Source organism: Akebia trifoliata, chromosome 1, assembly GCF_017979445.1.
Source record: "Akebia trifoliata isolate Shusen 1 chromosome 1, ASM1797944v1, whole genome shotgun sequence".
Classification (NCBI taxonomy): domain Eukaryota; kingdom Viridiplantae; phylum Streptophyta; class Magnoliopsida; order Ranunculales; family Lardizabalaceae; genus Akebia; species Akebia trifoliata.
The window spans coordinates 15,655,487-15,724,898 of NC_141375.1; the positions used below are offsets into that span (position 1 = coordinate 15,655,487).

The 69,412-nt window shown below is 37.3% G+C and overlaps 1 protein-coding gene and 1 non-coding gene across 2 annotated transcripts; one reads left to right on the plus strand and one right to left on the minus strand.

Annotated features, from left to right (window-relative positions):
- Positions 1–453: 453 nt before the first annotated feature.
- On the minus strand, positions 454–38,924 carry LOC147410773 (uncharacterized). The gene is given in 13 exon segments (XM_086424937.1): positions 454–621; positions 13,761–14,944; positions 14,947–15,343; positions 15,345–15,719; positions 16,193–16,485; positions 16,488–16,625; positions 16,628–17,520; positions 35,497–35,597; positions 35,682–35,864; positions 35,994–36,052; positions 36,116–36,189; positions 36,514–37,322; positions 37,710–38,924. Coding segments are annotated over 13 exon segments (5,889 nt in total).
- A 964-nt stretch (positions 38,925–39,888) lies between these two features.
- LOC147410774 (small nucleolar RNA R71) lies at positions 39,889–39,995 on the plus strand. The gene has a single exon (XR_015182824.1). It is a non-coding gene; the product is annotated as a small nucleolar RNA R71 (small nucleolar RNA).
- The last annotated feature ends 29,417 nt before the right edge of the window (positions 39,996–69,412 follow it).

A 69,412-nucleotide genomic window follows, 5' to 3' on the forward strand; every position in this document is an offset into this window, starting at 1 on the left:
AAATCAATCAAAACTTTGGCCTTCAGATTTGACAGCATTAAACTCAAAATAGACACACAAATAAGTAATTGCAAAACAAGGAATTGAATTTGAATAAAACAACTACGAAATTGTAACTGAGTTACATCTCAACCCTAGAAACGAAATTTAGTTCATAATGAAGTACGAAACAAACATCTTGAAATTAAACATAGAAGAAAGGAAGAATAAATTAGTAAAATTCGAGATTGCCGTAGCAATCACTTGATCTCTTATCCCCCTTCTTTTATAGCCTCCAATATCTCAATAAACCCTAAAAACTCAACTACTTATAGCCTCCATACGTTATGAATACAATTAGGGTTCAATCCCCTTTAAGTCAGATCTAAACGATATAATTACAACACGAGACGAAGTGCAGAAAACGGGATCGCGCCGCGTGTCGCGGCAGGAATGTACCCACCGCTGCGGCGGCTAGCTTCTGTCTTGGGGCTTTTGTTGATTTAAATACGAGCACTGCGACGGACATGTATCCACTGCTGCAGCAGCCTCTACCTTTTGTACTCCATTCTTCGAAACTTCATCTTTTCCTCCGATTTCACCCCGACTTGCTTCCTTTTCGTATTTTTGACCATTTATTACCTAAAACAATAAAAAAGAACGATAACTAAATAAAATCACTCTCAAATTAGCAAAATGTTAAGTAAAATTACATAGTATAAGTAGTTACAAACCGACTTATCAAATTCCCCCAAACTTAACATTTGCTAGTCCTCGAGCAAAAACAGAAATAAACCTAACCTAAAGCAAACTGAATCAAAACTAACTTCAGATTCTTCAACTTTCAAGAACAAGATTCATTTAACAAGCACAATTCACAATAGTGTCTCAAAAATCACTGATAACATAAAGCGTCAAGAATTTATTATACATTACAAAAGCTAGAAAAATCACCCAAACTTTCATCCCATTCAAATCATCAATCCTCTGAAAAATCCACGTAAGCAATCTTTAAAACAATCAATTCTACCACCCGGATAATTTTATAAAAACAATGCAAACAAATTTGACCTCGAAATAGTAATGAAAGATCAAATCTCATAAGCTTGGCTTTCTTGTCACTCTCCACTAATGTAAACTCATCATGCCACCTCGGATCAAAAGGTCTTAATTAAGCTTGTAATGTTAGGTTTAGGTATTGGCTCAAAAAGAATGGATAGGATAATTCAAAGAATGAGAATACTCACAACCGAACAAAATGTAACATTCTAAAGAGCTTAAGAATACTAACATCACAACTTCACTTTTCATACTTTCCCTTCTTTCTTTTGTGCTATAACACTTGCGCACACTTTCACCACTACTACCATCAAATTCTTTTTTTTTTAATAATACAAAACAAAATAAATAAATGAAGAACACTTTTCTTCAAACTTGTATCCCTCTGTAGACACCCCATTTTTGCACCCGCCTGATTAATCAAGTCGTCAACCCGATTGCAAAGGTTCCCAATGATGGATGTTTATTCCAATGCTTTATTTTGTTACCAGATATGTTTCAGAAATCCGGATGAGGTATCTCGAACTGACAAAACTTAGAAACCACGCTACACTAGGAAAATACGACCCCAGGAACATAGAAATCATCATCTTGCAGACCCAAAAAGAAGCTTCACGATAAAAATCACTAAAAATGACTAACTTACCAAAATACCCCTAACATAAAAACAACCCTAGAGCCTGCATTAAGCTTAGGAAAACTCACTCAAACACATAAAACAACAAATCGAAACCAAGTAAACCACTTCGCCAATTTTCACAAAATTTGACAAAATTACGAAAATACCCCTCATAAAGTTCACGACCATTTCATACAAAAAACTTCATAAATGACAAAAACCAACATTCCCATTGAATTCCTTGTGAAAAATTGATTCCAAAACATCTTGGAACATGGAAAAATGACTTAAAACGTAAAAAATCCTCTCCGATGGCAAAATGGTAATTTCACAATTTTAATAATTAAAATTTTCAAAATTAATAAATAAATCATTAAATAATGTAAAGTGAAACATTAATTAAATTAATTATAAAATTTAAATCAAAAAATTGATGAATCAGGCTTTCAAGAAAAATTGTTGAGGGTTCGCAAGATATTTCTTTAAGGACCCCTCCATTTGGGGGTCCAAAGAATTAAAGATATAATAGAGGGGGGTTCTCCAAAAATTTAAAGTCAATCAAGCAAGACTAAAGTCAAGATATTAAAGTCAATCAAATAAGACTAAAGTCAAAATTAAAGTCAATTAAGTAAGATTAAAGTCAAGTATTAAAGTCAATCTCATAAGACTAAAGTCAAAACCCTAAATCAAAACCCTAATCTAAACTAATCAAATCAATCTCATAAGACTAAAGTCAAAACCCTAAGTCAAAACCCTAAAGACTAAGTCCATCTCATGAGATCAAAGTCTAAACCCTAATTAAAACTCTAAAAGAAACCCTAATCAAATCCTAATGCTTCTAAAAACTTTATAAATAGGAGCCTCCACAACCTCTCCAAAACCTTAATTTTGGAGCCCCAACTCCTTCCCTAACACCCCTACTCCGATTTTAGCCTAAAAAACACCCAAAAACCTCTCAAAAATATCCCAAAAATCTACAATAAATTCGAAGCACCTAGATCCAAGAAGGAGATACCTTACCTCGGATATCAAGAATCAGATCCGGAGATAAAACGAACTAAGGAATACGGTACAAGGAGCCGTTTTCACCAGATCTGAGGGAATAACACTTTTGCAGATCGAAGGTAAGATTTTTCATTATTTTTTAATCTAGGTTTGTCATTAGCGATCTAGATTTATTTGGGATAAGTAGAGACCGGCAATGGTCGGGCGGGGTTGGGGCCTAACACCTTCCAACCCCGTAACATGATCCCCGGATTCAGATTTTCTGTAGAAGATTAGTTCATTATCCATTTTAGAGTCAGTTTGGTTCCTAGACCATAATAACTAGGTGGCGACTCCAAAACCTCAAGGGTCAAAAGCGGATACGCGTACCCCGCGGATCGAGGGCGCTTTCAGTGCCGACTCCACTGGGGACTATTGAGGATCAAACTTGAAAAATCCCAAGTATGGGAGCATTGCCAAGATGACCTAGTTTTTTTTTATTATTTAGTTCGATTTATTTTATTTATTTTTTCTATTTATTTATTTTTGTGACTTGATTGTAGATGATTTTGGATATTGCATTTTTTTTTCAATTAAGGATCACTTTTTGATGACCCCTAAATAATGAAAGATTCAAATTGACATATGAAAATGATGGAATGATGAAGGTTGGGACAGTAATGTTAAAACGTCTTTATATAATATTTTAGTTAGAATTAAGTCTGGGAATGTCTTAATAAAATGTAGATCTCATCGAGTAGATTAATTTAGAACCTGAGTTTACTCAATTTCATTATCAGAAGCCTTAGATATCATCGATGTAAGTTCAATCTGTAAATCTGGAATTGTTGCTGAATGAAGGTTGGGACAGCAATGTTAAAACATTTTTACAGAATATTCTAGTGAGAATTAAGTCTGGGAACCTATTAATAAAATGTAGATCTCATCTAGTAGATTAATTTAGAACTTGATTTCACTCAATTTCGTTATCAGAAGCCTTAGATATCATCGATGGAAGTTCAATCTGTAAATCTGGAATTGTTTCTGAATGAAGGTTGGGACAACAATGTTAAAACGTTTTTACAGAATATTCTAGAGAGAACTAAGTCTAGGCACCTATTAATAAAATGTAGATCTCATCGAGTAGATTAATTTAGAACTTGAGTTCACTCGATTTTGTTATCGGGAGCCTTAGATATCATCGATGCAAGTTCGGATTGTATTTTCCTAATTCACAGAAAATCCGAATTTATCTAATGTTGGCACAATTAATGTTCCTGAGAGTGAGCTCATCTCAACCATTGTCATTCTATCATCAATGTAACATCTATTTGAATCTCGATTTATTTTGGATCACTCAAAAGTGATCATTGATTGGACCTTAAAAATTATAAAAATTATGCCTATTGCAATGTTTGTTTGATCAATTATTATATGCCATGCTCATTAATTGATTTACCATGATCTTGACAGATATATTTGTGATGTGTTTGCTTTCATCTTAATTTCGCTGTGATGGGTTTTGTATTATTTTCTTGATCAATATTCATTTGATATCCATATGTGATGACATAATTTGGCCCATGGGCCCATGTGTTTGAAAAAGGCCCCGGGCACACCCCACCCTATTTTGCACATACCACATGCACGTTTACTGTTTTGCACACTTACACGTCCTATATAGCCAACGTGGCACTAGTGCTTGACCCGATCTCTTCGGAGATGCGATGTCATTCATGAAAACCACAACTCCAGTCACGTACCTTAGGGTATATCAAACTGGGGCATCAATACCGTCTGATCAGATGATTCTGAGAGATGTATTGATGCACCCAGGCTGGAGCGACCTGAGCCTTTGACCTATTGTGAGCCACACACTCACACGTCCCGATTGCCAACGTAGTACTAGTACGTGGTCGGTCTCCTCGTGGGATGCCAAACCATTTATGAAAGCTACAACTTTTGACTCGTACCCGTAGGTATAAAAGATAATCTAAGTATATCAATTGTACTTCTTAGTCAAAACTGGTGCCTAAGCAAGATCTTGCCCCGCTGTACCCTACTGTACGAGGGGGATAGACTACGTCTATTTTAAACGAAAGGTATTTAAGTGGGCCCTTGCTTAGCATTGTGCGCCACCTCTCAACTGAAGATCAAACTGGCTGTTTTTAACTTCAGAGAAGTGAATTGAGGTTTTAGATTATCACCTATACGGTATATCAAACCAAGTCACCACGTATCGAAAGGTATATAGGTGTGCTTGGGCAAGGGTGGCCAGATAAAAATGCATTGCACGTAGTAAGCTTAGAGTCTAGAAACCTTCCTAGTAGGTCACGACTCGAACTTATTGTGGGTGTTCCCGGGTTGTTTATTGATTGGAACATGTTGATTGATGAATGTATGCGAGTGTTGTGAATGATGAGATCAAAGTATATGGTTGTCCTCAAGGATCAAAAATTTTATTTTTGAAAATTAAAATGGGTGCACCGACCCAATAAAGAATCCATGCTTTTACAATAATGACCCAGTCCATCCCGATCCAACAATCATGATGGACCGGGCCATTTAAGCCAAAATGGAAATCAAATTTTCAAAGAAGAAAAATGATTTACGAAGGGAAAGTATTTTCTAGAAAAAGTGTTTTCTAAAATAAGTGTTTTCTAGAAAAAGTGTGATTCTCTAAAAAATAATGTTTTCTAAGAAAAAGTGTTTTCCAAAAAATATTTTCCATAAGAACAAGATTTTCCAAGAGAAAATGTTTTCTAAATAACAAACTATTTTTCAGAGAAAAAATATTTTCTAGAAGAAAATGTTTTCTGAAAGAAAAGAAAATGAAGGAAAAATGATTTACAAAAGATCTATTTGTGCATGGAAATTTTTGAAATATGTTTTTTTCCAAAAATCTATTTTTTGCATACCTTGTAAAATTATCAAAATATGTTTTTCTAAAAAGAAAATGATTGCAAAAAATAATCAGAATTGTGAAAATTGTTATTCAATAAAAACATTATTTTCAAGAGTGCAATAAAATTATTTTCCTTTTGAATAATCATTGAATGGATGAATTGTTTAATGGATTGGTGCACAAAATTTAATAAAATCTCAAGGTTCATTTAAAATGTTATCAAGGGTGTGACACTGAAATTGGTTAAATTCACCTTCAAAGAGGTTTTACGGGTTACCATTGTATCTAAGCTCAATCATCCATCGTCCAGCTAGGGTTGTAAATCTGGTCAGTTAGAGTAAACATCAATATCAAGTCAACAGTCAGAAATGACCTCAAAATTTCTCAACATCATCCAGTTGTTCTTTGAAGATCATAGTGTTTCAATCCTACCGGTTGTAAACAATATCTTAGTCCTCAGTCCTAATCAAACTCGTATGGGTTCTTGTCTTGAGTTTTCATGAGTCATTTGGGTTAGCTCGAGTCTTTTTTTCCAGCAAGGTCATGTCTTCCTTAGATTGAGTCTACTCTTTCCTGTTAAGTCAAGTTAGTTCGTCGAGTCTATAGAGGTGTCTGTTGCCCCATTTGAAATTGATTGGATAAAGGAAATTTTTGAATACCTCGAGCGCATTAACGAATTAACTAATAGATTTTTTTTTCTGAAAAAGAAGATAAGAGTCGGGCTCAATCTTTAATCGAGAAAGGAAAGGTCTTTGACCTCAAAACAAAAAATAATTCCTAAAGAGATTTAAATAGAAACCATCTTATCCCTAGAGGAACACAAGGGGATAATGAATTGACTCAGAAATTTCAAAAGACTTGTTTGTGTGATCATATGAGGGTATGCTAGGTACAAGCTTGGGTGTTGTTCAACATGGAATGGATACTCGTCTATATCAATGGAATCAAAGAAGATGTTATAAAAATGTATCAGTGCTATCCTCACTACATCTTGAGTTGCAGATCACATATTATCAGTCGATATGGGGATACCTTTTGAACTGATCTCTGATAATGGGTCGTATTTCAAAGCATAAGTCATTATTCTGTGTACAACGTTCAAGATCCGGCATTGCAGATCATCCCCCTACCGTCATCAGATTAATGGAGTAGTTGAAGCAGTTCGTAAGAGTTTCAAGATAATCATCAAGGAAATGTGTCATTCACACCAGGATTAGTTAGAGAAGTTACCATTCACACTAGGGGCATATCATACTTCAATACAATCTTCCACTAGAGCTATTCCCTACTTTCTAGTGTATGATATGGAAGCAATCTTACCAGTTGAAATGTAAATCCCGTATCTCAAGGCCTTCAAGGAAAGTCAATTGCTAGAAACAGACTAGACTCGTCATTGGGTACGAGGAGTTAAACTTTATTGAAGAAAAACAACTTTGGGTGCAAACTTATCAAAGAAGAATCGCTCGCACGTTTGACAAGAAGGTTAAAGTTTGCTACTTACAAGTCAAGGATTTAACCATCAGACTTCAAAGAAAACTAAGTACTCCTCCTCGACCGTAGTAGGAAGTCTGAACTTAATTGGAGAAATTCATCTATCAGCAAGAAAACATTACTTTGGAAAACCATCAGATTTCAAAGAAAATCGAGCACTTATCTTTGACCCTAGAGGGAAGTTCAAACCTAATTGGGGAGGTCCGTTCATCGTCAAGGAAATATTACCAGGAAAAGTTGTCAGGCTTCAAGATCATGATAGAATCGAGTTACCAGAACCAACTAACCTTGACCAAATCAAACGGTACTACATTTAAGGAGGCCATTTTTGACCGAATCAATTTTCCTACTACCTAGTTCACTATCTCCTTCCTCAACCCCTTTGCAGCCTGTTCAAAAAGAGAAAAATTATGCCTTTTACTTCTTAGCCTGATTACCTAACCCAAGGGAGGGAAAAATTCGAACTACGTTTTGGTCTGATCCCAAAATTCTGGGGTACGTAGGCAACCTGAGAAGTTACTTTAGGCCCGACCACATCAAAATAAAATAAAAAAATCTATTTCCCCACACAATAAAAAATTTTAAAAGAAAAAAAAATCCAAAATGGGGAAGAAAAATTAAGGAAAAAGAAATAATTTAAAAGGAAATGCCACACAAGGGGCATTTGGGTTTTTGAGCCTCAAAATCCCTTTCTTTTTACACCCAGTCCTAAGCTTACCTATAAAAGTCCTTCTAAGTACCGTACGAAAAGTCAAGGAAGACAGCAAAGCATGATCAGACAGCAACTCCAGAAGTTCAGAAGAGAAGAAAAAGATAAAAAAATGATGAAGCCTGCTAAGTTGAAAACCCGAAAAGGGCAACTTAGGCAAAAATTAAGGCAAGCTCGCAAAGTTGAAAATCTGAAAGGACAACTTTGGCAACAATCAGAGCCAAGAAAAAAGAAAAAGCTCGCTAAATCGAAAACCTGAAAAGGAGATCTAGGCAAAAGTTAGAGCAAGCTCGATAGATTGAAAACCTGAAAAGGCGATCTAGGCAAAAGTTAGAGCAATATAAAAAAAAATCCCAAGCTGAGAGCTGTTCGAGCTGAATAATCAAGTTCAATACTCAGCTTAAACCAGGCATAGATTCAGAAGCCACAAGTATCTTGTCTACGATCGATCTGAAAATTCTTACTTCCCCAAGTGAACCAATGGAGAGAAGGGTGAATTCTATGATGAGTCTCAAAAAGAAATATTTTGTTCTCTTGAACCTGACTTAAAATCTTCAATAAAATTAATCAAAATTAAAAGTTGGATCTTTATTGCGCTTGTGGTAATCAAATATTTCAAACCTTCATACAAGGGGCATTTTTCTTTTTCCTCTAAATATGTAATTCCCCCCCTTATACTAGGGGCATTTTTTAATGATATGTTCAATGCCATGTTTATTGTCAAACTAGGGACATTTTGTTTTTGAGCAATGTTAATCCTAAAAGATAATGAGAACTCCAAACTTAAGGTTACCCTCTTGATAGTAGTTTTTCGGAAAACTCTTGAGGTTCAAACTCAGGTTTTAAATTTATAAAACTTTTGGATAAAACCTTGGGGTACAAACACATGCATTTTAGATCTCACATAGGAGATAGGGCATATATTCTGTCCTAGATCTATTCATTCCCGGATTCAACCCCTCTTTTCCAGATTTCATTTTCAATCATTCTTTCCCAAATTTATTCCTTCATTTTCAGTTTTACTCAGCCAGATGCCGCCGAGGGTTTTCTCGGAACTATGCTCAGATGCCGCCAAGGATTTTCTTGGATTTATGCTCAGATGCCGCCGAGGGTTTTCTCGGAACTATGCTCAGATGCCGCCAAGGGTTTTCTTGGAATTATGCTCAGATGCCGCCGAGGGTTTTCTCGGAACTATGCTCAGATGTCGCCAAGGGTTTCTTGCAATTATGCTCAGATGCTGCCGAGGGTTTTGTCGGAACTATGCTCAGATGCCGCCAAGGGTTTTCTTGGAATTCTGCCCAGTTGCCGCCGAGGGTTTTCTCGGAACTATGCTCAGTTACCGCCGAGGGTTTTCTCGAAATTATGCTCAGATGCCACCAAGGGTTTTCTTGGATTTATGCTCAATTTAAATTTACTTCATTTTTGACTCATTTCCAATTCAAACTCTTTGAAATCTATCTCAGATTTTGAGCCCACACACTTGCACAGTTGTTACATCAGTCAAGGAGAATTTTCTAAAATTCAAGGATCTGACACTGCCAGTGAGAGCTCGCGCTCAAGGACCTGACATTTTTCTAGCTCGGGGAGAGTTTTACGCTTAAGGATCCCAACGCCCCGACGAATTGTTAAATCAGGCTGCAAAATGAACTGTCACTAGCTCTGGCATTCGGATATCGAACTGTCTACCAAAATAGATTTGCTATCTAGTTTGTTTCAATCCTCTACAAAAGAGGTGCATCTGTAGACACCCCATTTTTGCATCCGCCTGATTAATCAAGTCGTCAACCCGATCGCAAAGGTTCCCAATGATGGATGTCTATTCCAATGCTTTATTTTGTTACCAGATATGTTTCAGAAATCCGGATGAGGTATCTCGAACTGACAAAACTTAGAAACCACGCTACGCTAGGAAAATATGACCCCAGAAACATAGAAATCATCATCTTGCAAACCAAAAAGAAGCTTCACGATAAAAATCACTAAAAATGATTAAATTACCAAAATACCCCTAACATCAAAACAGCCCTAGAGCCTGCATTACGCTTAAGAAAATCCACTCAAACACATAAACAACAAATCGAAACCAAGTAAACACTTCGCCAATTTTCACAAAATTTGACAAAATTACTAAAATACCCCTCATAAAGTTCACGACCATTTCATACAAAAAAACTTCATAAATCACAAAAACCAATATTCCCATTGAATTCCTTATGAAAAACTGATTCCAAAACATCCTGGAACATTGAAAAACGACTTAAAACGTAAAAAATCCTCTCTGAGGGCAAAATGGTAATTTCACAATTTTAGTAATTAAATATTTCGAAATTAATAAATAAATCATTAAATAATGTAAAGTGAAACATTAATAAAATTAATTATAAAATTTAAACCAAAAAATTGATCAATCAGGCTTTCAAGAAAAATTGTTGATGGTTCGCAAGATATTTCTTTAAGGACCCCTCCATTTGGGGGTCCAAAGAATCAAAGATATAATACAGGGGGGTTCTCCAAAAATTTAAAGTCAACCAAGCAAGACTAAAGTCAAGATACTAAAGTCAATCAAATAAGACCAAAGTCAAAATTAAAGTCAATTAAGTAAGATTACAGTCAAGTATTAAAGTCAATCTCATAAGACTAAAGTCAAAACCCTAAATCAAAACCCTAATCTAAACTAATCGAGTCAATCTCATAAGACTAAGGTCAAAACCCTAAATCAAAACCCTAATCTAATCAAGTCAATCTCATAAGACCAAGGTCAAAACCCTAAATCAAAACCCTAATCTAAACTAATCAAATCAATCTCATAAGACTAAAGTTAAAACCCTAAAGACTAAGTCAAAACCCTAAAAGAAACCCTAATCAAACCCTAATGCTTCTAAAACTTTATAAATAGGAGCCTCCACACCCTATTTCGTATCAAAGAAAAAACCCAGAAAAAGTAGGTGAAGAAGCCTCCACAACCTCTCCAAAACCTTAATTTTGGAGCCTCAACTCCTTCCCTAACACCCCTCTCCGATTTTAGCCTAAAAATACTTAAAAACCTCCCAAAAACATCCCAAAAATCCACAACAATTCGAAGCACCCAGATCTAGAACGGATATACTTTACCTCAAAGATCAGAAATCAGATTCGGAGATAGAACGAAGTAAGGAATACGATACAAGAGCCGTTTCACAAGATCTGAAGGAATAAAACTTTTGCAGATCGAAGGTAAGTTTTTTTTAAGTTTTTTATCTAGGTTTGTCATTAGCAATGTAGATTTATTTGGGATAAGTAGAGCCGGCAATGGCCGGGCGGGGTTGGTGCTAACACCTTCCAACCCGTAAAATGATCCCCGGATTCAGATTTTCTGTAGTAGGTAGTTTTTATCCATTTTAGAGTCAGTTTGGTTCCTAGACCACAATAACTAGGTGGTGACTCCCAAACCTCAAGGGTCAAAAGCGGATCCGTGCACCCCGCGGATCGAGGGCGCTTTCAGTGACGACTGATGAGACTATCGTTGTTCTTCTCACCGGAGTTAATAATAATCTTAGTTGTACCTTACTTGTGGGGCAAGTAGGGGATCGAACCCAAGAGAAAGGAGGAATAGAGCTAAGCTAAGAAGATAAAATTCAAATTAACTAAAAGGAATTAAAACTGTTTTTCTTTGTATTTTTGAACTTATAAGAAGATGTAAAATTGCTAGAAAATAAACTAAAGTAAATGAAATTAAAAGCAAGTAAACTTATAATTAAAACACCATTGGAGGTGGATCTACCTAAAACATGTTAATGAGCAATTTCTAGTCTCTAGCCTTTTTATAACTCAATCATAAGGGCTTGGTGTTAGCTCCTTAGATCGGAAAGTTTTGCAATTAAAATGAAATAAAAAGAAACAAAAACAAAGTAGAATTTCTTGAAACTTCTTACTACAAATTATCTAATTTAAGCATACTTTATCTTGATCTAATCTAAGCATAAAGTATCTATATTAAGAATAAAATGTGCAAGAAACTTAAAGAGAATTCATAAGCATTTTAAATAAAAGAAAGGCATAAAATTAGAAATAACACAAGAACTTGCTCTAGGCTTTTCCACTCTCCAATGGAGGGGAACTTAGCCTAATGTCATTGCAAGAGAGGGAAGACAAGAGATGAAAGAACTTTTCTTCATTTCATGGAGAAAATTACAACTTCTTCTTCTTCTACTTCTTACAAGACTAGTTAACCAAAAGAAAATAACTAGAAAATGAAAATACAAAAAATAAGAGAATAGGCAAAGAGCCTTAGATTAAAGGAGTCTTGGATAGAGAACCAAGATGGGACCCTTTCTCTAGAAATGAAGGCTCTATTTATAGAGAAAAATGTGTGTAGAAGAGTCTAAAAGTAGCCTCCACTTTTCTTTGCACAAAAAGACAAAAGAGGAGAATATGAGTTAAGGATTAGGGCATTCCAAAGTGTTAGGGCATTCCAAAGTGGGCCCAAATGCTTTTGCCTTGAGATTTTGATTCCAAATTGTTGATTTTCTGCACAAGAAACACACGTAATTAGATTTATCTAGTAAATGAATTTATTTATATAATTAAGCCTAATTAACATGCAACGTGGTGGTTTGAGGCTTATCATGATTATTATCTTAATATAGAGAAATAGGTACAAAAATCAAGATAAATATCCGGAAAATGTGCGTATAATTGAGTGTTTGGAGACACTCATCACACCCCCAAACTTACCTTTTTCTAGTCCCTAGAAAAAACTGCCACTTTCGCAGGCACCTCGACTGCATTTAGCGAATGCAGCAAGCCCTTGAACCGCTAGGTTACCCCTAGTGGACGAGTTTGACTCGTGAGGGTTTGCAGAAAATATACCCACAAAATTTGAAAACAACTTTGAAGTAAAAATAGTCAAAATCAAAACTTATATTGAAAAGCACAAGTCTTTTTTTTTTTTTTGTCAATCAATTAGAAGTACTGCTTGGTATAGAGTCCCAACCCTTATTTCTCTACGACAAAACTTAGACTTAAATTGACCTTTGAGCGATAGTGATTCTAACTTAGAAATTTAAGAGATTCGATTTCTCAAAATGAGTTTCAACCTTCTAACTACTCAAGAATAACTGGAGTAACTTAGGGTTTAATTCTAAACTTAGCATCCTGTCTGGGGTAGTGAGAAGTGTGGATATTCACTTTAATACCTCTAAGGGGCTTTATCTGTGATATTCCAGTATACTCACATTTTTACACTTGATGGCTTTCACCCTACTAAAACTTTACATAAACTTTTGGATCTTTAACTTTTTTTTTTTTTTTTTATTACTTCTTCACTATTTTTCTAAGAAAAGTAGGCAGCCCTTTTCAAGGTACCCAGTCTAATTCAATGGTTGCTGTACAAGGTGTATACAATCCAGTTCTGTTTTTCTTCTAATCAACCAACCAATTGAACAAGGAAGTCAAAGTTCATCAAACCTAGTTTTTCCTTAAACTCTAGGTAGAAAGAAGGTAACAAGCTCTTTTAATACAATCTAGACTCTTGGTAACCTTATTAGAAGTGACTATAAACCAAAAGATAACTTTGCTCTAATTTTTGCCTAAGAGAAACATAAATGGGGACTCCAGATCATAGCTTCCAATGAAAGACTGATTAAATATTTTCACTAAGTGCTTAAAAGATACAAGCTAAGACTTTGAGAAAAATACAACAAAGTTGCCAACCAAATATTTTTCAATTTTTTTTTTTTTTTTTTTTTGTATAAAAGAAGAAAATAATAAGTGGAAATCCAACCCATACACCCCCAAACTTAAACATTATATTGTCCTCAATATTTCAACAAATACATGCAAAGGTAAAATTGAAATTGACAAAATGAAATGAAGTGGGTTAGATAGCACCTGAGAAAGACCTTATAGTCCTGTTGATATTTAACACAATGTCCCTTGAAGTGCATGGATTGCCTCCCAGAAGCGCTAAGTTTAACGTCTTTAGCTAGACGAAAACATAGTTAATTTTGATAGACGGGATCATCGAGAAAAAGAACTTCCTCCTGCGGAACATACTCGAGAAACGGTTTGAGACGTTGGCCATTCACTTTGAAAGTGGATCCGTCCTTAGGATTAAGGACTTCAACAGCACCATGGGGGTAAACTGTTTGGATAATATATGGGCCAGTCCATCGAGACTTAAGTTTTCCAGGAAAAAGGTGGAGTCTATTATCATACAACAAAACTTTTTGATTAGGAATGAAATTCCTCCTAAGAATGTGCCTATCGTGAAAGAATTTGGTACGCTCTTTGTACCTTTTGGCACAATCATACGAGTCATTTCTAATCTCTTCTAACTCGTCTAGTTGTAACTTTCGCTTCTCACCGGCTTTATCAAAATCAAAGTTGAGGCGTTTGATCGCCCAATATGCACGATGTTCTAGTTCTACAGGGAGATGGCAGGCCTTGCCAAAAACTAACCGGTAGGGAGACATCCCTATGGGTGTCTTGAATGCAGTCCTATAGGCCCAGAGTGAATCACTCAATCTCAAAGACCAATCTTTCCTTGAAGGATTGACTGTTTTTTCTAAGATAGTCTTTATTTCCCTGTTAGAAATCTCCACTTGTCCACTTGTTTGTGGGTGGTAAGGTGTGGCAACCTTATGCGTTATGAGGTATTTCTTCATCAACGCAGCAAAGATCTTGTTGCAAAAATGCGAGCCACCATCACTTATGATAGCTCGCGGAGTACCAAATCTTGAAAAAATCGTCTCCTTGATGAATTTTATCACAACCTTGTGATCGTTAGTTCTACATGCCACAGCTTCGACCCATTTTGACACATAGTCAACGGCAACTAGGATGTATTGATAACCCTGGGAGATAGGAAAAGGTCCCATGAAGTCTATACCCCACACGTCAAAAATTTCGATGATCAGTATAGGATTTTGAGGCATTTCATTTCTCTTAGAGATTTTTCCTAATCTCTGACATCTATCACAAGATTTGCTAAACTCGTGGGCATCACGAAAAATACTAGGCCAGAAAAAACCGCATTGTAGGATTTTCATGGCGGTTTTCTTACCACTGAAGTGCCCTCCGCAGGCATGATTATGGCAAAACTCTAGGATACTGACTTGCTCACAGGTTGGAATACAACGTCTAATGATTTGATCAGGACAATACTTAAATAAGTATGGCTCATCCCAGAAATACCATTTTGTTTTTGACAGAAGACGAGTTTCTCTTGACTAGTCATTTCGACTGGGAATTGACCTGTAACTAGGTAGTTGACAATGTCCGCATACCATGGAACATTGGCTTGAGAGATTTGCATAAGTTGCTCATCGGGAAAGGATTCAGAGATGGGTAAGGATTCCTCGGATGGCTTGTTAACTATCCTAGACAAGTGATCAGCTACGACATTTTCTGCCCCTTTTTTATCTCGGATCTCGAGATCAAACTCTTGTAGAAGTAGAATCCAACGGATTAACCTTGCTTTAGCATCTTTCTTTGATAGAAGGTACTTCAATGCTGCGTGGTCTGTGTAGATCACGACTTTAGATCCTATGAGGTAGGGGCGGAATTTTTCAATGGCATAGACCACTGCTAGCATTTCCTTCTCTGTTGTAGAGTAGTTAAAGCTGAGCATCGTTTAGGGTTTTACTAGCATATTGGATAACATGAGGTTGTTTTTCAATTCGCTGACCCAAAACAGCGCCTATTGCATAATCTGAAGCGTCGCACATAACTTCGAATGGAATGCTCCAGTTTGGAGGTTGAATAATGGGTGCCGAGGTTAACTCGGACTTGAGCTTGTTGAACGCAGAGAGACATGACTCTGAAAAGTCGAAAGGAACATCCTTTCCCAATAGCTCACATAAAGGCTTCGAGATTTTTCCGAAATCTTTAATGAATCTACGATAAAAACCCGCATGGCCTAGGAATGACCTAATTTCTTTGACCGTTCTAGGAGGTGGTAATTTTTCAATTAGACCTACCTTTGCCTTATCTACCTCAATCCCTTAGCAGAAACAATGTGCCCTAGCACAATCCCCGATGTTACCATGAAATGGCATTTTTCCCAATTGAGGACTAGATTGACCTCTTTGCAACGTAAAAGGACCAAAGTCAAGTGATGAAGACATTCCTCAAAACTTGATCCAAAAATTGAAAAATCGTCCATGAATACTTCGAGATATTTTCTAGCATGTCGGAAAAAATATACTCATCATGCACCGTTGAAAAGTAGCGGGTGCATTGCACAATCCAAAAGGCATGCGACGATACGCGAAAGTTTCGAAAGGGCAGGTGAAAGTTGTTTTCTCTTGATCGATTGGAGCAACGGGTATCTGGTTGTACCCGGAATAACCATCTAAGAAGCAATAGTAAGAATGTCCTGCCAGACGCTCTAACATTTGATCAATGAAAGGTAAGGGGAAATGATCCTTAGGAGTCATCGAGTTGAGTTTCCTATAATCATACACACTCTCCATCCATTTTGGACTCGAGTGGGGATTAATTAATTGTCTTGGTTCACTACCACAGTGATACCATATTTCTTAGGAACTACTTGTATAGGACTCACCCAACGACTGTCAGAGATAGGATAGATAATACCCGCATCTAGCAATTTCATCACTTCCATCCGAACCACGTCTTTCATGATAGGATTTAGTCGTCTCTGAGGTTCTAAGGAAGGTTTAGCAAAATCCTCTAAACGAATGTGGTGCATCACCACAGATGGACTAATTCCCTTGATGTCAGCTATGCTCCAACCATAGCTTCTTGATGTTCCCTTAATACTCCTAACAACTTTCCCTCTTGGACTTCATTGAGGTGAGAGGAAATGATCACAGGCAAGGTTTGATTCTTGCCAAGAAATGCATATCTCAAGGTCTCTGGAAGAGACTTGAGTTCAATTTTGGAGGCTCGACATGAGAAGGAACAAGATTGGATGTGCGCACAGGAAGACTTTCAGCTTTTGCGTGCCACCGCACAGAATCTAAGAGTGGAACGGATTCAAGCAAAGCATTGACTTCGCTTATAGACTCTTCTACGTCCAAGTCAAGGCCAAAGTGAGCCAAACATTTCGTTAGGGGATCAGAGTACCCTAATTCTTGATACGTTTGATTGACTAGCGTATCTATCATGTTCACTTCCTCCATACCATCATCTACATCAATTCCTTGGAAATTGTGGAAGACGTTCAGTTTCACTTTCATATCCCCAAATGCTAAAGTCATAATTCCGTTTCTACAACGAATGACTGCGTCAGACGTGGCTAAGAATGGACGTCCTAAGATGATAGGAATATGACTGTTCGAATTGATGACTGGCTCTGTGTCTAAGACAACAAAGTCAACAGGAAAATAGAAATCTTTGACTTTAACTATCACGTCCTCAACTATACCCTTTGGAATTTTTATGGACCTATCGGCTAGACTCAACGTGATATCTGTGGGTTTCAAAACCCCCAAACCTAATTGTTTATAAACCGAATATGGTAAAAGGTTCACACTGGCCCCTAAGTCTAAGAGACATTTTTCGACCACTTGATTTCCAATATGAATAGAAATTGTCGGACATCCAGGATCCTTAAATTTTGGTGCAATCGTTTGTTGGATGAGTGACGAAGCTTGGGCTGCCATAATAGCTTCCCGAGGAAATGGTGTTTTCCTTTTAGCTGTGGTCAAATCCTTTAAGAATTTCGCATAAGAAGGTATCTGCTTAATGGCATCTAGGAATGGGATATTGATATGCACATTTTGGAAGACTTCTAAGACACCCTCAAACTGCTTACCTTTTTTAGAATCTCTAAGGCGATGGGGAAATGGAGCTTTTGGAATTGGCAAAATGATAGGAGGATTTTCCAAATCTTTCTTCTTCTCTGTTGGAGACTCTATGGCTTCTTTTTGAACTTTGTCCTTTTTAAGACTTTTCTCCCGTGTCAATAGGTTGGACCTTGTTGTCCACCTTCTTTCCCGAACGCAAGGTGTGGATAGCCTGGACTGAGTCTTGTGGAGCTCCAGAATGGCTTCCTACTTCGTATTGACCTTTCGATCCGTTTGGAATCAAAGGTTGACCTCTAGGGTTAGGGATAGTCTGACTAGGAAATTGACCTTTCTCTCTCCCACTCAAGGAGAGAGCTAACTGCCCCAACTGAACTTCCATCTTAGCTATGGATTGCGCAGTGACCTGGTTAATCTGAGTTTGATTTTGATGGGTTTGCTGTTGAGTTTGGATGAACTGCTGTTGCTGTCATCAACTCGGCAATCATAGATTCTAAGGACGACTGTTGTTGGGCAGGCTGCTGGTAATTGGTCATGGGATCTGGTATGATGGCTCTGCAATCTGTAGATTGTTGGGGTTGATAAGGGACTTGAGGAACAATAGCTTGGTTTGTGGAAGAACCAGATTGCCTAGGAAAACTCCTATTGTAACCTGACGGACCACTAGATTGAATAGGTTCATTCTGTCTGTATGAGAAATTAGGATGGAACCTATTATCTGGGTGATACGTTTGGCTAAAAGAGTTTGGAGTTGGCTTCCTAAAAGCACTATAGCCATTAATCGCATTTGCTTGTTCAGCTTTGATTTGAGGCAAGGTGGGACAACACTCGACCAAATGGTCGTTGCCGTCGCATATGACACACAAAGAACTCGGTTCGACAGTCACTTGCGAAATTGTACGAGGGTCTAGGTGAGGTTTGGATGCTGAGATGGTAAAGGCATCTAACTTCTTCGTGAGATTATTCATCCCACTCACTAGACTACACATGACATTTTTGAGATCAGGGTCTGCCTTCATCTCATACATGCCTGTCTTCCTAACCGGATCGTCTCTATCAAATTCTTCTTGGTTAGTGCTCCAATTTTGAGCACTCTCAGCTAACTCTACGAGGAAATCATACGCTTGGTTGGGAGTCTGGTTCATGAACTGACCCTTATGCATTGACTCAACTAAGGTACGTTGATTCATTGTTAATCCTCTATAAAAACTTTGCACCAACTGTGCTTTGTCAATGCCATGGTGTGGGCATTTGACCAATAAATCATTGAATCTTTCCCAAGTTTGGGAAAATTCATCATCAGGACGGGCTCTAAAATTTCTAATAGAGTCCTTCATTTTCTCAGTTTTGGCCACGGGGTAGTATTGGCCATAAATTTCTTGGATAGAACATCCCAGGTAGATATGGAATTGGGTGTTAGGGAGTTCAACCACGCAGCTGCGTGGTCTTCCAAGGATAACGGGAACAGAATAAGCTTGATACTCTCCTCATCTAGATTCTGATTTCTAAAAGTTTGACATATAGTCAAGAATCGATTAAGATGGGTGTAAGGTTGTTCACGCTCTAAACCGTGGAACTTAGGGAGCATATTGATGGTGGCAGCCCTAATTTCAAACTGAGGTGCATTGTTCAATGGTAAAACAATGCATGTGGGAGGAGATGCGGAAGCTGGAGCGAAGAGCTCATTGAGAGTTCGCTCTCGATCACCCATCATAACTACTGATGGTGTCTTGCGTATCCTACTGATGGTACGTTCGATCTCAGGATCAAATGGTTCTAACACGTTATTTTGTGAACGTCTACCAAGCATACAAATCACACAGTCGATCAAACAATCACGAAAAGAAAAGACTGGACCTAGATAGGTTGCCTAAAGCTAGACAGCTCCTAACTGGGTAGAAATAGCGCAACTAGCCTTCCAACTCGGTTCTATGAATCAAGTTTGAATCATTCGGATCTCCAGATCGGAGGAGGCGCATAATGCATAAGCAAGAGCACGCTTAAATACCTTCCTTTCTTGAATAGACTGAGTCTATCCCCTCAAAGGGCAAGATCTTACTAGATACAAAAATGACCAAGAAGCGCAATTGGCACAACTTGAAGCGAAATTTCTCCTATTGAGCTCGTGGGCCCTATAGTCAAGTCTAATTGATTTTAATTAATTTGATTGGATGACTAGTGAATTGATTATCCTAATTAGAGCAAGGAATTGGTAATGACTTCCAATCCTTATCTTATCATGCCATCCCTAGGAGAGGGGTGCTCTTTACTACCTAATTAACTATTCCAAGTGTGTGCAAATTGGAAAAATAACATACAAAGGCAAGGAGTAACCCACTAGCAAAGAGAGGCGTGGGTGTTTCGGGATTACCTCCCGTGCTAGACGGGGTGAAGACGTTTGAGTCGACTTAGGCCACCAACTCCAATTTTGGTGTGCGAACCTAAGGAGCCGTGACGGTATTGTCCACCCGTCGTCCTTCCTTAGTCTATTACAATCCAAGCCTTCTTGGATAATTAATAAAAATTACAAGAAATCCTATACAAGAGTTTCTAAAACAGAAAAAAAAACCTAACTAAAGATTAAAGGAAATTGAAAGAAAAGAAGAAAAAAAAGAAAAAAAAAATGTTCACCTACAAGAAGCAAAACAGAAATGTTAGCAGAAATGATAGTAAATGGACTCAAAAACAGAATCTGACTTACCGCTATCTTGCTGACTTGTCACATTTTATAGAAAATTTCGTTCTACCCCAAATCGATATACACTAATAGATAATCGGAGATCGGAGAGTAGAAAGTTACAGTCAGTTTAAGTTCTGCTGTCAAGGGTGAAAAAGAAAACGAGAATGACTTTTTTTTTTTTTAATGTTTTTTTTCTTCTTTCTTCTCTCTTAAAATCTCAAGAACACTTGAACTTATAGAAAGAAACCAAAAGAAAAAAATAAAAAATAAAATAAAAAAAAAAAAAAATAAATTTTAAATCAAAACTTACCACTACTACCTTTACCTTTCCCCGGCAGCGGCGCCAAAATTCTGATGAGACTATCGTTGTTCTTCTCACCGGAGTTAATAATAATCTTAGTTTTACCTTACTTGTGGGGCAAGTAGGGGATCGAACCCAGAGAAGAAAGGAGGAATAGAGCTAAGCTAAGAAGATAAAATTCAAATTAACTAAAAGGAATTAAAACTGTTTTTCTTTGTATTTTTGAACTTATAAGAAGATGTAAAATTGCTAGAAAATAAACTAAAGTAAATGAAATTAAAAGCAAGTAAACTTATGAATTAAAACACCATTGGAGGTGGATCTACCTAAAACATGTTAATGAGCAATTTCTAGTCTCTAGCCTTTTTATAACTCAATCATAAGGGCTTGGTGTTAGCTCCTTAGATCGGAAAGTTTTGCAATTAAAATGAAATAAAGGAACAAAAACAAAGTAGAATTTCTTGAGAAATTTACTACAAATTATCTAATTTAAGCATACTTTATCTTGATCTAATCTAAGCATAAAGTATCTATATTAAGAATAAAATGTGCAAGAAACTTAAAGAGAATTCATAAGCATTTTAAATAAAAGAAAGGCATAAAATTAGAAATAACACAAGAACTTGCTCTAGGCTTTTCCACTCTCCAATGGAGGGGAACTTAGCCTAATGTCATTGCAAGAGAGGGAAGACAAGAGATGAAAGAACTTTTCTTCATTTCATGGAGAAAATTACAACTTCTTCTTCTTCTACTTCTTACAAGACTAGTTAACCAAAAGAAAATAACTAGAAAATGAAAATACAAAAAATAAGAGAATAGGCAAAGAGCCTTAGATTAAAGGAGTCTTGGATAAGAGAACCAAGATGGGACCCTTTCTCTAGAAATGAAGGCTCTATTTATAGAGAAAAATGTGTGTAGAAGAGTCTAAAAGTAGCCTCCACTTTTCTTTGCACAAAAAGACAAAAGAGGAGAATATGAGTTAAGGATTAGGGCATTCCAAGGATTAGGGCATTCCAAGTGTTAGGGCATTCCAAAGTGGGCCCAAATGCTTTTGCCTTAAGATTTTGATTCCAAATTGTTGATTTTCTGCACAAGAAACACACGTAATTAGATTTATCTAGTAAATGAAATTATTTATATATAATTAAGCCTAATTAACATGCAACGTGGTGGTTTGAGGCTTATCATGATTATTATCCTAATATAGATAAATAGGTACAAAAATCAAGATAAATATCCGGAAAATGTGCTTATAATTGAGTGTTTGGAGACACTCATCAACGACTCTACTGGGGAGTATTGAGGATCAAACTTGAAAAACCCCAAGTATGGGAGCATTGCCAAGATGACCTAGATTTTTTTATTATTTGGTTGGATTTAGTTTATTTATTTTTTTATTATGATTTTTTGTTTGATGTAGATGATTTGGGTATTGCATTTTTTTTTCCAATTAAGGATCACTTTTGATGACCCCTAAATAATATAAAAAAGATTCCACAATTGACCTATGAAAATGATGGAAGATGAAGATTGGACAGAAATATTAAAACGTTTTTAGAGAATATTCTAGTGAGAATTAAGTCTGGGAGCCTTTAATAAAAAACATAGATCTCGTCGAGTAGATGATTTAGAATCTGAGTTCAATCAATTTCATTATCGGAAGCCTTAGATATCATCGATGCAAGTTCATCTGTAAATCTGGAATTATTTCTGAATGAAAGTTGGGACAGCAATGTTAAAAACTTTTTTAGAGAATTTTAGTGAGAATTAAGTCTGGGAGCCTATTAATAAAATATAAATCTCGTCGAGTAGATTAATTTAAAATCTGATTTCACTCAATTTCGTTATCGGAAGCCTTAGATATCATCGATGCAGTTCAATCTGTAAATCTGGATATTTTCTGAATGAAAGTTGGGACAGCAACGTTAAAACGTTTTTACAGAACATTCTGGTGAGACCTTAAGTCTGGACACCTATAATAAAATGTAGATCTCATCGAGTAGATTAATTTAGAACTTGAGTTCACTCGATTTCGTTATCGGGTGCCTTAGATATCATCGATACAAGTTCAGATTGTATTTTCCTAATTTACAGAAAATCTGAATTTATCTAATGTTGGCACCATTAATGTTCTTGAGAGTGAGCTCATCTCAACCATTGTCATTCTATCATCAATTTAACATCTATTGGAATCTCGATTTATTTTGGATCCCACCAAAAGTGATCATTTATTAGACCTTAAAAATTATAAAAATTATGCCTATTGCAATGTTTGTTTGATCAATTATTATATGCCATGCTCATTAATTGATTTGCCATGATCTTGACAGATATATTTGTGATGGGTTTGATTTCATCTTAATTTCGATGTGATGGGTTTTGGATTATTTTCTTGATCAATATTCATTTGATATCCATATGTGATGACATAATCTGGCCTATGGGCCCACGTGTTTGAAAAAGGCCCCGGACACACCCCACCCTATTTTGCACACACCACAAGCACGTTTACTGTTTTACCCACTTACACGTCCCATATAGCCAACGTGGCACTAGTGCGTGGCCCGGTCTCTTCGGAGATGCGACGTCATTCATGAACACCACAACTCCAGTCACGTACCTTAGGGTATATCAAACTGGGGGCATCAATACCGTCTGATCAGGTGATTCTAAAAGGTATATTGATGCACCCAGGCTTGAGCGACCTGAGCCTTTAACCTATTGTGAGCCACACAGTCACATGTCCCGATTGCCAACGTAGTACTAGTACGTGGTCGGTCCCCTCGTGGGATGCCAAACCATTTATGAAAGCTACAACCCTTGACTCGTACCCGTAGGTATAAAAGATAATCTAAGTGTATCAATTGCACTTCTTGGTCAAAACCGGTGCCTAAACAAATCTTGCCCCGCTGTACCCTACTGTACGAGGGGGATAGACTACGTCTATTCTAGACGGGAGGTATTTAAGTGGGCCCTTGCTCAGCATTGTGCGCCACCTCTCAACTGGAGATCAAACTGGTTGTTTTTAGTTTCAGAGAAGTGAATTGAGGTTTTAGATTATCACCTATAAGGTATATCAAACCAAGTCACCACGTATCGAAAGGTATATAGGTGTGCTTGGGCAAGGGTGGCTAGATAAAAATGCATTGCACGTAGTAAGCTTAGAGTCTAGAAACCTTCCCAGTAGGTCACAACTCGAACTTATCGTGGGTTTTCCCGGGTTGTTTATTGAATGGAGTCCGTTGATTTATGAATGTATGTGAGTGATGTGAATGGTGAGATCAGAGTGTATGATTGTCCTCAAGGATAAAAAATATTATGTTTGAAAATCAAAATGGGTGCACCGACCCAATAAAGAATCCATTCTTTTATAATAATGACCCAGTCCTTCCCGATCCAACAGTCCTGATGGACCGGGCCATTTAAACCGAAATAGAAATCAAATTTTCAAAGAAGAAAAATAGTTTACAAAGGCAAAATATTTCCCAAAAAAAATGTTTTCCAAAAGAAGTGTGTTCCAGAAAAAGTGTTATTCTCTAGAAAAAATATTTTCTAAGAAAAAACGTTTTCCAAAAAATATTTTTCATAAGAAAAAGATTTTTCAAGAGAAAATGATTTCCAAATAAAAAACTATTTTTCAGAAGAAAATATTTTCCAAAAGAAAAGAAAATGATTTACAAAAGATCTTTGTTTGCATGAAATTTTTTTGAAATATGTTTTTTACCAAAAATCTATTTTTTGCATGGACCTTATAAAATTATCAAAATATGTTTTTCTAAAAAGAAAATGATTGCAAAAAATAATCAGTATTGTGAAAATTGTTATTTAATAAAAACATTATTTTCAAGAGTACAATAAAATTATTTTTCTTCTGAATAATCATTGAATGGATGAATTGTTTAACGGATTGGTGTACAAAATTCTATAAAATCTCAGGGTTCATTTAAAATATTATCAAGGGGGTGACACTAAAATTGGTTAAATTCACTTTCAAAGAGATTTTAAGGGTTATCATTGTATCTAAGCTCAATCGTCTAGCTAGGGTTGTAAATCCGGTCAGTTAGAGTAAACGTCAATATCAAGTCAACAGTTAGAAATGACCTCAAAATTTCTCAACATCGTTCAGTTATTCTTTGAAGATTATAGTGCTTCAATCCTACCGGTTGTAAGTAATATCTCAGTCCTCAGTCCTAATCAAACTCGTGTGGGTACTTGTCTTGATTTTTCATGAGTCATTTGGGGTTAGCTCGAGTCTTTTTTTCCAGCAAGGTCATGTCTTCCTTAGATTGAGTCTACTCTTTCCTATTGAGTCAGGTTAGTTCATCGAGTCTATAGGTGTCTGTTGCCCCATCTGAAATTGATCGGATAAAGAAAATTTTTGAATACCTCGAGCACATTAACGAATTAACTAATAATTTAATAGATTTCGTTTCTGAATAAGAAGATAAGAGTCGGGCTCAACCTTTAATCGAGAAAGGAAGGTCTTTGACCTCGAAACAAAAAATAATTCCTAAAGAGATTCAAATAGAAACCATCTTATTCCTAAAGGAACACGAGGGGATAATGAATTTACTCAGAAATTTCAAAAGACTTGTTCGTGTGATCATATGAGGGTATGTTAGGTACAAGCTTGGGTGTTGTTCAACACGGAATAGATACTCGTCTATATCGATGGAATCAAAGAAGATGTTATAAAATGTATCAGCACTATCCTTACTACATCTTGAGTTTCAAATCACATATTATCAGTCGATATAGGGGTACCTTTTGAACTGATCTCTGATAATGGGTCGTACTTCAAAGCATAAATCATTACTCTATGTTTAAAGTTGAAGATCCGGAAGCACAAATCATCCCCCTACCATCCTCAGATCAATGGAACGGTTGAAGTAGTTATTAAGAGTCTCAAGAATATCATCAGGAAAATATGTCAATCACATCGAGATTGGTTAGAAAAATTATCATTCACGCTATGGACATATCGAACTTCAATTCGATCCTTTACTGGAGCTACTCCCTACTCCTTAGTGTATGGCATGGAAGTAGTCTTGCCAGTTGAAATGGAAATTTCGTCTCTCAGGGTCTTGTTGGAAAATCATTTGTTAAAAACAGATTGGGTTCGACAGCAGTATGAAGAATTAAACTTGATCGAAGTAAACGAGTTAAAGCCCTGTACCATGTGCAAGCTTATCTAAGAAGAGTCACCCGTGCATTTGACAAAAAGGTCAAAGCTCATCATTTACAAGTCAAGGATTTAACTATCAGACTTCAAAGAAAATTGAACACTCCTCCTCGACTATAGGAGAAAGTCTGAACCCAATTGGAGAAATTCATTCATTAAGGAAATACTGTCAGGAAAAGCTGTCAGACTTCAAGATCATGATGGAATCGAGTTACAAGAACCAACTAACCTTGACCAAATCAAACGGTACTACATTTAAGGAGGCCATTTTTGGCCGAATCAATTTTCCTATTACCTAGTTCTTTATTCTCCTTTCTCAACCCCTTTTGCAGCCTGTTCAAAAAGAGAAAAATTGTGCCTTTTATTTCTTATCCCGATCACCTAACCTAGGGGAGGGAATATCCGAACTACGTTTTGGTCTGATCCCAAAAATTTGGGATACGTAGACAACCTGAGAAGTTACTTCAGGCCCGACCACATCAAAATAAAAAAATATATATAGATTCCCCGACAAAGGAAAAATCTAAAAAGAAAAATATTCAAAAGAAAAAGAAATATCATCCAAAATGGGGAAAAAAGTTCAAGAAATTTTTTTTTGAAATGCCACACAAGGGGCATTTGGGTTTTTGAGCCTCAAAATTCCTCTTTTTTTATGCCTAGTCCCAAGCCTACCTATAAAAGTCCTCTTAAGTACCGTGTGAAAAAGTCAAGGAAGGTAGCGAAGCATGATCAGACAGTAATTCTAAAACTTCAGAGGAGAAGAAAAAGATTAAAAAAAAAATGAAGAAACCTGCTAAGTTGAAAACCCGGAAAGGGCGACTTAGGCAAAAATTAAGGCAAGCTCGCAAGGTTGAAAATCTGAAAGGACAACTTTGGCAACAATCAGAGCAAAGAAAAAAGAAAGAGCTCGCTAGATTGAAAACCTGAAAAGGCGATCTAGGCAAAAGCTAGAGCTAGCTCGCTAGATTGAAAACCTTAAAAGGCGATCTAAGCAAACATTAGAGCAATAAATAAAAACAGAAGAAAATCCCAAGCTGAAAGCGGCCCGAGCTGAAACATCAGAAGTCCGAATCATCAAGTTCAATACTCAGCTTAAACCAGGCATAGATTCAGAAGCCACAAGTATCTTGTCTATGATCGATCTGAAAATTCTTACTTCCCCAAGTGAACCAATGGAGAGAAGGGTGAATTCTATGATGAGTCTCAAAAGGAAATATTTTGTTTTCTTGAGCCTGACTCAAAATCTTCAATAAAATTAATCAAAATTAAAAAGTTGGATCTTTATTGCGCTTGTGATAATCAAATATTTCAAACCTTCATACAAGGGGAATTTTTTTTCTTCCTCTAAATATGTAATTTCCCCATTATACTAGGGGTATTTTTTAATGATGTGTTCAATACCATGTTTATTGTCAAGTTAGAGACATTTTGTTTTTGAGAAATGTTAATCCTAAAAGATAATGAGAACTCTAAACTTAAGGTTACACTCTTGATAGTAGTTTTTCAAAAAACTCTTAAGGGTCAAACTCAGGTTTTAAATTTATAAAACTTTTGGATAAAACCTTGAGATTCAAACACATGCATTTTAGATCTCACATAGGAGATAGGGCATCTATTCTGACCTAGATCTATTCATTCCCGGATTCAACCCCTCTTTTCCAGATTTTATTTTCAATCATTCTTTCCCAGATTTATTCCTTCATTCTCAGTTTTACTCAGTCAGATGCCGCCAAGGGTTTTCTTGGAATTATGCTCAGATGCCGCCAAGGGTTTTCTTAGAACTATGCTCAGATACCGCCGAGGGTTTTCTCGGAACTATGCTCAGATGCCGCCAAGGGTTTTCTTGGAATTATGCACAGATGCCGTCGAGGGTTTTCTCGGAATTATGCTCAGATGCCGCCAAGGGTTTTCTTGGAACTATACTCAGATGCCGCCAAGGATTTTCTTGGAATTATGCTCAGATACCGTCGAGGGTTTTCTCGGAACTATGCTCAGATGCCGCCAAGGGTTTTCTTGGAATTATGCTCAGATGCCGCCGAGGGTTTTCTCGGAACTATGCTAAGATTCCGCCAAGGGTTTTCTCGGAATTATGCTCAGATGCCGCCGAGGGTTTTCTCGGAATTATGCTCAGATGCCGCCGAGGGTTTTCTCGGAATTATGCTCAGATGCCACCAAGGGTTTTCTCGAAATTATGCTTAGATGCCGCCAAGGATTTTCTTTAAATTATGCTCAGATGCCGCCGAGGATTTTCTCAGAACTATGCTCAGATGTCGCCAAGGGTTTTCTTGGAATTATGCTCAGATGCCGCCGAGGGTTTTCTTGGAACTATGCTTAGATGCCGCCAAGGGTTTTCTTGGAATTATGCTCAGATGCCGTCGAGGGTTTTCTCGGAACTATGCTCAGATGCCGCCAAGGGTTTTCTCGTAATTATGCTCAGATGCCGCCAAGGATTTTCTTGGAATTATGCTCAGATGCCGCCGAGGGTTTTCTCGGAACTATGCTCAGATGTCGCCAAGGGTTTCTTGGAATTATGCTCAGATGCCGCCGAGGGTTTTCTCGGAACTATTCCCAGATGCCGCCAAGGGTTTTCTTGGAACTATGCTCAGATGCCGCCAAGGGTTTTCTTGGAATTATTCCCAGTTGCCGCCGAGGGTTTTCTCGAAACTATGCTCAGTTACCGCCGAGGGTTTTCTCGAAATTATGCTCAGATGCCGCCAAGGGTTTTCTTGGATTTATGCTCAATTTAAATTTACTTCATTTTTGACTCATTTCCAATTCAAACTCTTTGAAATCTATCTCAGATTTTGAGCCCACACACTTGCACAGTTGTTACATCAGTCAAGGAGAATTTTCTAAAATTCAAGGATCTGACACTGCCAGTGAGAGCTCGCGCTCAAGGACCTGACATTTTTCTAGCTCGGGGAGAGTTTTACGCTCAAGGATCCCAACGCCCCGACGAATTGTTAAATCAGGCTGCAAAATGAACTGTCACTAGCTCTGGCATTCGGATATCGAACTGTCTACCAAAATAGATTTGCTATCTAGTTTGTTTCAATCCTCTACAAAAGAGGTGCATCAGTAGACACCCCATTTTTGCATCCGCCTGATTAATCAAGTCGTCAACCCGATCGCAAAGGTTCCCAATGATGGATGTCTATTCCAATGCTTTATTTTGTTACCAGATATGTTTCAGAAATCCGGATGAGGTATCTCGAACTGACAAAACTTAGAAATCACGCTACGCTAGGAAAATATGACCCCAGAAACCTAGAAATCATCATCTTGCAAACCAAAAAGAAGTTTCACGATAAAAATCACTAAAAATGATTAAATTACCAAAATACCCCTAACATTAAAATAGCCCTAGAGCCTGCATTACGCTTAGGAAAACCCACTCAAACACATAAACAATAAACCGAAACCAAGTAAACCACTTCGCCAATTTTCACAAAATTTGACAAAATTACTAAAATACCCCTCATAAAGTTCACGACCATTTCATAAAAAAGAAACTTCATAAATCACAAAAACTAACATTCCCATTGAATTCCTTACGAAAAACTGATTCCAAAACATCCTGAACATTGAAAAACGACTTAAAACTTAAAAAATCCTCTCTGAGGGCAAAATGGTAATTTCACAATTTTAGTAATTAAATATTTCGAAATTAATAAATAATCATTAAATAATGTAAAGTGAAACATTAATAAAATTAATTATAAAATTTAAACCAAAAAAATGATCAATTAGGCTTTCAAGAAAAATTGTTGATGGTTCGCAAGATATTTCTTTAAGGACTCCTCCATTTGGGGGTCCAAAGAATCAAAGATATAATAAAGGGGGGTTCTCCAAAAATTTAAAGTCAACCAAGCAAGACTAAAGTCAAGATACTAAAGTCAATCAAATAAGACTAAAGTCAAAATTAAAGTCAATTAAGTAAGACTAGAGTCAAGTATTAAAGTCAATCTCATAAGACTAAAGTCAAAACCCTAAATCAAAACCCTAATCTAAACTAATCGAGTCAATCTCATAAGACTAAGGTCAAAATCCTAAATCAAAACCCTAATCTAATAAAGTCAATCTCATAAGACCAAGGTCAAAACCCTAAATCAAAACCCTAATCTAAACTAATCAAATCAATCTCATAAGACTAAAGTTAAAACCCTAAATTAAAACCCTAAAGACTAAGTCAAAACCCTAATTGAAACCCTAAAAGGAACCCTAATCAAACCCTAATGGTTCTAAAAACTTTATAAATAGGATCCTCCACACCCTATTTTCGTATTAAAGAAAAAACCCTAGAAAAAGTAGGTGAAGAAGCTTCCACAACCTCTCCAAAACCCTAACTTTGGAGCCCCAACTCCTTCCCTAACACCCCTACTCCGATTTTAGCTTAAAAAACACCCAAAAACCTCTTAAAAACATCCCAAAAATCCACAACAAATTCGAAGCACCCAGATCCAAAAGGAGATACCTTACCTCGAAGATCAAAAATCAGATCCAGAGATAGAACGAAGTAAGGAATACGATACAAGGAGCCGTTTTTGCCAGATCTGAGGGAATAACACTTTTGCAGATCGAAGGTAAGTTTTTTTTTATTTTTTTATATCTAAGTTTGTCATTAGCGATGTAGATTTATTTGGGATAAGTAGAGACCGGCAATGGCCGGGCGGGGTTGGTGCCTAAAACCTTCCAACCCCGTAACATGATCCCCGGATTAAGATTTTCTGTAGTAGAGTAGTTTTTATCCATTTTAGAGTCAGTTTGGTTCCTAGACCATAATAACTAGGTGGCGACTCCCAAACATCAAGGGTCAAAAGCGGATCCGTGCACCCCACGGATCGAGGGTGCTTTCAATGCCGTCGAGGGTTTTCTCGGAACTATGCTCAGATGCCGCCAAGGGTTTTCTTGGAATTATGCTCAGATGCCGCCGAGGGTTTTCTCGGAACTATGATCAGATGCCGCCAAGGGTTTTCTTGGAATTATGCTCAGATGCCGCTAAGGGTTTTCTTGGAATTATGCTCAGATGCCGCCGAGGGTTTTCTCGGAACTATGCTTAGATGCCGCCAAGGGTTTTCTTTGAATTATGCTCAGATACCGCCGAGGGTTTTCTCGAAACTATGCACAGATGCCGCCAAGGGTTTTCTTGGAATTATGCTAAGATACCGCCAAGGGTTTTCTCGGAACTATGCTCAGATACTGCCAAGGGTTTTCTCGGAATTATGCTCAGATGCCGCCGAGGGTTTTTTCGGAACTATGTTCAGATGCCGCCGAGGGTTTTCTCGGAACTATGCTCAGATGCCGCCAAGGGTTTTCTTGGAATTATGCTCAGATGCCGCCGAGGGTTTTCTTGGAACTATGCTCAGATGCCGCCAAGGGTTTTCTTGGAATTATGCTCAGATGCCGCTGAGGGTTTTCTCGGAACTATGCTCAGATGCCGCCAAGGGTTTTCTTGGAATTATGCTCAGATGCCGCCAAGGGTTTTCTTGGAATTATGCTCAGATGCCGCCGAGGGTTTTCTCGGAACTATGCTCAGATGCCGCCAAGGGTTTTCTTGGAATTATGCTCAGATGCCACCGAGCGTTTTCTCGGAACTATGCTCAGATGCCGCCAAGGGTTTCCTTGGAATTATGCTCAGATGCCGCCAAGGGTTTTCTTGGAATTATGCTCAGATGCCGCCGAGGGTTTTCTCGGAACTATGCTCAGATGGCGCCAAGGGTTTTTTGGAACTATGCTCAGATGCCGCCAAGGGTTTTCTTGGAATTATGCTCAGATGCCGCCAAGGGTTTCTTGGAATTATGCTCAGATGCCACTGAGGGTTTTCTCGGAATTATGCTCAGATGCCGCCAAGGGTTTTCTTGGAATTATGCTCAGTTACCGCCAGGGGTTTTCTTGGAACTATGCTCAGTTACCGGCGAGGGTTTTCTCGGAATTATGCTCTGATGCCGCCAAGGGTTTTCTTGGAATTATGCTCAGTTTATATTTACTTCATTCTTAGATTTTACTCATTTCCAACTAAAACTCTTTGAAATCTATCTTAGATTTTGAGCCCACACACTTGCACAGTTGTTACATCAGTTAAGGAGAATTTTCTAAAAATTTAAGGATCTGACTCTGCCAGTGAGAGCTCGCGCTAAAGGACCTGACATTTTTCTAGTTCGGAGAGAGTTTTACGCTCAAGGATCCGAATACCCCGACGAATCGTTAAATCAGGCTGCAAAATGAACTGTCACTAGCTTTGGCATTCGGATATCGCACTATTTATCAAAATAGATTTGCTATCTAGTTTGCTTCAAACCTCTGCTAAAGAGGGGCATCTGTAGACACCCCATTTTTGCACCCGCCTGATTAATTAAGTCGTCAACCAGATTGCAAAGGTTACCAATGATGGATGTCTATTCCAATACTTTATTTTGTTACCAGATATGTTTCAAAAATCCGGATGAGGTATCTCGAACTGACAAAACTTAGAAATCACGTTACACTAGGAAAATACGACCCCAGGAATATAGAAATCATCATCTTGCATACCCAAAAAGAAGCTTCACGATAAAAATCACTAAAAATGACACTAAATTATAAAAAATACCCCTAACATCAAAACAACCTTAGAGCCTGCATTACGCTTAGGAAAACTCACTCAAACACATAAAACAACAAATCGAAATCAAGTAAACCACTTCGTCAATTTTCACAAAATTTGACAAAATTACGAAGATACCCCTCATAAAGTTCACGACCATTTCATACAAAAAACTTCATAAATGACAAAAACCAACATTCCCATTGAATTCCTTGTGAAAAACTAATTCCAAAACATCCTGGAACATGGAAAAATGACTTAAAACATAAAAAATCCTCTCCGAGGGCAAAATGGTAATTTCACAATTTTAATAATTAAAAATTTTAAAATTAATAAATAAATCATTAAATATTGTAAAGTGAAACATTAATAAAATTAATTATAAAATTTAAACCAAAAAATTGATCAATCAGGCTTTCAAGAAAAATTGTTGAGGGTTCGCAAGATATTTCTTTAAGGACCTCTCCATTTGGGGGTCCAAAGAATTAAAGATATAATAGAGGGGGGTTCTCCAAAAATTTAAAGTCAATCAAGCAAAACTAAAGTCAAGATATTAAAGTCAATCAAATAAGATTAAAGTCAAAATTAAAGTCAATTAAGTAAGATTAAAGTCAAGTATTAAAGTCAATCTCATAAGACTAAAGTCAAAATCCTAAATCAAAACCCTAATCTAAACTAATCAAGTCAATCTCATAAGACTAAAGTCAAAACCCTAAGTCAAAACCCTAAAGACTAAGTCTATCTCATGAGACCAAAGTCTAAACCCTAATTAAAACTCTAAAAGAAACCCTAATCAAACCCTAATGCTTCTAAAAACATTATAAATAGAAGCCTCCGCACCCTATTTTCGGATCAAAGAAAAAATCCTAGGAAAAGTAGGTGAAGAAGCCTCCACAACCTCTCCAAAACCCTAATTTTGGAGCCCCAACTCCTTCCCTAACACCCCTACTTCGATTTTAGCCTAAAAAACACCCAAAAACCTCTCAAAAATCTACAACAAATTCGAAGCACCCAGATCCAAGAAGGAGATACCTTACCTCGGATATCAGGAATCAGATCTGGAGATAGAACGAAGTAAGGAATACGGTACAAGGAGCCGTTTTCACCAGATCTGAGGGAATAGCACTTTTGCAGATCGAAGGTAAGATTTTTCATTATTTTTTAATCTAGGTTTGTCATTAGCGATGTAGATTTATTTGGGATAAGTAGAGACCGGCAATGGCCGGGCGAGGTTGGTGCCTAACACCTTCCAACCCCGTAACATGATCCCCGGATTCAGATTTTCTGTAGAAGATTAGTTCATTATCCATTTTAGAGTCAGTTTGGTTCCTAGACCATAATAACTAGGTGGCGACTCCCAAACCCCAAGGGTCAAAAGCGGATCCGCGTACCCCGCGGATCGAAGGCGCTTTCACCCTCCTTCATTTTTCTTCAAGACCCCCTAACTTGTCTTTGATTATCACCTAGGGTCAACAACATTCTTTTCTATCCTTTTCTCCCTTACAATAGATTTTTGCTCTTCAATCTCAACAAATCACACACAAGTGAATATTCTCATTAAAGGTAAGGATAAGTGTCTAGGCTCAAAACCAGGTAGGAACATAAGTTTTAAAGAAAGAAAATTAAGGCTAAAAATTAAATAAATGGCTCAAATAGGTAACTAGCGGATAAAAATAATTAAGGTAGGCAAGAAAAACTCAAACGGTCCAAAGATAGCCTAAATCATTTCCTAAATAGCATGAAAGTCTAGGATTTCGCCTCGAGCGACAATCAACCAAGTTCTAAAATCTGTTGAGGCCTATTTTTCATTCACAAATGTCTAAATAAAATGTCTCTAAGTAGCAAAATATGATCATTATTCAAAATTACCATACTAGACCAACATTGAATATCCAATTCAAACAAAACAAACGTCTAAGCTATCCTCAAAGTCTAAGTAATATCGAATTCCAACTCAACAGCCACATATCATAGTAATCAAGTTATCATCATTAACTTTATGAATTGACTCGAAAACAAAAGAAATGCTCAAAAGTTGAAAATTTTAATGCAGAAAACAAATAAAAGAATAGAAAAGAATAAAAAAATTAAAAAATAGAAGAATGAAAAGAATGATAGTATGACTTTAATGCAGCTAACAACTCAAAGAATAAAAGAATCAAATTATTTTCTCCCCCCCCCCAAACTTAAGTATCGTCATTGCCCTCAATGAACAAAAGCAAACAAACTAAAGTAAGGAAATTAGGGGATATAATAACTCCTTTCTCGATTTATCTCCGGTACAACGACATTTTCTCCTTTCTTTTCAAGCAGTATCCACTTTTGCAAACCTCAAACCTCTTCTTCAAATATCGAATCCAAACTTCTATGCAATCACCTTCCTTCCCCCAAACTTAGTAGCAATCTTTCATTTTTCTGAGAAGAAACAAGAATAGTGAGAGTGATTTGAACAAATGAAAGAAATTTTGTGGATTTAAATAGAGTTAGGGGAGGTAGAAGGTTGAGGAAGATGAAGAGGTGAAGGAAAATGAGAGGTTTTTGAGAAAAGAAGAGAAAGAGGCGGAGAGAATGTGAGAGATTTGAACCAAATGACGGGTTTAATCCCTTAAAATTTCGACTTCTCGACTCGCGTCGCGGCAGGTAAGTCATTTCCGCCACGGCTAGTGCCCTAATTCCTTCAATTTGAGCTTGGCGTCTTTTCTGATTTTGAGAAACTGCCGCGGCACACATGTACCCACAGTTGCGGCGAAATTGACTGGACAACACTGAAAACGTTTATTCACCTGAAAAATAAAATCAACATAATTAAAATCAAAATAAATAACATAAAATAAATCCTAAACTACCTAATAAAATAAAATAACAACTAAAACTAAAATAAAATAAACTAATGAAATACTAAATCCTTGAAATTTTAGTTTTGAAAATAAATCGGGTTGCCTCCCGAAAAACGCTAAAATTTAAGTCTTTAGCTAGACTTTCTTGAATCTTCACTTCGGAATTGAGAGCAACATGGACACCCGGTCGGTATTAAAGTTCTCTCCGAAGTAGTGCTTCAATCGCTGCCCGTTTACTGTAAAAATCATTTTCGACGGATGCTTGACTTCTATTGCCCCCGATGGTAAGACCTTGTTGACAGTGAAAAGACCGGACCACCATGATCTTAATTTTCCCAAAAAAAGTTTAAGTCTTAAATTGAAGAGGAGAACTTGTTGTCCTTATTTGAATTCCCGTTTGTGAATGTGCCTATCATGCCTTCTCTTCGTATTTTCCTTATAGATCCTAACATTCTCATAAGCATCGTTCCGGAACTCTTCCATCTCATTTAGTTGTAACAGTCTCTTCTCCCCTGCAGCCTGTAAATTGAAATTCAAGAACTTAACAGTCCAATATGATCTATGTTCCAACTTAACTGGGAGATGACAAGATTTGCCATAAACCAATTGATATGGAGACATTCCAATAGGTGTCTTGAACGCTGTCCGGTAGGCCCATAGAGCATCATCCAATTTGCTTGACCAATCCTTCCTTGAAGAATTGACTATCTTATCTAGAATCCTCTTTAGCTCACAGTTGGATACCTCAACTTGACCACTTGTCTGCGGATGATAAGGTGTAGCCACCTAATGTGTCACTCCATATTTGCTCAGAAGTGAATCAAATTGTTTGTTACTGAAGTGTGATCCTCTATCACTTATGATAGGTCTTGGTGTTCCAAATCTTGTAAAAATATACTTCTTCAAAAATCTCACCACCACCCGAGCATCATTGGTTGGCAATGCTACAGCTTCAGCCCACTTGGACACATAATCTACAGCAACCAAAATAAAACGATTAGAAAAAGAAGATGGAAAAGGACCCATAAAATCAATACCCCAAACATCAAACAATTCAATTTCCAAAATATTTGTTACAGGCATCTCATTTTTCCTAGATATATTCCCAATCCTTTGACATTTATCACAATTGGCAACAAAATTATATGAATCTTTAAAAAGAGTAGGCCAATAAAATCTTGATTGTAAAATTTTTGCTGCTATCTAAATTGCTCCAAAGTGTCCTCCAACTTCGCGAGAATGACAATGTTGAAGAATATTCTCCATTTCCTCTTCCGGTACAAATCTTCTAGTTATACGATCACCACACATCTTGTAAAAGAATGGATCATCCTATATGAGATACTTAATATCTGAAAAGAACTTCTTCCTCCTTTGGTGGGTGAGTTCGGTAGGCACAATCCCCCTAGTCAAATAGTTGACAAAATCAGCATACCATGGGGCTTCTCCAACTGCAAACAGCTGCTCATCCGAAAATTTCTCATTAATATCCCTATCAACCTCTTCATTTGGCTGCACATGGTCCATCCTAGAAAGATGATCTGCAACTACATTTTCGGTTCCTTTCTTGTCCTTGGTTTCCAAGTCAAATTCCTGCAAAAGTAAAATCCATCTTAGCAACCTTGGCTTTGCATCTTTTTTAGCAAATAAATACCTCAAAGTCGAATGATCGGTGTAGACAATCATTTTAGAACCTATTAAATAAGACTGAAATTTGTCAAAAGCATAAACAACTGTTAAAAGCTCTTTTTCGGTAGTTGCATAATTCAATTGAGCCTCATTTAAAACTTTGCTAGCATAATAAATCACATGAAAGACCTTATCTTTTCGCTGCCCTAAAACAGCACCTATAGCATATTCACTAGCATCACACATCAAAGTAAAAGGCAATTCCCAATCGGGTGCAGTAATAACAGGAGAAGATATCAATTTCACTTTAAGAGTTTCAAAAGCATCTATACATTCTTTGGAAAAATAAAAAACTGCATCTTTTACCAACAATTCACAAAGAGGTTTACCAATTTTAGAAAAATCTTTAATAAATCTCCTGTAAAATCCTGCATGTCCAAGAAAACTTCTAACTCCCTTAACATTGGTAGGAGGTGGAAGCTTCTCAATTACATTAATTTTTGCTCGATCCACCTCAATTCCTTTAACAGAAATTCGATGTCCCAACACAATTCCTTCTTTTACCATAAAATGACATTTTTCCCAATTCAAGACCAAGTTTGTGTCAACACATCGCTATAAAACCAAAGAGAGATTAGAAAGATAATTATCAAAAGAAGAACCAAAAACAGAAAAATCATCCATGAACACTTCAATGTATTTTTCAACCATATCGAAAAAAATTGACATCATGCAACGTTGAAAAGTAGCAGGGGCGTTGCACAATCCGAATGGCATTCTTCTATAAGCAAAGGTTCCATATGGACATGTAAAAGTGGTCTTCTCTTGATCCTCCGGTGCTATTGGAATTTGATTATAGCCCGAATATCCATCTAAGAAACAATAATAGTCATGCCCGGAAAGTCTCTACACCATTTGGTCAATGAAGGGCAAAGGAAAGTGATCCTTTCTTGTGGCATCATTGAGTTTCCGGTAATCTATACAAACTCTCCATCCTCTCACCGTTCTTGTGGATATAAGCTCATTGTTGTCATTCTTCACTACGGTCATACCACCTTTCTTAGGAACCATTTGGACCGGACTTACCCATGAACTATCCGAGATTGGATAAATTGTACCTGCATCCAAAAGCTTCACAGCCTCATTTTTCACCACTTCTTGGATGGAAGGATTTAATCTTCTTTGAGGTTGCACCAATGGCTTGTAGCTCTCTTCCATCAAAATCTTGTGCATACAAATAGATGGGCTAATTCCCTTGATATCATCGATAGTCCATCCAATAGCTTTCCTATGCTCCCTTAAAATCCTCAATAACTTTTCCTCCTCCAAATCATTCAAAGAAGAGTTAATAATAACATGATAATAACAAGACTCTTCTAAGAAAACATACCTAAGATGTGATGGCAATTGTTTAAGTTCAAGTTTAGAAGGTTCCTTTTTAGATGATGGTTCATTAAAATGCACAGTTCCCAACTCTTTAAATTTAAGCCTTTTTGAAAACTCACAAGGTGGCAAAGCATCAAGATTATTCACACATTCAATTATATCTTCATCATCACTTAGAGTTCCTAAAGTTCTACCATTTAATATGCAATTTTCCAAAGGTAAGGGAGGAAAATATTCATTAAAATTTTCAGCTACTACCCTATCCAAAACACTTATTGCAAAACATGCATCAACATCGGAAGGAAATTTCATAGCATGAAAAATATTAAAAGTTACTTGTTCATCTTGAACTCTTAAAATCAACTTACCTTGATGAACATCTATGAGAGTTCTACCTGTAGCGAGAAAAGGTCTTCCCAATATGAGTGTAATATCCTTGTCTACTTCCATATCCAAAATGATAAAATTAACAGGAAATATGAATTTGTCCACTTTTACCAAAACATCCTCAATAATGCATCTAGGATGCTTGATAGATCTATCTGCAAGCTGCAAGGATACCGTAGTTGGCTTCACTTTTCCTAAACCGAGTTTCCTGAAAATAGAGAGAGGCATCAAATTAATACTTGCACCAAGATCACATAAAACTCTATCAAAATTAAAATCACAAATAGTGCAAGGAATAGTGAAACTCCTTGGATCTTTTAGCTTTTGGGGAAGCTTTCTTTGAAGAATAGCACTACATTCTTCCGTGAACATAACCTTCTCATTATCCACTAATTTCCTCTTGTTTGATATAATCTCCTTCAAGAACTTAGCATATTTCGACATTTGCTCCAGCATATCTACAAAAGGAAAATTAATATGTAAGCTTTTAAAAATATCAATAAATTTAGGAAATTAATTATCTAAATTTTACTTTCGCAATCTTTGAGGAAAAGGAATGGGATTAGAAGATTGTTGTGGAATAGGTTGTTGAATAGGAGCGGTAGCATCTTGATCTTTAGGAAGAACAGTTTCATCCTCATTTGCTTGCTTTCTACTCCCCTTTGATTGTTCTAACTTCTTCCCACTTCTAAGAGTTATAGCTTTCACATGCTCCTTGGGATTCTTCTCAGTATTACTTGGGAGTACTCCTTGAGTTCTTTCCGTCAATAGCTTGAAAATTTCTCCAACTTGATGTTCAAGGTTGCGCAGACTTGCACCTTGATTTCTGAAATTGGCTTGGGTATCATCAATGAATGCATTAGTCTTTTGCATAAATTGGGTGAAGATCTCTTCCATGGTTGGTTTCTTCTCTTGAGATTGAAAAGAAGAAGGCGATTTTTGCATATTTGCATTGTTGCTCCATCAGAAGTTAAGATGATTCGTCCACCCTTAATTGTAGTAATTGGAATTAGGATTGTATTGTCTTTAATTGTTGGTCACATAATTCACTTGTTCAGAAGAATTTGCTTCATATGGGCCTTGACACTCCACAGTAGGATGATTCCCTACACAATTATCACAAACTACATTAGAAACTGTAGCAACATTCATTTTCTTAAAATTATTATTTAAAATAGCAACTTGAGCAGTCAAATTAATAAAAGCATCAATGTCATGAACTCCGACTGTCCTTTTCTGTGCATTTCTATCAGATTTCAGGAAGTTGTTACTAGCCATGACTTCAATAAGTTCATATCCTTCCTCCGATGTCTTGTTGAAGAATGCTCCTCCACTTGCTGCATCCACCATGGTTTGAGTATTTGAGAGCAAACCATTATAAAACGTTTGCACTTGCATCCATAACGGTAGTCCATGGTGCGGGCACTTCCTTAAGAGATCTTTAAACCTCTCCCAAGCTTCATAGAGAGATTCTTGATCTTACTGCAGAAAATTGGTTATATCGTTCCTCATCTTTGCAGATTTCGCTGGTAGAAAGTACTTAGTCAGAAAGGCATTAACCAGCCCATCCCATGTAGTAATGGTTCCTGAAGGTAGCGAGGTCAACCATGCCTTAGCCTTGTTGTTCAATGAGAACGGAAACAAACGCAGTCTTATGGCATCATCAGTCACCCCATTGTGCTTGAATGAATCACAACATCATCCAGTTGTTCTTTGAAGATCATAGTGCCTCAATCCTGTTGGTTGTAAGTAATGTCTCAGTCCTCAGTCCTAATCAAGCCCATTGTGGGTAGTTGTATTGAGTTTTCATGAGTTATTTGAGTTAGCTCGAGTCAATTTTTCAATGTCATATTTTCTTTAGATCGAGTCTACTCTTTTCCTATTGAGTCGAGTTAGTTTTTATTGAGTTTATAGAGGTGTCTGTCGTCCCTTCTGATTTGATTGAATGAAGAAAATTTTTTAATACCTCAAGCACATTAAAGAATTAACTAATAATCTAGCTTCAAGCATATATTTTTCTCCTGAACAAGAAAGATAAGAGTCGGGATCAAGAAAGCAAAGGTTATTGACCTCGGAACAGAAAAAATTCCTAAAGAGATTCAAATAGAAACCATCTTATCTCCATCTCCAGAAGAACACAAGGGGATAATGAATTTTCTTAGAAATTTCGAAGACTTGTTCACGTGGGCCTATGAGGATATGTGTTAGGTGCAAGTTTGGGTATTGTCTAACACGGATTATATATTGACTCGTCTATATCGATGGAATCAAAGAAGAGGTTATAAAATACATCAGCACTATCCTTACTACATCTTGAGTTGCAATCACATATTATCAATCGATATGGGGATACCTTTTGAACTGATCTCTGATAATGGGTCGTACTTTAAAGCTTAAATCATTACTTCGTGTTCAAAGTTGAAGATCCGGAATCACAAATCATCCTCCTACCGTCCTCAGATCAATGGAACGGTTGAAGCAGTTAGTAAGAGTATCAAGACTATCATCAGGAAAATGAGTCAATAACATCGAGATTGGTCAGAAAAATTATCATTCACGCTGTGGACATATCAAACCCTAATTCGATCCTCTATTGGAGCTACTCCCTACTCTTTAGTGTAATGGCATGGAAGCAGTCTTGCCAGTTGAAATGAAAATTCCGTCTCTCAGGGTCTTATTGGAAAATCATTTGTTAGAAACAGATTAGGTTCGTCAGCAGTATGAAGAATTAAACTTGATCGAAGAAAACGAGTTAAAAAGCCCTGTACCACGTGCAAGCTTATCTAAGAAGAGTCACATGTGCATTTGACAAGAAGGTCAAAGCTCATCATTTACAAGTCAAAGATTTAACTATCAGACTTCAAAGAAAATTGAACACTCCTCCATGACTATAGGGAAAAGTCTAAACCTAATTGGAGAAATTCATTCATTAAGGAAGTACGTTCTGGAAAAGTCTCAGACTTCAAGATCATGATGGAGGTGAACTACCAGAACCAACCAACCTTGACCAGATCAAGCGGTACTACATTTAAGGAGGCCATCTTTGGCCGAATCAATCCTCATATTACTCAGTTACCCTGTTCAACATATCCTTTCTCAACCCTTTGTAGCCTTTTAAAAAAAAATGAATGATGCCTTTTTTCTTTCTCAGCCCGATCACCTAACCTAGGGGGGAAGCTTCGAACTACGTTTTGATCTGATCCCAAAATTTTGGGGTACGTAGGCAACCTGAGAAGTTACTTCAGGCCCGACCACATCAAAATAAAAAAAATCTATTTCCCCACACAAAAAATCAAAAAATCAAAAAATCAAAAAAAAATTCAAAAAAGAAAGAAATATCATCCAAAATGGGGAAGAAAATTCAAGAAAATGAAATGCCACACAAGGGGCATTTGGGTTTTTGAGCCTCAAAATCCCTTTCTTTTTTTTATACCCAGTCCTAAGCCTACCTATAAAAGTCCTCCTAAGTACCGTACGAGAAGTCAAGGAAGATAACAAAGCATGATCAGACAGCAACTCCAAAGTGCAGAGGAGAAAAAAGAAAAAAAAATGATGAAGCCTGCTAAGTTGAACCCGAAAAGGGCGACTTAGGCAAAAATAAGGCAAGCTCGCAAGGTTGAAAATCTGAAAGGACAACTTTGGCAACAATCAGAGCAAAGAAAAAAAAGAGCTCGCTAGATTGAAAACCTGAAGAGGCGATCTAGGCAAAAGTTAGAGCAAGCTCGCTAGATTGAAAACCTGAAAAGGCGATCTAGGCAAAAATTAGAGCAACAAAGAAAAATAGAAGAAAATCCCAAGCTGAGAGCGGTCCAAGCTGAAACATCAGAAGTCCGAATAATCAAGTTCAATACTTAGCTTATACCAGGCATAGACTCAGGAGCCCCAAGTATCTTGTCTACGATCGATCTGAAAATGTTTACTACCCCAAGTGAACCAAGGGAGATAAGGGTGAATTCTATGATGAGTCTCGAAAGGAAATAATTTTGTACTCTTGAGCCTGACTCAAAACCTTCAATAAAATTAATCAAAATTAAAAGTTAAGTCTTTATTGCGCTTGTGGTAATCAATTATTTCAAACCTTCATACAAGGGGTATTTTCTTTCTTTTGTTAATGTAACTTTTCCCTCTTATACTAGGGGCATTTTTTTATGATGTGTTCAATTATTTTCAAGGCCATGGTCATTGTCAAACTAGGGGCATTTTGTCTTCGAGCAATGTTAATCCTAAAAAATAATGACAACCCCAAATTTAAGGTAACCCTCTTGATAACAGTTTTTCAAAAAACTCTTGAGGTTCGAAAGAAATAAAAATTCAGGTTTTAAAACTTTTTGATAAATCCTTGAGGTTCAAACAAAAGCATTTCGGATCTCACATAGGAGATATAACATTCTTTCAGTCTCTAGATTCTTTTCCAGATTTAATCATTCTTGGAATCAATCATTTCTCTTCCAGATTTATTCGTTCTCCGGTTCGTTTGAATCAATTTTCTCCAAAATTCATTCATTCCTTTACCAGTTTTGCTCAGTCTCCGCCAAGGGTTATCTTGGATTTTGTTTAGTCTCCGCCAAGGGTTATCTTGGATTTTGCTCAGTTGCCGCCAAGGGTTATCTTGGATTTTGCTCAGTCTCCGCCAAGGGTTATCTTGGATTTTGCTCAGTTTCTGCCAAGGGTTATCTTGGATTTTGCTCAGTCTCCGCCAAGGGTTATCTTGGATTTTGCTCAGTTGCCACCAAGGGTTTTGCTCAGTCTCCGCCAAGGGTTATCTTGGATTTTGCTCAGTTGCCGCCAAGGGTTATCTTGGATTTTGCTCAGTCTCCGCCAAGGGTTATCTTGGATTTTGCTCAGTTGTCGCCAAGGGTTATCTTGGATTTTGCTCAGTCTCCGCCAAGGATTTTGCTCAGTCTCCGCCAAGGGTTCTTGGATTTTGCTCAGTTGCCGCCAAGGGTTATCTTGAATTTTGCTCAGTTGCCGCCAAGGGTTATCTTGGATTTTGCTCAGTCTCCGCCAAGGGTTATCTTGGATTTTGCTCAGTTGCCGCCAAGGGTTATCTTGGATTTTGCTCAGTCTCCGCCAAGGGTTATCTTGGATTTTGCTCAGTCTCCGCCAGGGGTTATCTTGGATTTTGCTCAGTCTCCGCCAAGGGTTATCTTGGATTTTGCTCAGATGTCGCCAAGGGTTATCTTGGATTTTGTTCAATTACAGTCGAGGGTTTTTCGAAGTTATTTTCAGTTTATACTCAAATTATGCTCAAATTATACTCAGATTTTACTCAGTTTTCACAGTACACACACTTGCACATTTGCACTTTTTAGTCAGGGAGAATTCTCTAAAATTCGAGGATCTGACACTATCAGTGAGAGCTTGCGCTCAAGGACCTGACAACTTTTTGATTCGGGGAGAGCTTTACCCTCAAGGATCCGAACACCCTGACGAATTACTAAATCAGGCTGCAAAATGAACTGTCACTAGCTTTGGCATTCGGATGTCGCACTATCTACCAAAATAGATTTGCTATCTAGTTTGCTTCAACCCTCTGCCAAAGAGGGGCATCTGTAGACACCCCATTTTTGCATCCGCCTGATTAATCAATTTGTCAACCCGATCGCAAGGATTCCCAATGATGGATGTGTATTCCATTGCTTTACTTTGTTACCAGATTTGTTTCAGAAATCCAGATGAGGTATCTCGAATTGACAAAACCTTAGAAACCACGCTACGCTAGGAAAATACGAACCCAGAAACATAGAAATCATCATCTTGCAGACTAAAAAGAAACTTCACGATAAAAATCACTAAAAAATTACCAAATTATCAAAATACCACTAACATCAAAACAACCCTAGAGCCTACTTACGCTTAGGAAAATCCATTCGAACACATAAAATAACAAATCGGAACCAAATAAATCATTTCACCAATTTTAACAGAATTTGACAAAATTACGAAAATACCCCTCATAAAGTTCACAATAATTTCACATAAAAATTTTCATAAATGACACAAACCAAGATTCTCATTGAATTCCTTACGAAAAACTGATTCTAAAACATCCTAGAACATTAAAAACCGACTTGAAACGTGAAAAGTCCTCTCCGGGGGCAAAACGGTAATTTCACAATTTTCATAATTAAAAAATTTGAAATTAATAACTAAAACATTAAATAATTAAATTTAAACATTAATGAAATTAATTTTGAACCTAAAAAATCGATCAATCGGACTTTCAAGTAAAATTGTTGAGGGTTCGTGGGATATTTCTTTAAGGACCCCTCCATTTGGGGGTCCAAAGAATTAAAGATATTTTAGAGGGGGGTTCTCCAAAATTAAAAGTAAATCAAGCAAGACTGAAGTCAAGGTATTAAAGTCAATCAAGTGAGACTCAAGTCAAAATTAAAGTCAATAAGCAAGACTAAAGTCAAGATATTAAAAGTCAATCAATTAAGACTAAAGTCAAAACATTAAAAGTCAATCAAATAAGACCAAAAGTCATAATAGAATTATAATTGATTAATAACTCTATCTAATAGAGTTCTAATTTAAAATAATTCTACCTAAAACAATTCTAATTAAAACACAATTCTACCTAAAATAATTTTAACTAAAACACAACTCTATCCAAATCAACCTTAAAAAAATTCTATAAATAGAGGTGCTCACACCCTATTTTCGTATCAAATGAAAACCCTAAGAAAAGTAGGTCTAGAAGCTCCCCTAGCCCCCCATAAACCCTAGTTTTGGAGCCCCAACTCCTTAGCTAACATCCCTCCTTCAATTTTAGTCCAGAAAACACTCAAAAGCCTTCTAAAAACACCCCCAAATCCTCAACGAACTTGAAGAGTTCAGATTCAAAAACAAGGAGATACCTTGCCTCGGAGATCCGAAGTCAATCCGGAAAACAGAACGAAGCAAGGGAGCACGGTACAAGGAGTTCTTTTTGTCAGATCTAAGGGAACCAAGTCCTTGCCATCGGAAAGGTAAATTTTTATTTTTATTTTCTATTTTTATCTAGGTTTTAGCAATGTAATCTACTTGGGAATTTAGTAGAGACCGGCTTTGGCCGGGCGGGATTGGTGCCTAACACCTTCCAATCCCGTAACATGATCTCCGAATTCAGTTTTCTTGGTTTTAGATTAGTTTTTATCCGTTTAGAGTCATTGTTCGGTTCCTAGACCGTAATAACTAGGTGGCGACTCCCAAACATCAAGGGTCAAAAGCGGATCCGCACACCCCGCGGATCGAGGGCGCTTTCACCTATTTAGCCTTCTAAGTGTCTTATTGATATCAAGGTCGATTGGCACTAAATCCAAGCTACTTGTCCGTCTCATACACTAAGAAAAACCTAAAAAGAGAAAAACGAATAAAGTAAGAATAAAAATCAAATTAGTAAAAAAAGCAATTGGTATTAATATTAGTAATCTTTAATCCCCGGTAACGACGCCAAAAACTTGATGCGTATGATTTATGCTAGCAAGTGCACTAATCGTTTCAAGTAATAATATAAGATATCGTTCCCACGAAGATTAAGTTACTAAGGCGGTGTTTGTTTGCGCTATTTTTCAGTGCTTATTGCTGAAAAAAATTAAATTCAGCACTTTTGTCAAAATAGCGCATTTGTTTACTCGTGCTTATTGCTGAAAATAAGTGAAAAAAATTCAGCACTATTTTGATGCTGAAAAAAAGTGCAGAAGCGGTAAGCACTTCGCTTTTTTCAACACGGACAAGTATGCCCTTTGTTTTTTTGAACATGGACAAGTATGCACTTATTCTTAAAAGGATATTACCTCTTACATCCCATTAATAAGTATATAAACACCCCACAAATTAATAAACCCACACTATAGCTAAATTATTTTGTCTTATATGGGTTAAAAGTTTTGGAATGAGTTGACTTTTGGTGAGGATAATCTCTACAATGAGGAGATCATCTTCACAAAAAATCAGCACATCTTGAAACTTCTAACCCTATCAAAACAAGTTCAAATATCGTAAATTGTCCCTTTTAAAAAAAAAATTTATTTTTAACGAGTTAGAAGTTTCAAAATAGACTGATTTTTGGTGAGGATGATCTCTAGACCATCCTCACTAAAAATTTGCTCATTCCAAAAACTTTAACCCATATAAAACAAAACAAAAAATGGCTATAATGTGGATTGTCCTTATTAATTCATAGGGTGCTTTTATAATTACACATCCTTCATTTCCATCGAAAATTATTCATCCAAAATAAGTTCTTTTAAAGTTGATTTCAAATTTTAGTGACTTGTATGACATTATTTTTCATTTGAAATTTGTGGGTTTTTATAAATAGAAATTATTATTTATAAATTGAAGATTATTTGAGAATTATTTATTATTTAAAAATAAATTGTATTTTAATTTTATAAGAAATAATATATTTTATTGTGTTTGATAATAAATAAGTATTTGAAACATGTAAACAATGTATAATATGATTGTAAGGGTAACAAAGACAATTTATCAGTTTCAGCAATATGTAATAAACATGATTCGGCATCTAAACAAACAACTTTTTTAGCACTTAAATTCAGCGCTTATAAGTTTCAGCGCTTAATGCTATTCAGCACTTATTTTTTTTCAGTTTAACAAACAACACCTAAGTACCAAAAATAATCACTTAAATTACTATTTGATGACCGAGAATTGTAGAATTGCAAATTGAAATAACAATGAAACAAGAAAGAATGGATTCTTATGGATTAAAAACCTAGGGCTTTCGACTTCACTACAGATACTCCTACGTAATTGATTATTCAAAGTAATACCTGCTTTGCCTTGTTTGTAGGTTTAATTCCCTAAACCAACTAGTATTTTCTCTCGAAATACACTAGATTACTCCTTTAAATATTAACTCAACACATCTCTATGTGAATTTAAATACCAAAGAGTCATAAAATCTTTGGAATTATTGTAAATTGAATTACTAACCTCTTAGAACATGCTAAACTACATCTACCGTTCATTCATTCTAACGTGATCTATCTTATTGATCTAACCTATATTCTAATTCTCATTATAAACTTAGATCAATAAAATCAATCAAAACTTTAGCCTTCAGATTTGACAGCATTAAACTCAAAATAGACACACAAATAAGTAATTGCAAAACAAGGAATTGAATTGAATTTGAATAAAACAACTACGAAATTGTATCTGAGTTACATCTCAACCCTAGAAATGAAATTTAGTTCATAACGAAGTACGAAACAAACATCTTGAAATTAAACATAAAAGAAAGGAAGAATAAATCAGTAAAATTCGAGATTGCCGTAGCAATCACTTGATCTCTTATCCCCCTTCTTCTATAGCCTCCAAGATCTCAATAAACCCTAAAAACTCAACTACTTATAGTCTCCATATGTTCTGAATACGATTAGGGTTCAATCCCTTTTAAATCGGATCTAAATGATATAATAACAACACAAGACGAAGTGTAGAAAACGGGATCGCACCGCGTGTCGCGGCAGGAATGTACCCACCGCTACGGCGGCTAGCTTCTGTATTGGGGTCTTTATTGATTTAAATACGAGTGCCGCGGCGGACATGTATCCACTGCTGCGGCGGCTTCTGCCTCTTGTACTCCATTCTTCGAAACTTCATCTTTTCTTCCGATTTCACCTCGAATTGCTTCCTTTTCGTATTCTTGGCCATTTATTACCTAAAACAATAAAAAAGAATGATTACTAAATAAAATCACTCTCAAATTAGTAAAATGTCAAGTAAAATTACATAGTATAAGTAGTTACAAACCGACTTATCAATTAGTAGGTTAGGGTTGTGGGTTGGAGGTGGATTGGATATGGATAGTGGTTTGTGGGCTTTTAGTATATTGGGCTTGTGTTTTAGGAAAGGTTAGGGGTTTTATGAATTGGTTTGGGGTTATTTTGGAGTAGGTTTTTGAGGGTGGGTAGATTGTAGGGTTTTAGGTGATATGGGATTAAATTTTATGTTAGTAGGGAAGGTGAGAGATTGATTTTGGAGAGTTGAGGATTTATGGGCTTTAGGTGGGCTTAAAGTATTTTTGGATTCGGAAGTGGGATGGTGGGGGTATAAGAAGTGGTAGGCATCCCAAGTCTCACTTTTTTAATTCATTATTTTTTTTTATGTTTTTGAAATCATTGATTTGATAAAAAAAATGCCACGTGTTGGTAAATTGGGCTTTTTAGGCCCGTTGGAGAATTTTATTAAAAAATAGATATTTCTGGATACAAGAGTGGAGCGGTGAAGGTTGGGAGGGTGTAGGGTAGTTCAAACCCCTTTGGTGGGTCCCCTAGACCATTAGGAGGTTTTAGGGGCCTCGATTGGATCAAATTGTCATTTTTCAATGATTTGGGCCTTTGAGGACCATTGGCCAATTTTGTCGAAAAATCGATATTTTAAGTGGAGCGGGGTAGATGGGAGCATGCCGAGTCTCTTTGGTAGGCCCACTAAATCATTGGGAGGTCTTATGGGCCTCGATTTGATCAAAATGTCAAAAATTTTGTGATATGAGCCCGTTTAAATTGGGGTGTCTATAGCTGCCCTTCTTTGCAGGAATTACGTGCAAAGAATAGACTAAACCCCCATTTGTATGGTCCAGACGAAATTTTGTAAAACACGACTTCGAATTACCGATTGAATTGATTACTTTTGTAAATAATGGTTACTCAAGCACGGGGTCTGACAAAGTTACCTTATTAATTCCTTGATCTCGATGGCACGAAGCTCGTGTGAGGCCTTGGATTCGATGAAGATTTGATGATTTTTTTTTTTTTTTGAAATTCGGGTACTTCCTCAGTCGTGTTTTAACAAATCAAAATTGAGTGCAACTCAAAAAGATTTTTGAAATTCCTTTGATTTTTCTGATTTTTAGAACTTTTGAATTTTTGAATTTTTGATTTTTGATTTATTTATTTTTATTTGATTTTGATTTTTGATTTCTTCCACCTTTTTTTTTTAACTGATCTATGTTTGAGACACAGATAGCATTTAGGTCAATTTCATACGTGTTTGAGAAACGGATAGCTCTATTCTTGTTTCGTCCGTGTATGGGACACGGAAAGAGTCAACCTAGCCTTACCCGTAGTGGTAACATGGACCAGTACGAATTCAAACGGTTTAAAACCTGCGCGCCCCTTCGATTTTCACTTCTTCTTCGCCTTCTTCGATTTTTTTTCTCTCTCTAACGATTTTCCCTTCTTTCTTCTCCTCCTCTCATCGACTGTGTTGATTTGGGCAATTGGTTTGGTCATTGGGACAATTTTGAACACCCGTGTGTTGTATTTGGACGTTTGTGGGAGTTACTTGAAGCTTTAAGGAGTTCGTTTATGCGAGTGGATTATTTGCGTCAAGGTAAGTCTCCATTATTTTCCCTTTTTTCCTTCTTGATTTCCCTTTTCCTGTTTGTTTATGAGAATTACTCTTGCATACTATCCCGAACATGACCATTTATCATGTTTGTTTTTGTCATAAAACTGATTAAACATTTATGAACTAGATTATTTGTTATTTCTTTTCCCTATTTTTTTTTTTTGAGTCTTCCCTCTTATTAGCCGTGAATGTATTATCTGTCTTGTTGGATATGGATGGTTTGGAGGTGGTGGTGGGCTAGTGTTGATTGGTTAGATTAGGGGAATGGTAGGGTGGATGGGACTTTCCCAGGATGTTTGGAAATTTGGTGGTATTAGTGAAGTATGGGTTGAGTGGTTTTTGAAGGATTGTTGGGTAGTGGTTGCGGAACATGGGTAGTGAGTTGAGGCTACTTTGGACTTCTTGGATGGTCATTGGGGCTTCAAGTCCACGAGTCATGGTAGTGATGACTCGGGGCTGCTATGCTTGAATTGGTGTAGAGGTTGAATGAGCCCCGTGTTGGTGTCACGACGGTTGTAACTGTTTGTGAATGGTTTGAGCATTATCTTGTCTTGGGACGAGAGATAGGATTGTTTAGGGGTAGCTTGGGATGATGTACAAGCTTGTTCAGTGGTATTTTAGGGACTGAATTAAGGGTAGTTTAAGAGAGAAATGGGGTGATTACCTAGGGTGAGAAATTAAGGGACTGAAATGGGGTTGTTTGGGATATGGTTTTAGGGGATATTTTAAGATTGCAGGCTATTTAAGGTGGGAAGATAGGGATTAGGGATTGTTTAGGGTTGGCTTAGGTAAGAAGTTGGGTGATTTAGTAGGACTGATTTTGGGTAAGAAGTGAGGGTGTGGATTAGGGGTTGTTAGGGATGAGGTTGGGTTGAGTTTTGGGGTATAAATGGACGTAGTTAAGGATTGTTTGGGTTAGTATAGAACCGGGTTATGGACTTTTTAGGGACTGGGTTTGGAATGCTTAGGAATTATTCGAATGAATCGTCTTCTCCCTCTTTTATTTTTCTTCTTTTGCTTGCTTTCTCTTCATGTTTCTTCTCTCGCTTTGCTTGTTTAAAATATGAATATTTTGTCTTGCTTCGGGCGTACACTCATCTTCTTTCCTTTGAATGGTACCTCGACAAAGTGGGGATGGATTCTTGGCATGGATATGGGTTTGGCTAGGTAGGATTGGTTTGACTAGATTTGATCGGGTTTCAACTAGGTCTGACCGGTTCGGTTAGTTTTGATTGGTTTGACTAGGTTTTGACTGAGTTTTGATTGGGTTAACTAGGTTTTGACTGGGTTAACTGCGTTGATTTGGGTTGATTGAGTTGACTGGGTTAAATGGGTTGACTTGGGTTGACTGAGTTGACTTGGGTTGACTAGATTTAACTAGGTTTGACTGGGTTTTGGTTGGATTTAACTAGATTAACTAGATTTGACTGGGTTAGCTGGGTTTGACTAGGTTACACTAGGTTGAGTGGGTAGGCCAGGTTGACTAGGTTTCGACTGCGTTAAAATGGATTAAATGGGTTGAAACTGGGTTGACCTGGATTTGACTAGGTTGATTGAGTTAAATTGGGTTGGCTGGGCTAAATTGGGTTGAAATTGGGTCGACTAGGTTGACTGGGTTACCTCGAGATACGCAAATAGAATACTTTTCTCCGTCAACTCAACATCTTATTACCTTGCAGATGGGTAGAGAGCGGAGGACCCGGGTAGCGAGACATTCTTCAGACGAGGAGGAGGAGGTGAGACCCAGGACCCGGACTCGTTTTGCTTTGGGGTCCAGCGTGGCTACAGAGTATGGCTGGCCGAGATAGCCTTTACGAAAGTCTAATTCTTCTTCGGTAGCTGGTTCTTCCTCAGGCAATTAGGCGGAGAAGGCCAGTAGTTCTCAGAGTGGTCCGGTTGAGGATCTACCAGGTAGCAGTGGTGGGAGAGGTAGACGTGGCGGTCGAGGCCAGGCAGATAGGGCCGTTGGTAGAGGTAGAGTGGGCAAAGAAGTTCCCAGGGGTCGAGATCCCTGAGGAGGAGAGCGAGAGGGTGCCAGATACCTCTTTTCTTTATGGATTAGGGAGACATGTTTTTATGCTTGTCCGATTGGATATTCCTACCCCATATCCTTCAGCTAGTTTTAGAGGGAGATGGAGCGCATTTCTTTCCACTGTTGCCCTGTTCTCGGATGACATTAGGACATAGTTTTCTATAATTGGTTTCGACACCTTCTTGCAGATATCGGCACTTAGAGCTGATCGACCTCTATTTTTAGCCATGGTAGAGAGATGGTTCACAGCGACGCATTCGTTTCATATGCCTGAGGTGGAGATAGGCATCAGGCCTTCTGATTTTGTTGTGATTACGGGCATAGCGATGGATGGAGAGCCCCTAACTCTTGCCATGCTGTCTGTCAAGGAGGTTGGAGAGTTGTTGGGTATCACTAGAGTCCTTGCCTCTATGGTGGGGGAAGATGGGGCTTGTCAGCACAGAAGTTTTAATGGGATTGTTGTTGATAGAGGGGGAAGACGGAGCCCCCCATACCTATTGAGAGAGATCAACCCGCTTTGGGGATCGAGATTTTGATATAGTCTTCCGGATCTACTTTCTCATCGGCAACTGTTTCTTCTTAGAGGATGATTATTCAGTTTCCACCACATTTCTCTTAGTCATGCACGATATCGACCACATAGGCGATTTTGATTGGGAGAATTTGATTTACGGGACCATTTTTGCTGGTTTGGATTGTGTAGTAGAGGGGATTACTGCACCCCGTAGAGCCAGTATCTCCACTCGATTTTTCTGGCAGTTTATTGAGGTAAACTATATCTCAATTTCATTTCTTCTTAGTTTTTTTCTCAATATCTCGTTCATTGTCTGATGTTTTCTATCTTCTCCCAGATTTTCGTTCACGTATATTTTTCGTTCTACCTGCCCACCCGTCGTCATCCTGACCAGGGTTATCCTTTGGGTGCATTTTTGGCTACCAGAGATGCCAGGCTATCAGGAGCAACCCTAGGAGTGCCCGGGCCCACATTGATTGATGTCGTCTCTCAGACATGAGTACTTGAACATCTTCACTCTATTCCTTTAAGCTTGAAATCATCTGTTCCTGCTATCTGGCTATTTCTTTTGTAGATCTTTTCTGTCACTCTACGAGACCTTCCTTACACCGTTAGCGGAAGGTAGGAGGTGAGGAACGCCTACAAGCGTAACACCAGACGATAGCGCTACCTCTATTTCATTGGAGAACAGAGATACACATTCTATCTAAGGGAGCGCATATTTTTCCAGCACGATGGGAGTCTTTGCATTCCTGTCGCTCCATCTGAGCCTATCTTGGGGGCTATGACGGTGGATTAGTATCTTTCCCAGGCGAGGGGCGTAGATGCTGCTGGGCTGGTGAGGGGCGGTGATTACCAGGCCTGGTTCCGAGAGGCCTCTATTGGATGTATCATGCCTGCAGTCACTGCCCGAACCGGGATCACAGAGATCGGAGGGGTCTTGCTTCAAGAGCATGCTGTCACGGTACGTATTCTGTCATTGTCTCTTTTTCCTTAGAACACTCTGTTTCTTATCATTCTTACTTGGTCGGTGTTCTTACTTTTAAGCCGATGATCTTCGTCGTCTTCAAGAGGGCTACAATGTTATCGAGGCTCAGGCGGCGAGGGCAGTGGAAATGGAGAATATGTGGAGGGCCTCTAGAGTCGAGGTGGAGGAGCAGGCTGTTCAGATTGAAGAGCAGGAGGCTCGTCTAGAGGCGCATGTGGCCAGGATTCAGGAGTTAGAGCTAGAGATGGCCCTGCGAGAATCTCGTCTTCAGGCTGAGATGGTATGTTATTTCTGTTTCCTTTCTCTTCCACTTCATAAATCGTAGCACATGGTAATTTATTTTGATTTATTTTCTCATGTGGCTTTTCAGGATTATCATCGACGTCGAGACGGAGCGAGCACCTCTGCGCGACATCCGACACCTCCCAGGGTAAGTATTTGCATTTTAGATGTTTGTTTCTTTGCATACCCTATATGTATTTGCCTGTATTTTAATCTGCTTGGTTCTCTTCTTTTTTTTCAGGCCTCCCCTTCCACTGGACCCTCCGTCCCAAATACTGATCTTGCGGGGACTACAGAGCAGGATGTTGCCTTGGATGCACAGCTATTCTTCACGGATTCAGAGGGGCCACTACGGATGCACGGTCTACCTTCTTCCGGGGTGTCTGGCTCGGGTGCAGTGGCTGTATCTTCTTCTAGAGCGATCCTAGAGACTCAGAGTGCCTGGGATGATGCTCCCCCTTAATCTGATCTTTTTGTACCTTGCAAGATATTTGTACATTTTGTATTAGGTTCAGGCATCTCATGTAAACATTTAAAACTTTTGTATATATATATCTATTAGTTACTTTTTTAGTGCTTATTGTTTCATTGTGATCATGTATATGGGTGATTCGGCCCTTAACAGGCCTCCAAAGAATGATATCGATCATCAAGGTTTTTGTAAGCCCATTGAGTACTAGTGAGCTTATGAGCAGGTAAATGGTGCGATTAGGGTCCGAAGGACCCTTCAAGTGTGATTTCGAGTGGTGTGAGCCGTTTTGGGGCCCATGGGCTTGATGGTGAGAGACACAGATAGTCGAGCGATATGAAAAGATCTGTGGTTTTTTGAAGGCCTGGTTCGATCCAACATGGTCATGGTGAGTTCCCACGTGCCCGATATATACTTTGAAAGCTTTTGGGAGTTTTTATTGAGCATATGGGAGTCTCAGGTATTTTCCATGTGATTTTAAGGTGTTGAGCCATGAGATGACTGTTACATGGTCCTGAGTTGTGAAACTCAAATGACTTAGGAATTAGAATGTTCTGGTCCGTGTTTTCAACACGGATAACTTTACCAAACTTTCATCCATGCCAGGAGCACGGATAAGACATTTAGGCTTTCCTCTGTTCATCCAATACGAATAAGCTGAGTTTTCTTTTATCCGTACTTTCAACACGGATAAGCTGGTCTTAGTTTCATCCGTACTTTAGGCACGAATGAGTCAATCTTTGACTTATCCGTGTTTAAAGCACGAACCAGTACGATTTACCCCCTACTTTAAGCCAGTTTCACCATTGATTTTGCCCTAACATTTCATTTTTCATGGTTTTACTTCCCTCTTTCACATTTTGGGTAGATTATTGCTCTTCTTCTTCTATGGAGGTGTCTTCTACTCTTCCCAACTTGAAAAGGTATGGCATTGTCAATCCTTTCTTGAGTAGTTGGATAGATAACATGGATAATGATGAGAAGGCTCAATGGTACTTGAATTAGTTGGGATTCACTCTTTCCTTGCTCAAGGTCCCATTGCAATGGGGCTTGATCGAGGCAATGTTAGGTTATTGGATCCCCGAGCTCAATCCCTTTCGATTTAGGGAGCATGAAATGACTCCCACCATTAAGGAGTTTGAAGTGTTATTAGGGTTTGAAATATCGGGTGCGGTTGTGGTTCCACCCTTGCGTGATGGGTATCGGAGTGAGACTTCCGACATCTTAGGGATAGACCGTAAGTTTTTGAAAATTCTGGATAGTGGATCGGTTTTGAAGACAATATCCAAATCCTTCTTGATTGAATGCCTTACGGATCCTTCAAAGTCGTTGATTCATTTTAATGCTTTCACTTTGATGGTGGTGAGTCAACTCTTGTTTCCGGGTGGCAGAAGCATTATGGACATTTCTTTCATTCACGTGTAGACACCCCATTTTTGCACTCGCCTGATTAATCAACTCGTCAACCCGATCGCAACGGTTCCCAATGATGGATGTTTATTCCATTGCTTTATTTTATTACCAGAAATGTTTTAGAAATCCAGATGAGGTATCTCGAATTGACAAAACTGTAGAAATCACGCTACGCTAGAAAAATATAATTCCAGAAACTTAGAAATCATCATTTTTCAGACAAAAAGAAGCTTTACGATAAAAATCACTAAAAATGATCAAATTACCAAAATACCCCTAACATCAAAACGACCGTAAAACCTACGTTACGCTTAGGAAAACTCTCTCAAACACATAAAACAACAAATCGAAATCAAATAAATTATTTTACCAATTTTCGCAAAATTTGACAAAATTACGAAAATGCCCCTCATAAAGTTCACGACATTTCACACAAAAAATTTCATAAATAACACAAACTAATATTTCCATTGAAAAATCGATTCTAAAACATCCTAGAACATTAAAACCCGACTTAAAACGTGAAAAGTCCTCTCCGGGGGCAAAACGGTAATTTCACAATTTTCATAATTAAAAATTTTAAAATTAATAAATAAAATATTAAATAATTAAAGTGAAACATTAATGAAATTAATTTAAAATTTTGAACTAAAAAAATCGATCAATCGGGCTCTCATGGAAAATTGTTGAGAGTTCGTGAGATATTTCTTTAAGGACCCCTCCATTTTGGGGTCCAAAGAATTAAAGATATAATAGAGGAGGGTTCTCCAAAAATTTAAAGTCAATCAAGCAAGACTAAGGTCAAGGTATTAAAGTTAATCAAGTAAGACTAAAGTCAAAATTAAAGTCAATTAAGCAAGACTAAAGTCAAGATATTAAAAGTCAATCAATTAAGACTAAAGTCAAAATATTAAAAGTCAATCAAATAAGATCAAAAGTCAAAATCCTAATAGAGTTCTAATTAAATAATAACTCTATTTAATAGATTTCTAACTAAAATACAACTCTACCTAAAATAATTCTAATTAAAACACAACTCTACCTATAACAATTCTAACTAAAATACAACTCTAACTAAAAGAATTCTAATCAAACATTAATGCTATCTAAATAAACCCTTAAAAAAATCTATAAATAGGGGTCCTCACACCATATTTTCGTATAAAATCATAAACCCTAAGAGAAGTAAGTCTAAAAGCCCCCCTAGCCTCCCATAAACCTTAGTTTTGGAGCCCCAACTCCTTACCTAACATCCCTTCTTCGATTTTAGCCTAAAAAACACCTAAAAGTCCTTCCAAAACACCCCAAAATCCATAACAAACTTGAAGAATCAAGATTAAAAAAGGAGATACCTTACCTCGGAGATCAGAAATCAAATCCGGAGACAAAACGAAGCAAGGAATACGGTACAAGGAGCAGTTTTTGTCGGATCTGAGGGAACAAGGTCTTTGCTATCGGAAAGGTATAATTTCTTATTTTTTTATTATCTAGGTTTTTTAGCAATGTAACTTATTTGGGAAATTAGTAGAGACCGACTTTGGTCTGGCGGGGTTGGTGCCTAACACCTTCCAACCCCGTAACATGATCCCCGAATTCAGTTTTTTTTTTTTTTTCTGTTCTAGATTAGTTCTTTATCCGTTTAGAGTCATTGATCGGTTCCTAGACCGTAATAACTAGGTGGCGACTCCCAAACCTCAAGGGTCAAAAGCGGATCCGGGCACCAAACGGATCGAGGGCACTTTCAGTGGCGACTCCACTGGGGACATTGAGGATCAAACTTGAAAAACCCCAAGTATGTGAACATTGCCAATGACCTAGTTGTTTTATTTTTTATTTGATTCTATTTATTTTTTAGTTAGTTTTTCTTTATTATTCATTTATCATTTTTTTAATATATTGGCAGGTCCAATCATTAATGTCGGTTCAATTTTGGATACGTTAATCTGGCATATTATTATTCTTGTATAGTTCAATCGAGAGTCACTCAGGGTGACTTTAAGTAATAATACCCAAATTTTAACGGATAATTTTTTTGGGGGTGGAATAATGATCATTGAGGATGGAATAATGAAACGAAAATGATTTTTTTTATGACGATCCGTTTTTGATAACAAAAGATTTTAAAAAAAAAAGAAGAAACATGATTGATATGTTGCTTGATAACGTTTTTTTAAGAAAAAAAAGAAATTTTTTTCTTTTTAGTAGTGGTTTCTCGTTTATTACTTAGGTGTTCATCTTTTAGACATTCTGCCCATTGACAGCATATAGAAAGTAGTAAAAAGAAAAAATTAAAAACAAATTGACATTTTTTAGGTTTTGTCGCCAGCCAAACGTGCTGGAAGGTTGGTGTGCCATGAATAATATTTTTTTTTTCGATTTACACACCATCTTAACAACAAAAGAGCGCTGGTGGGTTTGGTGTGCTACCAATAAAATCATTATCTTTATTTTGACACATCATCTTCTTCAATGTGTTTATACCCAGTTCTCTAAATTGCTCAACAGAGACTGATTATGTCTCTTCACCCTCTCAATACGAAATCAGCCCAATCGGTTTAGGGCCATCAATCGAATCTATTTGTTTGTAAGAGAGAAACAATCGTTGCTATTTTATTTTTCAAATCTGATCCATTGTCCCCAACAGTAGAAACTGTTTCTGTCTCTATGTTCTTTGTTCAAAACCAGTCCAATCGATTTAGAACGATGGACAGATTCTCTGATCTCTTGGTGTAAATTTGGAGATCGATGGTTGCTGTTTTTTTTTTAAATCGCTGTAACGATGGGTCTGTTCATCGATTTTTTCAAAGAAAAGGCTTAAGTTTGGCGTCTTGATTGATGGTGGGATCTCAAGTTAGAAGAAAAATGGATTTTTTTAAATAAAAAAAAAGGAAAACGTTTTCAAGTTTGTTTTTTGGCTGAAAATCTGCTTTTGAGTTAAATTTGTCACCATGAACCAAGAGTTAATTCATCGTTTGTTGGGAATAATTGACCGATCGGACTCAACAGTGTTGGGGCTGTGCTGTGGCACTCAATGTTGAAACTAACTCGAGTGAGCATTCGATGTCAATTTTAGTGTTACTTCAGCATCTTCCAATATAAATAACTAAGAAAAAACCAGCTTCAACGGACCGTTAAGATGCTAGAAATTCCCAAGAAAGATGTCTCTCTAAACTCTAAGAACATTTTATTTTTTTATATCTAGAGTTCTGAACAGTCAGTTTGATGAAGTGCGTTCGTAGCAGAGTGCATGAAAAGTTTGAATCAACCACAAAGCTTCCACGTGTAATGTGAATTTTGCAAGTTAACAAATCAACATTCATATGCCACATGTCTACTTTCTGTTGATTGAAAAGATTAAAATTGTAATTTATAAATACAGCAAATCCCTATATAGTAGACGTTGATATGGAATTTGTCACCAAGAACTCAGACTGTACAGAGGCTCATTCAATCGGGTTTCGGACCTCACTTTCATTGTGAAAGCCTGGATTGTTGTAAGTCCACAATCAGAAAAGTTTTCGTCCATTAAAATTCCATGTCTTCGATACCTTTTCTAGCCATGTGTTTTATAAAAAAAAAAAGAGAAAAAAAAAACACAATTTTTTACCTTTGAGCTGCATTCATCTAAGACCGTTGGATGGGGTTAAATTTGGAAGTTTGAGAATGATAACCCAATTCATGAGTGTTGGATCGACGAGTTGGAATCATGCGAGTTGGAATCATTAATCCATGGGTCAATATTCATCAGTATGTTTGTTGAAAACAAAGTTAGTATGATTTTTTGTTTTCTTTCCTTAGTTTTTTTTTTTTTTTTTAAATAAAGGGGTTGTCTTTTAAAAATAAAAAAAATAAATAAATTTCTTATCCCGTCGATCATTGTTCCATCCTCAATATCCCTTTGAAATTTTGGATTATTTTGGGTCATCAAAAGTGACCCCCGGTTGGACTATTAATTTTTTTTTTTTTGGAAAATCTCAAAAGTTAAACTCATGGTTTATCATGTGATATTTGATTTTTTCTTGGTGCATTATTTTGTCGTGATACGTAGGTAATTGCGACTTAACTAAGCGATTAATTGATCTTGATGGGTATATACCTTAATTGTTATTGACCTTGGACCGTATTTTGATGCCAAGAATATATCCATCCTTCTTAAATACCCTGATCACATGCTATTGATTGATAATCAATTCATTTATTGATTTAATAGTAAATTTTGCCATGATATCTCATATACATGCCATGATCCTAATTTTGATGTACATGCCTGATTCTGATTCCGATGCTATGATTTATGTATTTTGGTATGTTAATAGTATGATCTGACCCATGAGCCCATTTGTTTGAAAAAAAGGCCCCGGGCATACCCCACCCTGTTTTGCACATACCACATGCACATTTACCGTTTTACCCACTTACACGTCCCATATAGTCAACGTGGCACTAGTGCGTGGTCCGGTCTCTTCGGAGATGCGACGTCATTCATGAAAACCACAACTCCAGTCACGTACCTTAGGGTATATCAAACTGGGACATCAATACCGTCTGATAAGGTGATTCTAAGAAGTATATTGATGCACCCAGGCTGGAGCGACCTGAGCCTTTTACCTATTGTGAGCCACACAGTCACATGTCCCGATTGCCAACGTAGTACTAGTACGTGGTCGGTCCCCTCGTGGGATGCCAAACCATTTATGAAAGCTACAACTCTTGACTCGTACCCATAGGTATGTAAAAGATAATCTAAGTATATCAATTGCACTTCTTGGTCAAAATCAGTGCCTAAGCGAGATCTTGCCCCGCTGTACCCTACTGTACGAGGGGGATAGACTACGTCTATTCTAGACGAGAGGTATTTAAGTGGGCCCTTGCTCAGCATTGTGCGCCACCTCTCAACTGGAGATCAAATTGACTGTTTTTGGCTTCAGAGAAGTGAGTTGAGATTTTAGATTATCACCTATACGGTATATCAAACCAAGTCACCACGTATCGAAAGGTATATAGGTGTGCTTGGGCAAGGGTGGTCAGATAAAAATGCATTGCACGTAGTAAGCTTAGAGTCTAGAAACCTTCCCTGTAGGTCACGACTCGAACTTATCTTGGGTGTTCCCGGGTTGTTTATTTAATGGAATCTTTTTTATTGATGAATGTATGTGAATGATGTGAATGATGAGATCAGAGTGTATGATTGTTCTCAAGGATTAAAAATATAGTTTTTAGAAATGGAAATGGGTGCACCGACCCAATAAAGAATCTATTCTTTTGCAATAATGACCCAGTTCATCTCGATCCAACGATCATGATGGGCCGAGTCATTTAAATCAAAATGGAAATCAAATTATTTTCTAAATTCAGGTTTCAACCCATTTTCAAAAAAGGAAAATGATTTACAAAAGGAAAGTATTTTCCAGAAAAAATATTTTTCAAAAGAAGTATTCTCTAGAAAAAATGTTTTCCAAGAAAAAATATTTTCCACAAAATATTTTCCATAAGAACAAGATTTTCCGAAAGAAAAATATTTTCTAATAGAAAATAAAAAGAATAGTAATTAATATTTTACATGGACCTTGGAAACGTACTAAAATACCTATGGATCTACTTAGTTCGTAGTTAATCGATTGACCTATTGGGAATAAGCTTTTTGATAAACTTTTACATGATCAAATGGATCAATTGATTACAAGCAAGGAAAAGTCTAATTTAATCCATTCGATTAGATCGATCTAAATAGAACTAACAACTTGATTGGACGCGTGATTTCATTCATGGAACTAGTCAAATCAACGGGTTCATATTATTTCATTATGCTTGCATATGATCAAATGAATTAAATTGGTCACATCACTTTGCCCATTGGACTGTAGGTCATTATATTAATTTCTTATTTTGGTAAACCTGGTAATGATAAAGGATGCATCCGGATTTAATAAAAAAGGAAATATTTTATTTGGTCGAAATTGCTCTAAGACATTCTACATCATCCTATTTTGTGTCTTTACCCCGGTCATTCTGTCAAGTCATCTAACTTGCTGCCTTAGCATAGTTTCTATTGTTTGGTCAAATTTTTTACCCTTTTTGATCGTGATCTCTAATTTTTTTTCGATGGATTATCAATCTTCAACACGGTTAATCTACGTCAAATCATGCAAGATTTTATGAATCAGATGAATCATGCTTGCCAATGCCACCCGATGGGGGCATGCCAAGATAACGAAGACAGACATAGAGGGGATTCAACGACTAGAATCAATACTTCAAAAAAATATGAATTATTAAGCATGCCTAAATACGACGGAACTTCCTGTCCAAGAACTCACCTATGCTCGTATGTTGGGGACATGCATCTTCGAGGTTTAGGAAGTGAACAAATGGCATAATTATTTTGCACCACTCTCAAAGGACCCGCTCTTGAATGGCTTATATTGTTAATACAGTCTCGACTTCATACTTGGGAAAAAATCATGGAAGAGTTTATGAAGCATTTTAGTCTGAAGGTCGCTAACTCAAATCCAGCACAATCGACAGTTAACAGTTCTGCAAGTTTCACCAAGTTACAAGTCATTACACCGACAAATGTATATCTCTTCGCCATGCTATTCAAGACCTCATCGACGCAGGGAAGATAACCTTTAAGTAAAATATTGAGTCTATTGGATAAAACACCATTTAGTTGTCCTAGTCTTTCCATTATTTTTTGTCTCGTTAATTTTCAAGTAGTGTCAAGTTTCAAAGAATATTTCTTTTTACAAGAATCATTATTCTAGATTAATAATGGAATCCTTCTATTCCAATGAAATAAAAAGATTCTTTCGATTATCATGTGTGCAACAAGTCTTCAAATTTTGAAAATGATTTGATTAAAAATTGAATCTAAGGATAATTCTTGAGAAGTGCGAATCAAAATTGTCCAATCCCTAGAGGAACATGAGAAAATAATGGACTTACTTAAGGAGTTCAGAGATGTTTTCGCATGATCCTATGAGGATACGTCTAATGTGAACATTAATATTTTTCAACAATGAATCTTTGGTCTAATGATATGGGCACGACATATATCTCTAGAATCGGAGGTTATTCTGACAGTTCAAAGATACATCGTATCTCGAGGGAGTCATGGTCAAGAGATAGAAAATTTGGAGTATGAATTACACTCAGAAGAATCAAATGTCACCAATGAGTTCAAATATTCAAAGTAACCCATCAAATTGGATTAAAAACTTCAAGATCACAGCGTTCAGAATTTATCATCCCAGGTATCAAGGAAATGAACATTATATAATGGATGCCAAAAAGGGGACATCAAGTAAGGGGCAAAATTTTTCTTTTAGAAAAAATATTATCTCTAAGAGCCAGAATCAATACTATAAGAGAAGACTAGCTCAAGTACTCAATGTTAAAAATAAAATCACTCGTTCAGAAGTTTGAGCCCAACTAGGGCAGGTCAGTTATCATCCAAAGAGACCTTACAAGGCAAAGCATTAACTAACCTCAATCAAATTATGTGATACCCCATTTAAGGAGGCCTTTCTTTGATCGATGCACTTTTCCCAATCTCACCCTTTTTCAAAAAAAAATATATATTTTCCTTCGCTAGCCCCTCTATCCAATATGAAAAGAAAACCATTTTTTTTCTAAACCACACCAACCAACCAACCTATGGGAGGGTATTTCGAACTACGTTTAGACCTGATCCCAAACTAAATTGGGGTGCGTAGGCAACCTGAGAAGTTACTTCAGGTCCAATTTAAAAAAATGATTTCTAATCCTAGAAAAAATGGAGTATTTTTCAAAGAAAAATCTTTCATCCAAAGTATAGAAGAAAAAAATCAAGAATGCCAAACTAGGGGCATTTTTTTAAATAAAAAAAATCAAAGAAAAAAAGATACTTAGAAATGGAGAGTACATTAGACTATGGGCATTTTTTTTTTGGGATTTTGAACCATATATCCTTTCTTTCTAAACCCTCCTAAGTCCACTTAAAAAGTCCTCCTGGTATTACGTAAAATGGTCAAGGGAAATTCGTGCTATCGCTAATAAGGATCTCTTAATGAAGAAAAGTAAAAGCCTGCTAAGTTGAAAACCCGAAAAGGGCGACTTAGGCAAAAACTAAGGCAAGCTCGCAAGGTTGAAAATCTGAAAGGACAACTTTGACAACAATCAAAACCAAGAAAAAAAAGAAGAAGCTCGCTAGATCGAAAACCTGAAAAGGCGATCTGGGCAAAAGCCAGAGCAAGCTCGTTAGATTGAAAATCCGAAAGGACGATATAAGTAAAAATAAGAGCATATAAAAAATAAAATTCCTAACCTGCTAGATTGAAAACCCAGAAGGGCAATTCTAACAAAAGTTAAGGCACCATCAAAGAAGAATCCGAGAGGAGAATCTACGAAACTTCCTTCAAGGCTCATGCCGCAGTAGAAAGATCAGACGAAGGACAAAAACTTAGAAGACATCGAAATCATCTTTGATTTTCGAAGGAATGTTCATTAGATTAAATGATTTGAAAGGGAGAAAGACAGATTAATTTCAAACTTCGAAAGAAAAATCCAAACTTTCAATGTTCATCAAATTTTGAGTTTTTCAAATAATGTTCATCTATTCAAAGTTGCACATATGATGCTCTTAAGAGTCTCAGAATTTCAAAGGATGAGGTTACTTGAGTCAAGCATGTTCGTCTATTCTTTGCCATCTTTAAATAAGGGCATTTTTTTTATCTCAGTCGTAGAAGTTCTTGTTATGTTGCATGTGTTCAAATTGTCTGTTGAGCAATCTTGACCTAATAAAAATTAACCATCTCAATAAATCCAGATATTGTCAAACCAGGTTTATAAAAAAAAGAAATTCTGATTTAAAGATCATTTTGGAACATGTGCCTAAAGAGAATGAGATGCCTAATATGTTTTGAACAGAAGTTTTCAAGATTTTTCTTTTTAAACTTTCTTTCCATTAGTGTTTATTCAAATTTTTTTGGGGATAAAAGTATCGCAAAACTTGTTGATAACTCAGATCTTTTCCCAGAGATTTTCTCAATCTTTAAGTTTTATTCTACTCAGAATTTATTTCCCAGATTCATTCATTATTTCCATGATTCTTTTCAAATTCACTAATTATTTCTCAGATTTATTCATTCCTAGATTCAATCATTCCTTTCCAAATTTATCATTATTTCCCAGATCTATTCATTCCTAGATTCAATCTTTCTTTTCCTTACTTTCTCTTTCCTAAATTTATTCATTCTTTCTTAGATTCATCCACTCTCTCCTAGATTTATTCATTTTGCTCAGATGCCGCCAAGGGTTAACTTGGATTTTGCTCAGTTGCTGCCAAGGGTTATCTTGGATTTTGCTCAGCCAGTTGCTGCCAAGGGTTTGCTCGGGTTATGCTCAGCCAGTTGCCGCCGAGGGTTATCTTGGATTTTTCTTAGTTACCGCCAAGGGCTATCTTGAATTTTGCTCAGCCAGCTGCCGCCGAGGGTTTGCTCGGATTATGCTCAACCAGTTGCCGCCGAGGGTTTGCTCGGATTATGCTAAGCCAGTTGCCGCCGAGGATTTGCTCAGATTATGCTCAGTCGATTGCCGTCGAGGGTTTGCTCAGATCATGCTCAGCCAGATGCCGTCGAGGGTTTGCTCAGATTATGCTCAGCTAGTTGCCGTCGAGGGTTATCTCAGATTTTGCTCAGTTTCCGCCAAGGGTTATCTTGGATTTTGCTCAGCCAGTTGCTGTCGAGGGTTTGCTGGGATTATGCTCAGCCAGTTACCGCCGAGGGTTTGCTCGGATTATGCTCAGCCAGTTGCCGCCGAGGGTTATCTCGGATTTTTCTCAGTTGCCACCGAGGGTTTGCTCGAATTATGCTCAGCCAGATGCCGCCGAGGGTTTGCTCGGATTATGCTCAGCCAGTTACCGCCGAGGGTTATCTTGGATTTTACTCAGTTGCCGCCAAGGGTTATCTTGGATTTTGCTCAGACAGTTGTCGCCGAGGGTTTGCTCGGATTATGCTCAGCCAGTTACCGCCGAGGGTTTGCTCGGATTATGCTCAGCCAGTTGCCACCGAGGGTTATCTCGGATTTTTCTTAGTGGCCGCCAAGGGTTTGCTCGGATTTTGCTCAGCCAGTTGCCGCCGAGGGTTATCTTAGATTTTGCTCAGTTGCCGCCAAGGGTTATCTTGGATTTTGCTCAGCTAGTTACCGCCGAGGGTTTGCTCGGATTATGCTCAGCGAGTTGCCGCCGAGGGTTATCTTGGATTTTGCTCAGTTGCCGCCAAGGGTTATCTTGGATTTTGCTCAGCCAGTTGCCGCCGAGGGTTTGCTCGGATTATGCTCAGCCAGATGCCACCGAGGGTTTGCTCGGATTATGCTCAGCCAGTTGCCGCTGAGGGTTATCTCGGATTTTGCTCAGTTGCCACCAAGGGTTATCTTGGATTTTGCTCAGTTACCGCCGAGGGTTTTCTCAGAATTATGCTCAGTCGATGCACAGTTTATGCTCAAATTATGCTCAATTTATATTCATTTTATGCTCAGATTTTACTTAGTTCCAACTTAAACTTTTTGAAATTTATCACAGATTTTAAGTCACACACTTGCACAATTGTTACATCAGTCAAGGAGAATTTTCTAAAATTCAAGGATCTGACACTGTCAATGAGAGTTTGCACTCAAGGACCTGACAATTTTTTAGTTCGAGGAGAGCTTTACCCTCAAGGATCCGAACACCCTGACGAATTGCTAAATCAGGCTGCAAAATGAACTGTCACTAGCTTTGGCATTCAGATATCGCACTATCTACCAAAATAGATTTACTATCTAGTTTGCTCCAACCCTCTGCCAAAGAGGGGCATCTGTAGACACCCTATTTTTGCACTCGCCTGATTAATCAATTCGTCAACCCGATCGCAACGGTTTCCAATGATTAATGTTTATTCCATTGCTTTATTTTGTTACCAGAAATGTTTCAGAAATCCAGATGAGGTATCTCAAACTGACAAAACTGTAGAAACCACGCTACGCTAGGAAAATATAACCCCAGAAGCTTAGAAATCATCATTTTTCAGACAAAAAGAAGTTTTACGATAAAAATCACTAAAAATGACCAAATTATCAAAATACCCCTAACATCAAAACGACCCTAGAACCTACGTTACACTTAGGAAAACTCTCTCAAACACATAAAACAACAAATCGAAACCAAATAAATTATTTCACCAATTTTCACAAAATTTGACAAAATTATGAAAATGCCCCTCATAAAGTTCACGACCATTTCACACAAAAAATTTCATAAATAACACAAACTAATATTTCCATTGAATTCCTTACGAAAAATCGATTCTAAAACATCCTAGAACATTAAAAATCGACTTAAAACGTAAAAAGTCCTCTTCGGGGGCAAAACGGTAATTTCACAATTTTCATAATTAAAATTTTCAAAATTAATAAATAAAACATTAAATAATTAAAGTGAAACATTAATGAAATTAATTTAAAATTTTGAACTAAAAAAATCGATCAATCGGGCTCTCATTAAAAATTATTGAGGGTTCGTGAGATATTTCTTTAAGGACCCCTCCATTTTGGGGTCCAAAGAATTAAAGATATAATAGAGGAGGGTTCTCCAAAAATTTAAAGTCAATCAAGTAAGACTAAATTCAAAATTAAAGTCAATTAAGCAAGACTAAAGTCAAGATATTAAAAGTCAATCAATTAAGACTAAAGTCAAAATATTAAAAGTCAATCAAATAAGACCAAAAGTCAAAATTCTAATAGAATTCTAATTAAATAATAACTCTATTTAATAGATTTCTAACTAAAATACAACTCTACCTAAAATAATTCTAATTAAAACACAACTCTTCCTAAAATAATTCTAACTAAAATACAACTCTAACTAAAAGAATTCTAATCAAACATTAATGCTATCTAAATCAACCCTTAAAAAAAATCTATAAATAGGGGTCCTCACACCCTATTTTCGTATAAAATCATAAACCCTAAGAGAAATAGGTCTAAAAGCCCCCCTAGCCTCCCATAAACCCTAGTTTTGGAGCCCCAACTCCTTAACTAACATCCCTTCTTCGATTTTAGCCTAAAAAACACCTAAAAGTCCTTTCAAAACACCCCAAAATCCATAACAAACTTGAAGAATCAATATTAAAAAAGGAGATACCTTACCTCGGAGATCAGAAATCAAATCCGGAGACAAACCGAAGCGAGGAATACGGTACAAGGAGCAGTTTTTGTCTGATCTGAGGGAACAAGGTCTTTGCTATCGGAAAGGTATAATTTCTTATTTTTTTATTATCTAGGTTTTTTTAGCAATGTAACTTATTTGGGAAATTAGTAGAGACCGGCTTTGGTCGGGCGGGGTTGGTGCCTAACACCTTCCAACCCCGTAACATGATCCCCGAATTCAGTTTTTTTTTTTTTTCTGTTCTAGATTAGTTATTTATCCGTTTAGAGTCATTGATCGGTTCCTAGACCGTAATAACTAGGTGACGACTCCCAAACCTCAAGGGTCAAAAGCGGATCTACGCACCCAGCGGATCGAGGACACTTTCATTCAACAAGTCCGGGAGGGATGCTGGTTGGTACTGATGCTTTTGAGCGAGATGTTCCAATCTCTCACGGCTTGTTCTTCCGGTCGTGATCGAATTTTTCGAAGATGTGCTCCACTCCTACAGGTAAATTCCAAAATTAGCTTAGTTTTAAATTTAAACTTAAATTTACTAGTTTCCAAAGTTTAGAATGTTCTTGTTATTGTAGCTTTGGTTTATGGATCATTTGGCTTCGACTGAAGTTGTTAATCGCCCATTTTACGTTAATGCCGATCTCATACTTATGATGTCAAGACGAGTTGCTCCCCTCGTCTCAGGTGGCAAAGAAGAGTGGTATTTCCTTATCGACAACCTTGATGATGAAGAAGTGAGGTGGGTCGGTACCTTCCAACCTCGAGGGTTTCCCGTGATTGCATTTGATGGTGTCCGTTTTCTCGTTTTGATTGGTCTTCACGGGGCAACTCATTATATACCACTTCGGGTTCTTCGGCAGTTTGGTTACGATCAGGGTATGTTCATCCCCGAGAGTTTCAATGAGTTGATTGCTCCTTTATCGACTGCACTTTTGAGTCGACTTATAAAAGAATGGAGTCAAGTTGAGGTTCTGAGTCGACCCATTTTCGCAGCACACCTGTTACCGACATACTTACATTGGATTTGAAAACTCATCTCTGGGAGGCTATCGGTGTCGATAGTTCCCTGAACGCGCCCTAGTGCTTCATCCTTCTTTGATTACCGAGATCGAGTTGAGGAGTCTCAGACTGATCGTCGTCGAATTCAGGATATCTGACTTAAATCCGAGAAGAAGATGCAGAAAGAGATAGTTCGGCTGACATCTGAACTTTCCCAATCGGGATCTATTGATAGTGGTGAAGTGGCTAGGCTTCGAGCTTTAGTTGTTGAGTTGAGGGACTAACTTACCCAGTATCCTCATTCTGATGACTTTGCAACATATTTGGTGAGCTGTGATGCTTCTGATGCCGAAAGAGTGATGATGAGCCATGCTGATCGGATCCGTGCTTTTGAGGAACGCCTTGACTCTTTTTTCATTTCTCACCATGATGTTTAAACTGACTACGTTGTATTCCTTTTTTTGTATTTTCTTTTCATTAACTGAATATATGCAAAATATTGAAATATTAATGCAAAAAAAAAGTTTTTGTATTTACTTGACCTCAGGTATATCTACTGTTCTTGAAAATACGAAGTTTTGTTGAATGAGTCCGAGATTTGTCGTCTTTGGCCAAAATAGTAGTTTTGTTTTGAAATTTTGTGAAATGTCTTTATCACATGAGTAAGATAAGTTCAGAGTTTGTAAAATC